Raw genomic sequence first — 72089 nt, 5'->3', positions numbered from 1 at the left:
TCATCTAGGAAAAAAAAGAGGTCATTGTTCCACTCTACTCATCACTCATTAGACCCATTATAGAGTACAATGCCCCTCTTGGTGTGTACCACACAAGACATCTACAACAACTGGAAAGGCTGCAGAAATACCTCACAAAGAGGATTACTGGCCTCAATCAGATGCCCTATGCAGACCGTCTCAAAAAACTCCAGCTTTACTCTATCGCATATTACCTACTCAGAGGCGATCTCTGCCTAACATACAAAGCTATGTCAAACCCAGAGCTGTTGGACATGCTCCACTTAAAGAAATCCCAATCCCTCTGAGCTACACACTCTAGGGACTTAAACCTTGTCACTACACTAAACAGAACATGCTGGAGGGTTAGATTCCTGTCCCAGAAACTTCCCATACTCTGGAACAAACTATCTATCTATATCAAACAAAGCTTCTCATTAGCACTCTTCAAGAAAAATCTTGATGACTGGATGGAAAATAGGAAATTCACACCGGGGATCACATCTGTGGCTCTGCTCGGCAGGGGCACAGGAAAATAATTTTCTTGGGTGGTGATAGCCAGGGTACCTTTTTGGCTAGGCTTATATAGGCCCTAGGGCAAATAGCCTAGTACCTACCTATGAACCTAAAATAAGGAATAAAATATAACAGAATATTCAGACACTGTCTTGATGGTTCCCACTCCCCATACTGTATAAATGAATTTGACGTGGACTTAGTGGTAACCTCTGATTTCAACCACATCTATTCTAAAACCAGCCCTGCTCAGATTTGTGTGCACAGAAGGCTGCTGTGGGTTATGTGGGATGCTGATGATTGTGTGATCATTACTTCTTTAAGTTTCATCACAGTCAAACCTTAGAAAGTACACACAGGAGGTCATTTGCTTGTGTTTTGGCTGGGGACAGTGTGGTCATTGCTTCTTTTACTTTTCTCACAGACCTTAGACGTGCAAAAAAGGTTACTATAGCGTATTTAGGGGTAGAGCACTTTCTAGGAGCAACAAGGTGGAATACATCACTGTAGTCATTTTTTTTTTTACTTTCCTTACAATCACATATTGCAGGTGGATGCCTTTGGGGGTTAGGGATGAGAAATTAAGAGGCATGGTATGTATATGTATGTTAGGAGTCACTTGGAATACATGACTGTGGCCATTTGAACCTCTGCTTTCACCCCAGTCAAACACCATACAGATCCACTGTGTTTTTGGGAGGGTTAGAGAGGCGAGCAGTCTTCCCTGACAGGTTATTTGTATCCTCATAGCAATTTGGCTTGTTGGTTTATTATGAACAACTACTTTATCAATTTTGAACATTAAGCTTTAAGCACAACTTATGTCTTCATTGAAAGACAAAATAAGACTGAAATTCTGTTTTCTTACATGATTTTTAATTAGGCAGCATTGAATTACAAGGCTGGGAAAATGCACTAAACTGCATCCCAGAGTATATATAACTCTATGGCTTCTGAGAGCCCTGGCTTAACTGAGTTATTTTCAAAATGGTCATTACTGTGCTGTCTTGGTCAGGAAAGGCATGTTTCCTGACTGCTTGAAAAAGCTGAAGAGTAAAGCAAAATATGAGAAAAAGAAGAAAAAATGTTATGCGCATGATGTGGGGAGCCCAAGATGGGGGAGGGGTGGCTGAAGGGAGCACAGGAGGATGTGTGTGTGTGTGTGTGTGTGTGTGTGTGTGTGTGTGTGTGTGCGTGTGTGTGTGTGTGTGTGTGTGTGTGTGTGTGTGTGTGTGTGTGTGTGTGTGTGAGGGTGAAACAGTAGGCAGTGCCGGGTTCCTATCAGAAGACTGAATGCTTAAATTAGCAAACACTCATATAGAACTTTAAAATGCGAAACCTGGAAATGTCGAGGGGTGTGGGAGGCAAAGCCCCCCACTTTATTTTGCCTATACATTTTTTTTTTTTGGATCACCAATTTTTTTCCCTGGCAAAAAATTTTCTGATCTGTTCCTTCGACATTTTAAGGTTTCACGTTTTTAAGTTCGATAGAACAGCGTTCGCTATTTTTAGAGTTTAATCTTCTGATATAGATGAGGCAGTCCCTGTGGCACCATTTCACCCAAGTCCAGCCCTTTAAATAGAGTTGCTGTAATATATCATTGCTGAAACTAAATATGAGTAACTGCGAATGTCCCTTTGTGGGATGGACCTGTCATAATATAAGGACATTGCAGCTACAGGTCAGTCTGAGTGAACTACTCCTAAAACTTTTCAGTTGGTTAGGAGGGGGTGGCAGTGACAGGGTGATACTTAGACTGAAAATTCCAAGGGGGCCAGCAAATTTACATTTGTTGAGGGCTCCCAGAATTCTAAAACTGGCCCTATGTAATGTAAAAGCATACATTTTTCTAGTCAACAAAACTGACAGAAACCTAACTGAATTTAATCTTTAGAAGTCTTGCACTGGAGGTCAAAAGGGAATGTCGAGGTCCTAAAGTATATTTTAAGGTAACCATTTGAAATATCAAGACAGACAGTATTGAGCCGTGGAATGTGAAGACTTATGTATACTAAGTCTGACTCTGCCATCTCTTGGAATATTCTTTTTTCTCCAAGGTGGAGTCATGGAATGAGGAAATTAAGTGCCAAAAAAAATCCTGACTTGCATATAGTAAGTTTGAGAGTGACATTTCTCAGAATGTTCTCTTTTCTCGCAGGTATGGCACTCTCAGAGTTGGTAAATATAAGTTAAGAGAGATTCAGAGACATTACCCCCCCCCCCCCACACACACACACACACACACATTTGTAGGGCAAGGGGCTTACTCTCTGGAAAAATCAAGTTTAAACACAAAGAGTGATATTCAATGTTCACGCCTGTATTTTTGGTCTTTTTCACCATTTCAGGACTCTGCATTGCGAGTCTCAACATTTCAATAGGAAGCCATATTTTAATGCATCTATCTGAGGTAACATATCTGTATGACAATTTCTGTTTAAGAGTGGTTGAAATACTTTTGACCTTTGCAAAGTTATGTAGTTCATTCATCTCTCTATCCAACATAAAATCTGACACAATCATATTATTTGAGAGTAGAAAATAATGTGGCTTATTCATCTGTTTCCTGTATGAATTACATTATGCTATTCTTAACAGGCAATAATGTTTCAGATGAACTTTTGGACAAATAAAAAAATGCTCAGTTGTTACATTATCCACCACTGGTTAAGTTTAAAAGAAATATCTGTGGCAAAGGTTCTAAAATGAGGGCAGTGTTATGAAGAGAATGAATGTCTGGAAAATATGAAATTGAGGTTTGATGAAATGCTAGGGGTATTTGGCATGAGCAGTAAGGATAAGTTGTGGTGATGGGATAAAGGCAGAGGCTGACATGTTTTTTATCCCATGAAAATAAGGATTTAGGAAGCACTGATAACTAAATTGTCCTATATACAGGACAGCAATAAGAAAAGTAGAATTGAATTTTATTTATTTATTTGTTTGCTATTAAAGTGTTAACACATTTAAAGAAACATCTAGACAGTCTTAGTATATGAAGAGCAGTTTTTCAGAAAACAATCATTAAAACTTTAAATATATAACAATAAGCAATATGTGTGAATCATTTCTGAACTACATAATATAAACTGATGATCATTTTTACATAAGAATATAGCAAACAGAAGAAAATTTTTTCCCTAAAAACACTACAAAAAATGCCTTAAAGTCTATTAATCCAAACAGTGATATGAGGCGTGAAAATCTGAGGAGTAGCCTGTCAACGACAAATTATTAGACCATGTATTACCGATGAACAGTTTTGGAAGTACTCTTTCTCTTAACTAATATCTTTTTGAACTACATATTTCAAGGAAGACAAAACCTCACTAAAATGAGGAGGAATATAAGGGAATTAAGGTCCTTTGTATCCAAATATATACTGCAATGTCTAACACAAACAGCTTGGAAAGAATGGTCTAAAATTAAAACTCCCTATAACCTACAAATTTACTTAGACTTTCACAATCTGATTAAAAAAGAAGTTAACCTAGATAAAAAACATTATAGCCTTCTAAAACTTCAACACAAAAATGACCCCCAAAGATTCTGGACAGTAATACATAACCTGTTATATCTGGGCTCAGACAAGGAACCCAAACTTTCTCATAAGAGCTGTCTACTAGAAACTGCAACCTTATTCAATAACTAGTAAGACAATCCAAGGCAACACAGGACCAAGAATCAGCCGGAATTCTTTTAAAATCCAACTTTAATTTAAGCACAAAAGCACATAAACACACACATTAAAACCAGTGTTTTCGTTTGAATCACTTCATCAGATGTGGGTCAGAGAACAATTAATGCCTTTTATAATCCTCTAGGTGGTTAATTATCCAATAAAAAAACATCCAATTTAAAACATCATTAGTTCTCATGAATATTCATGCTAAAACCTTGCTTGCAGAAAAAACACTACTAACCATAAAACTTTGTATAACATGTTCAAAAATATTAAAAAAAACATGATATACATTTTTACAAACTTAAAAAATACATCACATGAATTTATAAAACCATAAAATGCTTAAATATCTTGGATAACTTAAGTAACTTAAATAAAACCATTTGTATGAATATGAATTGTTCTCTGACCCACATCTGATAATAATGGAGATTCTACTCAAACAGACATTTCTGGTAACAATAATCAAAACAGGGGTAATATTAATGAATTTTTACTGACCCTAGCCATTTTGAGGGGTGACCAGGGTTCTACCAGTGGCAGGAACGATCCACCTTTGCCTGCAGGACAGAACCCAAAGACTTATGCTTCAGCTTTAAACACTGGGAACGTGGACTTAAAAGACTGGTTACAAGTGAGCTTTTCAGCTAAATTTAAGCACAATAATGTCTACAAAACAGGTACTACTTTACAAACTAATGACTCTAATAGAGTAATGTTAACTAAAATGTCCAAACTTTTATTAAAGTATAGGACACTTGATATAGAAAATGCATATTTGAGACAATGTATTATGGAAGATATTGTGCCTAAGGGTCTGAGGGTTTGTAAATACCCAAACAATGTATTACCTGACAGTGTATATCACAAAGAACTTTTGGAAATATTTAAGAGATGTGGGTTAGAAATTTTAAAAGCCATGGTTAAAGACAATGATAGGCAGAAAGAAGTGATTAATAAGGACATTGATGCTTTGAATGAAGAAATTAAAAATGATTTAATTTTTAACGATTCCTGACGAAAAAGAAAAATATTTTGTAATAAGGAATGAGGTTGACTCTAAATGTGAAGTTTTAATAAAGAGGAAAACCAAAAAATTAGAAAGGGACCTTTATGAATATCAACACAACACTAGTTACCCTAAACCCAGAATAAATGACAGAACTATGTTAGGAATTATGAATGAATGAGAATAATGTTATGGATGAGAATGGTCAAGACAGAGTACAGATAGGTGAACACGTTAATGAACTAGATGGTTTTAATGAAGGTGAACCTCTAAGGAGATCTGAAATAATCAGAAAATAGAATGGTAATTATTACCAACAACAACATTTTCAGAGAGGTGGAAGAAGGGGGAGGGGGAGGTATTAGAACTGGTTAACACACCCCACCCTGACTTAGATGAACCTAATGACCCTATTAAGCAGGATGAAAATAATATGTTTAAGTTTGCAAAGGATGGTTACTGCATTTGCAATTTTAGTCAAATTGAACTAAAAGATGAACACTTCAGTCTGTTGTCAAAAGGTATGAAATGTATTCCCCAGAGAAAAGGTGATTTAACTAAAACATTCATTGATGTGAAATTATTCACGAGAAAACTTAATTTGGGCTTAATGCTTGACCAAATGAACAACATTAACAGGCCCATTAGGAGAAAAGGTACCATCAACCCACCTTTACATCCCCAGATCCATAAGTTTGAATGGATTTTGGAAACTGAAATCAGAAAAGCCATGCCAAAAGTTAAATATAAAAAACAACATAAGTACAAATGAAAAAGTTAAACTGGATGAGCTCAGACTGAATAATAACATAAGGGTGATGAAACCTGACAAAGGTGGGGGACGGTACTAATGAACACTGTAATATATGAAGGAAAGATGAACGAAATACTTATGGACACAGACAAGTATGAAAGTGTATCAAGAAATCAAGTAAATATTTCTTACAGTAGAATAGATGGAGTTCCTTCTGACCTTTTAATGGAAGGGTTAACAGACATCAGTACCTACAACTATCTGAAAGTTGAGAAACCTAAGACCCCCACAATCTTTGGGATATCCAAAACTCATAAAAATGAAACTGACCCTCCACTTAGACAGATTGGCTCAGCTGAGGGGTCCAAAACGCTACCTTTAGCCAAATTGGTAGATTCTAAGTTAAAAAATATTTGGTTAAAAAAGAAAAATATTTTAAAAGATTCCTGGGATCTACTTAGGAATATATATAATGGTTTGTTCAACAAAGATTTAACATGCATTACAACTGACGTCAGTGACCTCTTCACATGCATTCCCCACTCTGAAGGAATGCAGATGTTAGAAGAAATTGTATTTGAGGAAACAGAAATGTCACAAGCAGATAGGTTGGTGTGCCTTAACCTGATGGAATTAGTTTTAAAATACAATTTCATTTATTTCAAAGGAGAATTGTACCAACAGGTTAGAGGGGTGGCGATGGGAGCTCCCACCTATGCTAATTTAATTTTAGCTAAATGGGAAGAAAAATTTGTTCTGGGCTCCATGTATAAAGATTGTTGGAGCCTCTACAAAAGGTTCCTGGATGACATCTGCATTTTTTGGGTGGACAATAAGAATAGAATTCAGGAATTTGTTGATTTTATACATACCACCACCCCATTTCTCAAATTCACCTGCAACATTTCTGACGAAAAACTACAATACTTAGATATAGAAATATATAAAGAAAGTAACAGGTTCAATTCAAAGGTGCATAGAAAAAACACCTTTACTAACTCATATTTGCACTATAACAGTGCTCATCCTTCTCATTACAAGAGAAATATAGTAAAAGGGCAGTATGTAAGGGCAAGTTGTATGACCTCTGACACCAAGGACGTTTGAGTGCAATTTTCTCAAGGGATTGTTTTCAGCAAGGGGCTATCCAAAAGAGTTCCTTGAAGAAATTGCAAAACAAGTACAGGAAGATAGAAATGACAAATATAAACCTATCAATGGTCAGCCCTTGGTTGAGAACCATAGTACTGACTCCTCACAGCAGAACCAATTTATTAAAGCAATGGTGCTAGAATACAATGCTAGCAGTGGAGTAGTAAGGAAAATTATCAATGATGAGTGGGAGAAATTCAAAAATCTCACTGATTTAGAACAAATAACCAAACCAGAGCTGAAATTTGTATATACAAACTCACAAAGTGTGAAAAATGCCTTAGAAAATGACAAAAAGAGGCAAATTTTCCTCTTGCCACCCCCATAGTGCATTTTTTAGGCAAGGCTCAAAAGACAAACCCACCTCCATAGGTATCACAAGGGATAAGAAACTAAGAGTAATGCTACTCAATGCCAGAAGTCTAAACCTCAAGATGCATGCACTCAAAACTCTCCTTAGCATGGAGAACATCGATATCTGTGCAGTAACAGAAACCGGGTTCAAGGCTCCCAAGAGGACCCCAGCACTACCAGGTTATACCTCATACCATGTTTTTCGGCCCCAAAACTTGGACCGAACCACAAAAGGAGGGGGAGTATCAATATTCGTCAAAGATACCCACACCTCCAGGTTGGTGGCACAGCACGAAGCATCAGAGACTATCCATGTGCAACTAACAGTGGATAAAACTGCCTTCCAGTTTATAGCCTGCTACAGACCACCCTCCCAAACCCAGGAACCCCACTCGGCCTTCCTGAGAACACTGGAAATTATGAAGGTCTCTCCAAACACCATTATATTGGGCGACTTCAACTACCCAAACATAGACTGGGAGCATTACTCTAGCTCCAACACCCTAGCCCAAAGGCTCCTAGAATTTATAAACTCAAATGCTATGGAACAGCTTGTTACCACTCCCACAAGAGGGGAAAACATACTTGACCTGATCATCACCAACATGGGGACTCTATGCTCCAGACCAGAAGTGTATCCCTCACTGGTAAGATCAGACCATAAACTAATCTCACTAGATGTTCACATCCCGACCCCAGCCCCTGCCCAGAAAACCACAGTGAAAAACTTCTCTAAAGCAAATTTCACACTCCTCAAAACTGAGGTGGAATCCTTCAAAGCCCCCGGGCCTGTAGAAAATACAGCCCAGACTGCAGAATCCTTTATAAACGCATTCTATGAACACCTTCAGGAATGCATGGATCATGCAATCCCAAACAAAACCAAGACCCAATCCTCCAAAGGCAGGCATCCTGTCTGGTGGACCCCAGCCATAAACAAACTATACAATAGAAGGAGGAAGCTACTACATGATAGAGCAAAATCCCAAAAAGGGAAGGCATCTCTGATCAGTATTAGCAAAAAACTACGGGCACTCATAAAATCGTCTAAGGCCAGCTTCGAGAGAAAAATTGCACAGGACACTAAGGATAATCACAAGGCTTTCTTTAGTTATGTTAGAAACCTGGGTGGGAATTCCCAGATATGCTCAGAATTAGTCCAAAATGACAAAAAATACACCGAACCCACAGACATTGGCAACATCCTAGCTGACAGGTTCAGCGCAAACTCCCCCCCCTTCCCCACCAAAGGGGCAAATATCTATCCCAGCAGGTGTCCCGGGCTGCGTCCTACATGAACTCCAAGAAGAACTAAACCCAATCATAAAACTACTGTTCAATCTCAGTCTTACTACAGGATATGTACCCAAAGAGTGGCGTACAGCAACAGTGGTCCCTCTCCACAAAGGTGGTGCCTCAATGGATCCTGGAAACTATCGCCCCATAAGCCTGACTATCTTGGTCTGCAAAGCTATGGAAAGGATCATCATGGACCTCATAAATAAAGATATTGGAGACCTACAGACACTGGATCCTACACAGTTTGGCTTTGTTAAGGGCAGATCCTGCCTCATAAACCTGGTTGATTTCTTTGAAACAGGCACCAAGGCCATTGACGAGGGGAAGGTGGTCCACACAGCCTACCTGGACCTCGCAAAAGCCTTCAATACAATACCCCACTCCGGCATTATAGATAAGCTCACCAGCTTAAATATAAACCCCTATGTCACTAGATGGGTTGAAAACTGGCTCAAGGACAGAACCCACATGGTTAGAATTGCTGGAGCAATGTCAGACTCCAAACCAGTTACAAGTGGCGTCTCACAAGGCTCAGTCCTGGGACCTCTCTTGTTTGGTATATATATTTATCAGAGGTATAGGCCAACACGGAAGGACTGTGGCTGACCAAGTTCGCAGATGACTGCAAACTGGGCGCCATAATCGACTCTCCAGCCAACACAAGCATCCTACAAAAGGGCCTCATAGAAACAGACAACTGGTGCCAGAGCCATGGCCTCAAGCTAAACACCAAAAAGTGTATAGTCATCCCCTTCGGCAAAAAAACAAAGTGCCCACAAATTACCACATAGATGGTAATCCATTAAGTATGGAAGAAGTAATTAGGGACCTGGGGACCCAAGTTGACAGCAATCTCTCATTCGACAACCACGTAGCCAAAGTGGTTAGAAAATCATTTTATATAGCCCACCTAATCATGAAGGGATTCACATCTAGATCAGAGGAGGTCATCGTGCCTCTTTACTCATCCCTCATCAGGCCCATAATTGAGTACAATGTTGGGTTGTACCTTACCAGACACCTGCAGCAACTGGAAAGTCCCCAAAAGTACCTCACCAAGGGGATCAAAGGGCTCAAACAGATGCCATATGCTGCCCAGTTAAAGAAACTCCAGCTCTACTCAGTGGCATACCGCCTGCTCAGAGGCGATCTGTGCCTGACGTATAAAGCCATGTCCAACCCGGAATTAATGGACATGCTGCACCTCAGAAAATCCAAATCCCATCGAGCTACGCGCTCGAGAGACTTGAACCTCAGCACTGAAATAAATAGGACATGCTGGAGGGACAGATTCATAACCCAGAGGCTCCCTTCACTCTGGAATAAAATCCCAGTCTAGGTTAGGCAGAGTCCCTCATTGACTCTCTTCAAGAGGAATCTTGATGAGTGGATGGGAGATCATAGGTTTACTCTGGGTATCACTTCTGTGTCACTGTTAGACAGATGCACAGTATACTAACCTCGAAAAAGGGCATAGCAAAATTCATTTTAAAATGGGTGGCAAAAGCCAAACACACTCTGGCTAGGCTTATAAATGCCCTAGGGCAGATAGCGTAGTATGAACCTATGAACCTACGAACCTATGAAATTGAAGGAAGAAAGTTGGTACCTACAAATGTGGGCGATGTTCACAATGTAGGGTTATAATGAATAAGGAAGAAGCCATTTTAAACAGTAGACATGTGGTTTTAAGTAGTAAAGGATATTTTAACTGTGACTCAAATGGCCTTATTTATTTAGCTCTGTGTGAGGTATGTCATTCTTTCTACGTGGGCAAAACTGAAAATAAGCTAAAAAGGAGGATATACGAACATCTATATGATATGCAAAACAGGAAGGAAACAAATGCCCTTTTTAAACATTCTTTAATATGTGTCAATGCTAATTATTCCTTCTTTGTGTTGGAAGGGGTCAAAAAAGATGTTAGAGGGGGACAATGGGAAGAGAAAATAGAATATAAAGAGCTCAGGTGGCAAATAACACTTCAAGCTACATCCCCTCCAGGTTTAAATGAGAATATCTCTCTTGTACCCCTGTTAAAACTAAGGGCAGCTAAATTATAGGATTATATAACAAGGTACTAGCTGCTCATTTGCATTTGGTGCTTTTCCTTTTCTTTCACATTTTAATGCAATTTTAACTTTAACCACTAGAGAGTGATAAAACATTATATTTTTATTTGAATTCAAATGGTTTTATTTAAGTTACTTAAGTTATCCAAGATATTCAAGCATTTTACGGTTTTATAAATTCATGTGATGTATTTTTTTTTAAGTTTGTAAAATGTATATCATGTTTTTTAATATTTATGAATATTTTATACAAATTTTATGGTTAGTGTTTTTTCTGCAAGCAAGGTTTTAACATGAATATTCATGAGGACTAATGATGTCTTAAATTGGATGTTTTTTATTGGATAATTAACCTCATAGAGGATTATAAAAGGCATTAATTGTTCTCTGACTCTCATCTGATGAAGTGATTCAAACGAAAACACTGGTATTAATGTGTGCATTTATGTGCTTTTGTGCTTAAATTAAAGTTGGATTTTAAAATAATTCTGGCTGATTCTTGGTCTTGTGGTGCCTTGGATTGTTTTACTAGTTTATTTTGGTATCTGGTGGAAAAACTGTGGTGGTGGTGCTGCGGTAGCATTGTCGCCTCATAGCAAGACGTTGTCCCGTTCGATTCTCAGCTAGAGCGTCTTCTGTGTGGAGGCATACGTGAATGGGGCGTGCCTTCGTTGAAGGTTGTGCGTCAGGGTTGGTAACCTGGTACATAAAAATCCACTACCAATCATTAGTGGACCAGAGTTCCGCTGTGGTGACCCCAAACCAGGAAAAAGCCGAAAGACGCAAACATTTTGGTACCTGGTGGCTGTTTTTTCCAATTTTCTTATTCAATAACTACTTCATAGAAAGCATTACCTCTCTAAATAAAAACTCTTAAGCCCCATTCAGTACTTCTACCACCCTTACAATAACACCTGATCCTATTAATTCAATAAACAACCGGTTTGACCAGAACCAACACTCTCCATACACCACACACACTACCACTTCCTTTACTCTCCCCCCATCTTCTAATGAACCTTATTCATCCTCTATGTCCATTGCTACCAACTTCCACTTAGGACCTGTCTCCAGATCAATGATAAAAAGCATCTTAAACTCAAACCTTGCTCCACTGCAGCTGACCACCTGAACACCTAAAGATAGCTGCCAGTGTCATAGCATGCACAGTCTCTATCCTTATCAATAGATCAATAGTTAAATCCTATACACCCTCACTATGGAAAAAAATCCTATATTATCCCTCTTCATAAAGATGACATCTCAAATTATGTCTCAGACTTTTGGCCTATTGCAATATTACAGCCTTTCTCAAAACATATTTCAAAATATATTCATAAGTAACTCCACCACCATCTTCTACAATAAGTGCTCTTAACATTTACCCAACATAGCTTCATTCTTACACCCAGTAAAACAACTCTCCTCCTATCATTCACTGACACCATAAACAAATACAAGGACTCGGGCAAACTTGTGTTTCTTCCTTATTACTTGATGTGCCTGTAAACTCCTTTTTCATTACTGCGGTACAATAGCTATTTAACTGACAAGTTCCAGTGTGTAAAATGTCAGAATATTCCCTCTCCATACCTGCAAGTCCCTACTAGTGTACCCCAAGACTTTATTCTTCGTCATCTCCTCTTTAATATCTTTTTCAATGACCTCTAAGCATGCTGATAATTCTACACATATATGTACATTTAATAATTTGCCTCAACTCTTCCATATCATGCAGGAAGATTTTTCCTCATTTCAGAAATGGCTCCATAATGCCCAGCTACTACTCAACCCTAAAAAAAAAAAAAGTTATTGATATTTTCCCAAAATCACACATACCCGATAAAACAAATTTCAAAATCTTTTCAGCAAACAAAACTGAAAGTGAAGTAGTTTCCCATATAAAGCTTATTGAAGTGATTATAGATGATTACCTTAAATTTTGCCTACATGTTCAAAATAACATAAAAAGACTCACAAAAAAGTTAGGAATGATCTACAGGTGTAAAACCTTCATTAGCAACACTACCAAAACCACTCTTGCCACTGCATACCTAGCTTCTCCCATCTCTCTTATATGGTGCACCCATCCTAAGCAACCTTCGGGCTGCAGTTAAAAATAGGCTGGAGGCACGCTATAATAAGGTTGCAAAATTTGCCACCAGCAAACAATGCCACAGTCACCACTATGTTGCCCTTAAGGCTTTGAATTGGCTCAAACTGCTTCATCACTTAGATTACATACAACTGATCTCCACATGCAACATTATTCACAAAGCCAGTGACTGCTCTGCTTTTACTCCTATTCTCCATTCCTATCACCCCAATAGACTACTTCAGCAATATAAGAGTAAAGATACATACTGTGCAATGGAAATACCCAGAATTTGAAGTATGTAAGCTGGGTGATGTTTATATAAACATGTATGTATACATGGGCAGTGAGAAAAACACTGATTAAGATATTTAACAGAATTGTTTATTAAACTATGCTATAACTACCCAAAAGAAAAATAATTAAACATATATTTATAAACATGAAGTATTTTATTAAAAACTAGCCGCATTCTTAAATTAAATACTAGCTTGTGTTCTCTTTTTAGTTTGGTCATGTGACTGAACATGGCTATGTGGTTGCAGCCATGTGCTCTTTTAATATTTAAAAATACTATATTTTATGGCAACTATTTAAAATGTTGGGACCTGCATGAGCAAGTCCTGAAATACTGAGACAGAATGGATGAAAAAATGGACTTGTATGTATCAAGTCCAAGATGGTCTCTTCTTGGAATAATCACTTTACCCTGATGTATGGCAATCCTTGAATTGGTATACACATGTTTGTGGGGTGGTACACAAGGACGTGCCCTCCCTGCAAAAATCAAGTTTAAAGGAGAACTCTAATGTTCAAGATTTACTGTTCTCCTACATATTTGATTTTTTTGGTGTATCAGCACTCATTATTAGTGCAAACATTTCAGTAGAGAGTCATAATTTTGTAGTATCTTTGGTTGGAAGACATCTGTTTCACTTGTAGTAAAAAGTGCTAAACTTTGTCTTTGATTAAAGTACTTTTCTGCATTTGTCCAACTGTGGAATGATTCTGGATAGTCTTCAGGAAGACGAGACTGGTGTAGGGGACTGGTCTGGGTAGAAAAGGAAAGGAATATATAGTGTAGAGTGAAGGTTGTGTGAACTCAGAGACAGTATATATAAATTAACAAGGGGTTGGGGTGCAGCCCCCATGTGAAGGGTCATGTCCCTGAAAAAAAAAACAGAGGTATTGATGTTTGTTTGTATGTGTTAACTTTGTATTTTAAATAGCATGTATTGCTTGTAATCAACTAAATCTGTGCTTGTATTTGTTTTGTGCCTGTTTAGTGTGTGAATGTTCAGTCTGTTGATCATCTGCCATTAATGCCTGAAAATCTTGTGTTACATGGTCCTCAAACTCTTCTGCACAGTCTGACTTCACTATTTCAAATTATGTTCTCCACTTCACGTTCTCTATTTGTGGTAGTTATGCATTACTGATATACATATATATATATATATATATATATATATATATATATATATATATCTTTCTCTCTCTCTCTTATATAGACTGAGAGAGAAAACCAAAGAATAACTTGCACATAGTCTAAAAGGGCACAGAGGAAAAAGCACATACATGTCATTCAAAAAACCCCAACACTCAAAAAGCTCAATATTGTGCCAAAGAAACACAGATCATGTTTCATTTAAACTGCCATATAATCAAAGATTACTTCAAATAAAATTCTAATGCAATCTTTGATGCCTTGACAGCAGAGGAGGAAATGCTCCCAGCTGGATCTATTTCAACAATACAGCCTTTTTTTCTGGTTTCAAAACACATTTCTGTCCAAGAAGCTACATTTATCTGTTCTTCACTTAACCATGCTTAAGGCATATTTGGAAAACAACATGGTAATGAAGGGATTGAGAGTTTACCTCATACCAGGGGTGGATACAGACAATTTAAACTTAAAAAATACTTTTTTTTCTGATTTACATAATACTTGCATTAAAACTCTGACTAGTTTGAATTCTAAACTCACTGCTAGAAAAGTCAAAAATGTACGTGTCACCATTGATTACAAAAATAATGTTTAGTTTACTTGGATTTAAAATAAGAAACAAAAGTAATGTGTTAGATGCTGGTCTTGATGGTCAGTATCATGGTTTGAAAAACAAAAGGTTTTGTGGCTGGGATTAAAATTGAGAAAAAAAAGTCGGTGTTATACAGTCATGACTCCATCAAAGACATTTCATCTAATAGAGATCCTGATTTCTTTATTCAAGTGACTGTTCCTCAAAATCAATAATAAAAATCACAGGGGCCATAGTGCCTGTTTAGATAATGATGGATGGGGGATTCAAAATCACCAACAGAAGCATTAACAGTTTATTGGCTTGATTCAAACAGATTGTCCATTGGGTGGTAACAATACTACCATAGAAACTACCACATCATCAAATATCTTGGCATTTGGCTAGACCAAATTAACTTTCAACTACACATTTAAAACACATGCAAAGTGATCAACACTTTAGTGTTATGCGTGAACAAGCTACCATCCTTTCAGTCCAAGCCAGTCAAAGTTGCCATAGGCAATGGAACACACTATCAGTTCAAATATGGAGTACCCATTATAACTGCAGCCTCAAAGAAAAATGCCACCACCTTACAAACCATCTCTAGTAAAATCTGTCACTTCATTACTAACTCCCCCAATAATGAGCACCACTACCTAACTCTTACCAAAGCTAAATGGCTCCTTGCACATCTGAGAGCCAACCACTCACTCATAAACCTTTCACCCCCCCCCACATATAATCTCAGGGATATCTCCCAATCTCAACACATCCCACTAACTCCAAAAACTAAACTGTATTGCACTGACCATGCATTCTCCATCCTAGCACTTAAACTATGGGACTCCATTACTGTTTCAGTCTGGGACACCCAAAAGTACTCGGATTTCAGACAGCAGCTCAAGGAAGACATCTTCTTCCAAAGTGCAGCTGCACTCACTCAAGTCACATTACATGAGCCCTGCAGCTCTCTCACAACCCTTTATCCCTGTTTCATCCTTCCTTTTTTCATATTCTTATCCCCTCACTTGCTGCCTCTCAGTCATCCTAACTCCTTTTTCTCTTTGCATCTCTCATGCTTCTCTTGTTTCTACTCCTCTTCCCTCTGCATGCCTCTTTCACCTTTTATCTAACTTCTCCCTAAGCTATCCTTTCCTGCAACTATTTTCACTTGCCTTTTCTAATGTCTTCATACCCCTCTATATGATGATATGCTGCTATCCCTCTAGCATAAGCCATCTCAGTCATTATGGCTATATGCTATCCATAAAGGTCAATTAAGCATAATTCCATTCTTCCATTCATGTTATGACATTGTAAGCTGCTTCTTGAACTAAATGTTGTAGCATACTCTTAGATCTGTAGATAAGTGTATATATTTGTTTTCGTAGCATATTCGTATATCTGTAAATGTGTTCTGTTCATAGGTTCATAGGTGTGTACTAGGCTAATGGCCCTAGAGCCTTTACAAGCCTAGCCCAAAGAAGTGCCCTGGCTTCATGTCAGCCAACGTTAGTTCCCAATGCCTCTATCAAGTAGAGCCACTGGAGTGATCCCCAGGGTGAACTTTCTAGTTCCCATCCACTCATCAAGATTTCTCTTGAAGAGAGCCAGTGAGGTGCTCTTCTTGACAAGTATGGGAAGTCTATTCCAGAGTATGGTCAGTCTCTGGGTTATGAACCTGTCCCTCCAGCATGTTCTGTTGATTGTGGCAATGAGGTTGAAGTCTCTGGAGTATGTGGTGCAGAGGGACTGGGATTTCTTTATATGTAGCATTTCTAACAGAGCTGGGTCAGACATGGCTTTGTAAGTCAAGCAGAGATCGCCTCTTAGTTCATTTCTTATGTGACCTTATTCACTTGAGGGGTGCCTGCAAATAGCCCATTGAGATCAATGAAGTACCCCGCTAAACAAATGTAAATAAATACATAAATAAGTTCTCATGGTATATTATGTAATGTATATTTGGTACTACTAACTGAGCAGCATTTTATTTATTGACATATTTGTATATTAATATATTTATTAAATAATTTGCTGCCAATATTTTTTATTGATCTAAACCATTTAGCTTGACTATGTCTCATCATTCTTTGTTATCAGAACTATTATGCAAACAATAGAACTCTAGAGGACTATTCATTTGTTTGCATCTTATAGTCCCAGTTTAATGAAATGTTACAACATTTGTAAAGGGTACTGTTTATTGTCTGTCCATAGGGTGCCACTATTGATCAAGATTAACAGAAGGTATATGAAGATTCATTTAAATGAACTATATTTCAGTTTCAAATCAAAATGTGGTTAATTCTACACATTCTTATGACTTTATTAACTTTAACTTTATTATTCATATTTGATTGTGAACTATTTAAAATCATCTTGTAGGTATGCAAATCTTTTGAAAACACTTTTCCTTTATATTAGATTATGTTCATATTTATATTAGATTGTGTTCATATTCTTTGAAGTAATCTTTAATCATGTGACTTTTTACTATAAATGAAAAGAGAGGGCTCAAGTGAAGTCTGGTATCCCACCTGTGACCCAGAGGGTGACAGGATTAACTTTTAGTTATGTACTTACCATAACTTTAGATGTTTGGGATCCATCTCGCCTACATTCTGTACTGATGGGCTCGGAGCTGATCCCTCGGCTCCGACTCGGCATGCTATGCTATAGAGTGAGGCCTCTTATTGGCTGAGCTATTTCTTATCCCAGGATGCACCACCACTAATCCCCCAGATCTTGTTTGTCCGCATTCATGCACACATGCACAACTTGTTTATATAACATTGTTAGATGTTTCAAGATGAAACAACAGGATTCGGACCTTCTGATATCCTCTGATCTCCAAGGAAGGGGGAAGGAGGGTGGGTTATTAGGAATGTAGGCGAGATGGATCCCAAACATCTAAAGTTATGGTAAGTACATAACTAAAAGATGTTATGTGATCCTATCTCGCCTACATTCTGTACTGATGGGACAGCGTCCCTAGCACCTAAATCCTGGGTGGCTCATTGGAAAACACTCCTGAGCACTGTGGAACCAAATGAAGCTCGTCCTCTAGATGCCACATCCAATTTGTAGTGGGAAATGAAAGTGTGCGGGGAAGACCATGTAGCCACAGCACAAATGTCACTAATGGCAAGCTTAGAATGAAATGCTATTGAAGTAGCCATAGCCCTTGTAGAATGAGCTTTGACAGAGGTGGTAAGCTCTTTGTTAGAATAAGAATAAGCTTGAGTAATACAGTCCCTGATCCATTTGGCAATAGTGACCTTTGTGACAGCTTTGCCCAATTTATTGTCTGCAAAGGATACAAACAACTGATCTGTTTTCCTTGTTTGTTTGGTCCTGTCTAAATAAAAACGCAACTGCCTGTGGACATCTAATGTGTGGAATATGAATTCCGCTTTGTTAGAATATTTTGGAAAAAAAACTGGAAGTTCTAACGCTTGTTGTAGGCAGAAACTGGAACAAACTTTAGGGACAAAGGAAGGATTTGGCCTGAGAGATACTCTGTCTTTGTGAAAAACAAAGTAAGGAGGTTTTACAGACAAAGCTTGAAGCTCTGAAACTCTTCTGGCAGAAGTAATCGCCACCAGAAAAGCAGTCTTCCACGATAGAAATTTTAGATCACATGTAGCTGCCGGTTCGAAGGGGGAGGAAGTTAAGGCGCGTAACACCACATCGAGATCCCATGGAGGAGCAGGATGAGAAATCAGAGGTCTTAAAAGCGCAGCACCTTTCAAGAAGGTCTTACACAATCTGTTGCTCATTAAAGGTGGGTTTATAGATTCGTGAAAATTGGAAATCGCTGCCAATTGAACCTTGATGGTAGAGACTGAAGAGCCTTGATTGAAAAGAGAAGTTAAAAATTTTAGTACTTCTGCCATGGGAATAGTGATGGGATCCAGGCACCGGAGTTCAGCCCGAATAGCAAATCTTTTCCATTTGCTAGAATACAGTTTCTTTGTAGCAGACTTATGGGCCGAAGATAATATGTGTACAACCTCTGGATCTAATGTATGACTCCTGACTATAGTCGGAAGAGGAGGAGCCAAGCCGTCAATTTTAAGGTGTGCAGGGACTGGTGGAATAGTCCCGACTGATGAACCAAGAGGTCTGGGATCTGATCCAGGAACCATGGACCTTCCAGAGCATATTTCCGAAGATATGGAAACCATACTTGACGAGGCCAGTAAGGAGCAACTAAGATCATTTTGCTCCCCAAGAGAGATGCCTTTTGGATCACCGTGGGAAGGAGAGGAACTGGGGGGAAGGCATAAAGCAAGCCGGTGGGCCAAGGACGGGCTAGTGCGTCCATGGGGCTCTACCCTGGAGCCGGGGTTAGGGAGAAGAATTTTTTGCACTTCACATTTAGTGGAGTCGCGAAGAGGTCACAACATGGAACTCCCCATTTGCTGAAAATCTGACTTGCAACTGTCATGTTCAGAGACCATTCGTGAGGAGAGAGGATGGTTCTGCTCAGTCTGTCGGCTATCACATTGGACTTGCCCGGGATATGAGTAGCCACTAGAAAGCGTTTGGTCGAGACTGCCCATTCCCAGACTCTCATGGCCTCTCTGCAAAGAGGATAGGATCTGGTCCCTCCCTGTTTGTTCAGGTACCAGACAACTGACATGTTGTCTAAGTGAACGGCAATTACGCCCTGAGGGAGGTAATCGTGAAGGGCTTGAAGGGACAGAAGCACCGCCCTCATTTCTAGGATGTTGATATGAAGTAGGGTCTCTTCTGGGTGCCATTTGCCTTGGACTGACCTGCCCAGGGAATGCCCCCCCCCACCCCATCTGGGAGGCGTCCGTGGTCAAAGTGGCTGCAGGAGGAGGTGGAACAAAGGGTCGTCCCTGATCCAAATTGGAGGGCACTAGCCACCAGCGAAGGTCCCGTTTGCATGTTTCCGTGATCCATATGAGGTGACTGAGAGGGAGTTCCTGAAAGGACCACTGAGCTGAAAGAAGCCACTGGAGAATTCTCATATGCAACCTTGCCAAGGGGACTAGAAGAACCGTGGTGGACATGGATCCCAATAGCTGCAGGACCATTCTGGCTGGGGCTTTGGACCTGGGAAGTAAGGCTCGAACTTGAGTCTGTATGGTTTGTATTCTGTCTGTAGGTAGATAGACCCGCATTCGGTTTGAGTCTATCTCTACCCCTATGAATCTTATTCGTTGAGATGGCAGCAGCACAGACTTTGGCCAATTGAAGGTGATTCCAAGGGAATTGCCCAGTGATATAGTGGCTTGTAGGCTCCGCAGTAGTAGATGCTTGGAGGTGGCAGTTAGGAGCCAGTCATCTAGATACAGAAAACACCTGGAATCCTAGACTTCTCAGGTGAGCAGTTACGACTGCCAAACACTTGGTGAACACCCTGGGGGCTGTGGTGAGACCAAAGGGCAGCGGAACTGAAAATGACTGCCTCCTAGGCTGAAGCGCAGATGTCTCCTGGACGCTTGATGTACCATGATATGGTAATAAGCGTCCTTGAGATCTATGGAGCACATCCAAACACCTTTCTCCAGCAATGGGAGAATGGCTTGTAGGGTGACCATTCGGAACTTGGACTTTCTGACTGAACGGTTTAGAATGCTGAGGTCCAAAATGGGCCTCAAGTCCCCGGTCTTTTTTGGCACCAAAAAGAATCTTGAGTAAGTCCCTAATCCGATCTGGTCTGCAGGGACCGGTTGGATGACTCCTTTTTGCAGCAGCTTTGAAACTTCTGAGGCTGCAGTATCCCGTTGAATGGGTGGCGGGTCCGGGATTTTTTTGGACTGAGGTGGAGAGTGAGAGAAAGGGATGGTGTAACCTCCGGCGATAATTCGAAGCACCCATCGATCCTGAGTGATACCTTCCCAGGCTTTTAGGTGCTTCGAGAAACGACCCCCGACTAAATCCGGAGCTGCACAGTCAGGCAATCCCTCAGGGACTGTGAAAGGCTGAAGAGCCATGAAAGGACTCGCGGTCTCTAGTGTTGCAAGGGCCTCTGCCGCCTCTGGGACGGCGTCTTCCGGAAGAATTTCCCCCTCCCCTGCCTCTGGAAGGGGGATCCTCCTGCTGAGAGGGGTAAGGCTTCTGAGATCTACGGAACCACATTTTCCCTCCTCTTTTAGCCTTGGGATAAGGCCGAAAGGGAGTGGAAAATCGTGCCCCTACGGCAGTCAGAGTCTTACCCTCCTGTTCGCAGCGGGTCAGTGTGTCCTTTACCTTGGGTCCAAACAGGGAGGACCCATCAAAGGGGGCATCGGCAAAGGAAGACTTAAAGGCCTCCGCGAAATGACACAGGCGGAGCCAGGCTTGTCTCCGTAGAGCAATGCCTGTACCCGCCGCTCTACTCACCCCTTTGGCCGCATAAGAAATGAGCCTCATGGACGAGTTTGAAATGGATGACAATGTAGCCAGCTGAGAGCCAACCGTCTGGGCCAGCTCCTTAGGCAGGTTACCCAAGAGGGTATCGGAAAGTTCTTTAATCAGATCCCTCTGAAATCTAGTAAAGTGCGTAAGGTAGTTCAAGGACCTTAATGTAAAGGCCGCTGAACTTAGGGTGTGCTTTCCGTACCGATCCATGCTCCTAGACTCCTTATCAGGAGGATGGATGGACGTCGAAGCCTCTGCTACATCTTGCTGGGTAGCAGATGCCACCACCAAAGCATCTACAGCCACACCTTTAGTTAGAAACTCTTTTTCAGGGGGTGCTGAAAGGAACTTATTCGGATGAGCAGGCACCGGTTCCACAGAGTCTGGGTGTTCCCACGCCCTTCGACAGATCAAATCCAAGAGCTCGTCGAAAGGCGGAGACACCCAGGAGGCAGAGGGCTGAGTCCCGAAGGCCTTAAGGAACACCGACTCATCAGCAGAAGGGGGTTTGGACTGCCAACCGCCTCGTTGTTTAAGGGCTTCCAGGATGTCTGCAAAGGAGACATCATCCGAGGACGACTTAGGGGACCCTTCTGCATCATCGAGATCAGTGTCTGATGTAAGAGACTCATCAGGGGAGTCAACGAGCTTCCTCTTGCACGATCTTTTCCTGGGGGGTTCTTCCGAAGAAGCTTCAGAAGGACCACCAGGAGGAGGGGAAACCCCAGTGGGGGTAACCTCAGGCCCCGGGGCTCCGCTGTCTAAGGACAGGGGGACTGCCAAAGACCCAGTCTCAGTATGCAGGGAAGGAGCTGGGGAGACTGTGGAGGTAGCCAAAGATGATTTGGCTAACGCATTCCTCATAGCCCTGAAGGCGGGACCACCAGAATCCTGGGAGGGTCCCACCTCCGTGGCCACGATGGCAGATGGCACCCCCGCAGCCGACGCACCGAGAGGAAGACTTGGGACCGAAAACATCAGTCCCGAAGCATCCCCCCCGGGGCCGACGGAAGAAGTCCGCATACCAAACTCCGACCCAAGAGCCGGAGTTGGAGTAAGGGTCGGGCCCGACCCTAAAACCTCGACCGGTTCCACCAGCACTGGCTCCAACGGTGCAGTGGCTGTTGGAGGAGGAACCATTGTAGCAAGGTGGACCATCGGCTCCGAAGCCGAATGGGCTGGAGCCAAAACTAACTTTTGGAACACCGGAGACTGGAAGAGTCTTAGGAGCACCCTGTCGATGTCCGAATCAGACATCTTGGATGATCTGGACGATACCGATCGGGTCCGAACCGATTTCTCCATCGGCTCCAAAGGACTAGGGGACTGGCTCCGAATGGATTCTATAACTAGAGATCTCAAGGCAATTTCCCTCGGTGCCGATGAGGACTTCGGCTTTGAAGGGGAAGAGTCTGAGCCGGCAACCCTCATCGGCTCCAATATCAGTGGAGCCGATGAAGGTGACCCGCCTCTCGATGCCCCAGTCCTTGGCTCCGAAACCAGAGGGGTCGAGACTGGAGGCATCGAGGCAGACCGTTCCGCCCTCGGCTCCGAAGTCCGTGGAGCCGATGGAGAAGTCTGCCTAGGTTTTTTGGCAGTCGGTTCCGACTGGCTGGTCGGAGCCGACGCTTTCTTCTTTTTTGAAGGAGAGGGAGAAGAAGATAAAGCCTCCTCGAAGGATGGCTTAATTAACCCCTTAAGGATTAATTTGTTTTTCCTCTCCTGGAGGACCCTTGATGAGATGGCGTGACACACGCTACATGATTCTTGTAGGTGCTTGGCGCCTAAACAATAAACGCACGAGGAGTGGTCGTCCGTTATGGACATCTTAAAACCACACCTCATGCATTTTTTAAACCCGGAGGGTTTATGCTCTTTGAACATGACTAAAGAGAAATAACACAGCTATCCAAGATAACCAAAAACTAGCTAGTTTAAGTTCAAAATATAAAGTTTTTTTTTTTTTTTTTTTTTTTTGACACAATAACACAGTTGCACAAGAAAAACACAGAAAGAGTGGGTCCAGACCCTCTAACTAAAACGGGTACTTGACCCACAAATAAACGCTAGAATAGCAAAAGGGAAAGGCCCCTCTAACTAAAACGGGAAACCTTCCCTTAACGAAAAGACAAATTTCTCAACAAAATCACCAAATACACACACGTATCACAATAGCTGTTAAAACAGCTTTTGGGTTGAAAACGAGCAAATTCCTGACAGGAAAAGTCTAAATAAACTAGTACTTAGCCCAGCCAAGTTGAGACCACGTCTTAGCTTGTAAGCGGCAAACGAGATCTGGAGGATTAGTGGTGGTGCATCCTGGGATAAGAAATAGCTCAGCCAATAAGAGGCCTCACTCTATAGCATAGCGTGCCGAGTCGGAGCCGAGGGATCGGCTCCGAGCCCATCAGTACAGAATGTAGGCGAGATAGGATCACATAACATCATAGATTATAAAGGATTAGTTCACATAAAATCACTTTAGCTAGCAGATCTAGGAGACTCTCTCTGATGCCCTCCCTGTGGGAGTAATAAAGGCACCTTGTTGAAGTTTCCAGTAGTTTACTCAATTAAGTAGGTAGGTGGATGAGTGGTGATAGCATGATACTTCATGTTAAAGTATCTTTTGATGAGGCCATGTGAGAGAATCTATGGTGTGTGAGGAATAAATGACACTTCTCTTTGAAGTGAACTTTTTGACTGTGGGAGTTCGCTCTCTCTGTGTATACATATACATGTACGTATATATATATATATATATATATATATATATATATATATATATATATATATATATATATATATATATATATATATATATATATATATATATATGTGCATGTGTGTGTGTGTGTGTGTGTATATATATATATATATATATATATATATATATATATATATATATATATATATATATATTATATATATAGATATATATGTGTGTATGTATGTATATATATATATATATATATATATATATATATATATATATATATATATATAGTTCCTTGTCATTTGATCAAAAATTCATTTGACTGAAGGAGAAATCCATGAACACAACTGACTGAGAACTCATTTGACTGAATTACAATTGACAAAAAACTTTCTAAACAACAAATAAATTGTCTTTTTTTTGGGGGGGGGGCAAGCCCCCTTCAGTCTCCAAACCCCACTACCGCACACCTCCTTACTTGTAAATACTGCCTGCACAGTTGCATAACCATGTAGGCAATAAGAAAAAACACCACATCTGCAGATCTGGGGGTGCAACATGACGATGGCCTTTGTCAATCTACACATACTTTGATTTCCCTAATAACTCCTATGATCAAAAATTGCACCATTACATACTGCCTCTAGACTTCTACACTTTTCTATAAATTGTAATTCAATCAAATGACAGTTTAGCCACCATTTGTGATTCGGTCAAACTGCATACACCAATTTATGGAAAACTCTTTCCTGAAGCAGCAACAATGCGTACTTCCAAAAATAAAGATTAGTACAGTCTAATCAGGCAGACAAAATAATCTTTCATATTAATAACTTTATCATTTGTCAGCTTAGAATGCACGGAGACCTCACAGATCTCCATATGTTAGAAATGCTACACAGAGATTACCTCTCTCTCTCCTCTCTCTCTCTCTCTCTATATATATATATATATATATATGTATATATATATATATATATATATATATATATATATATATATATATATGTCTGTATGTCCATTCTTCTCTCTGTCTCAGTCTCTGTTAGCTACTTCTTTTTTTTTTCAATTTAATGTTTATTTAAATTTTTGCATATTTTTTATAAAAAAGAAATTAATACAAGCAAAATAGTACATTTAAAACATAGATTTGAAACATGAGAATTTCCACGATATACAAATGGAATAATAGATAACACACTGTGTAGTAACAAGCATTTCCCCAATAATGGTACATAAAGAAGTTGAGAATTTACATTTGTGAAAATGTTATTGTAAGAGTTCCAGTGTATTGGTGTGTTAGTGTTCTCCAAATAGTGGCTAATGATTCACATTTTTATTGTTTGTTTTGACCCTCAAAGTATTAGGACAAAGAGAACATTAATTGTGATACAAATAGCTAAGAAACGTTCTACAACTATTTATAAAAATAGATGCCACAATATTAATATTATCCTTAGTATGTCGTTACTCTTTTCCTCTTTATATTCTTGTTTCCTTATCTTTCTCCCATTTCTTTTACATTTGCCTTCTTCCTTCTCTGTAGGATGGTCTTCATCTACACTTCAGGTATAAAGTAAGAATAGATTCCTGTTTATTCTTTTAGAATAGTGTCTAAGAGGTAACTCCAGTATGTTTGAAAGTAGGCAATTTTGGTTTTGTCCAACCAGTATTTTGCTATAAAGTGTTTAATTAGTGCACTGATTGTAAGTATGACATGTTTATGAATGCCAGTAAGGAATTTGGGAATTATATGCAGAATTGCTGTTTCCAATGAGAACGTGTTTCCTAGTAACCCATGTTTTCATGTTTGATTTTGAGGGTGCACCATAACTTGTTCACTGTCTTACAACTCCAAAAGATATGCAATATATCAGTGTTTTCTTGGGAGCAGAAGGTGCAGGTTAGGGTTTTTTTTTTTTTATATCCAAACTTTTTTAGAACAGCAAGAGTATAGTATGCATTATTATTTTTTAAAGGAGTTAAATATAATGCATTTTTGAGTGCTTCATATTTTTGGTCTATAGAAATTTTATTATTTTTCTCTTCCCAGTACTTCCAAGTAAAGAAGTGAAGATTGGAATTTAATTGCAGATATTAGTTTGTATGCATCTGAGAGCATTTTTGTTTTGTAGGCTAGAGATTTAAGAATTTGTTGAGTTACTTTAATGTTATGTTCTTCTATTTTTATTCTTGAGAATTTGACATTGACAAGTAACATAATGAGCCTAAGCATAGAATCATATTTGCGAGTTACCCCTAAGTGTGATCTTAAATCAGATAAGTTTAATTTATTTAAATTTTGTATTTGTGAGACCTTATCCCCAGAATTCAGGAAGCTGAAATCTCCATGCAGGAACAGTGTAGCCATTCCTGCATGGAATATGGCCGCTGAGCGATCTAGCAAACAGCTGATCTGACATGCATGAGCGTGCCTACACTGTTCCTGCATGGATATGGCTGCAGAATGCTAATTACCTCATTTGCTGGTGAAAAACATACAAATGAGGTGAATTAGCGATTTACCAAGCAGCCAGGTATCCGTGCAGGAACAGTGTTATTTGCAGAAATGCATTTGGTTACTAGCCAAATACATTTCTGAAAATTACAGAACAGAGGCATGATAGCTCTCAAAAAAGCATGTATTACAGTGGTTAGGCATGCCAATGGGCAAATATATGGCCACTGGCATAGAAAACTGTTCCTTTTTTATAAAAATCAAACTTTTTTTGGCCGATCTCGGACGTTTAAGCATAGAGTGGCTGCGCGCAAATGAGATTGTCCCAAAAAGAAAAAGAAAAATGTAAAAGCTCAATTTTAAGGGAAATCTGCATTCTGCTGTTATAGTCTATAGCATGCAGAATCAAAACAATGCCAGGGAACACTGGATGTCAAGGGGAAAGGCTCTGGGGTAGTGCAGTAACTATGGACTAAGGCAGTGGGGTATGCAAATGAGGCGAAATTTACTGAATCACAAAAAACTTCTAAGTCCCAAACTGCACCTAACCATGTGGGTGCTTCAGCATGATGGTGTAACTAGGAGGAGCAACAGGCATGAAAAGGAGGTATGTAAGGCATGTTGTAAGCACATTGGAGCCCTAAGGTGCAGAGATAAGCTTAGCATAGCACAGCTAAGCAAGGGTGTGTGTCTGAGGCTGTATTGACTTATTCTATGAACCAAGGAGCATGTTCACTCCCAAGGGAGGGCCATTTCTTACTGTTTACATAAGCTAAATGGGTTTGTGTGGCATGCACCCCGTCTAAAAAAAAAAAAATGAAAATAGCAGGACTGCTTACATTTGGGCACCGGGTTTGTGCGGTGTGCCTTGGGGCTTAAAAGGGGAAGAAATCAGTAGGGGAAAAAGAAAAAAAATGGAAAATAGCAGAATTAAAGCATTCAAGTACAAATAACATAGCTGGCAGGTGCAATGCATCCTAGTCAGCCAATCATACAGGCAGCATCTGCAGCACAACAGTATAAACTATGCAAACACTTTGCAGACTGTTTTATCCCCACAAACTCTGCACCATTGGTTTACACATGTGGGGGAATTTTAACTGGAAAAATGCTAGGTGCTGCCACTGCTTTGATCCATCAGTATGTGCTAGAGGTTGATGGCGACGAGGAGGATAATGCTGACAACTGCCACAGACCAAGGAGGAGGAGAAGAGTGTTCAAACCCAGGGTAACCTACTAGGGGCTACATGATCTGGAGATAGTAGAGTGCTACAGGGTGGACAGAGACATACTTCAGCAAATCAACAAGCTGTGCTGGCCTCAACTGAGAGCTAGAACCAACAGAGTGAAACCCATCCTAGTGGATACCAAGGTATATGTAGCCTTAAGAGTTCTAGCTACAGGTACTTTCCAAGGACCTACTGGGGACATCATGGTGGTCTCACAGGCATCTGCATCCAGGGTACTCCATCAGTTCCTGGATGCCATGCTACCACATGCCGGTGAGCACATTTACTTTCCCAACACCCATGAGGAGTGGACCAGCAATATGCAGAGGTACTGGGTGCCATAGACTGCACGCACATCCACATCAAAGCACCACCCGGTGAACAGGGTAGGGTCTACATAAACCGTAAGGGCTTCCCCTCCATCAACTGCCAGGTCAAGTGCACTGCCCAGGTCATTATCATGAATGTGTGTGCTGGCAGCCCTCAGAGCTAACACGACTCCCACATCTGACATTCATCACAGCTGGACCAGGCATTTGCCAGTGGGGCATCCCATATGGCCATCTGATGGGCGATGCTGTCTATGCACTGGTACCATGCATGATGACACCCATCAGAAATGCACACACACCCACAGAAGAAATTCATAATGAGGCACACGCACAGTCCAGGATCATTATAGAGCATGTATTTGGGATGCTCAAGTTACGGTTCCGCTGCCTTGACAAATCTGGTGGAGCCTTGCAGTACTCTCCAGCCATATGTGCACACATGTTCATAGTATGTGCAATAATACTCAATATGATCCTGCTGAAACAGCTGTAGCAGGAAGAGCATGGTGAAGGGCCACATAGCCCACCATCATTGCCAAGGTCCTCACAGGCACAGAGGGACTTATAGGAGGCGGCCCCTGAGCCTGCTCCCATAGGCAGATGGAGGCATACCCAGTATGCTCAGGCCTTGGCAAAGAGGCAACGGATAGCACAAACACACTGACACCGTAGTGACCACAGGGACTAACCCCTCTTTCTGGCTTGCACACACAGTAAAATGGATGACACACACATCACATTACCTGTAACTTACCATGTATATACCAAATATTTAGATCTTGTTTAAAAAAGGTGTGGTCAGAGAAGGTGGGCATCCTTTAGGACTCTTGGGACATTCTTAGAAGTGTTTGTTGTGATCTGTACAGTGATGACTTAATTTTTATTACCCTTGACATTCAAGATCTGTTCAACGTCATACCCCACAATTTGGGACTTGAGTGGTTCAAAGAAGCACTTCGGATGAAAGGTAGCATTGACATTGATACCACCCTAGTCTTGGTGGAACTGATGGATATTGTACTCAAACACATTTTTTTGTTTTTTGAGGGGGAGTTCTACAAACAAACTAGTGGGGTAGCCATGGGGGCTAGCTGTGCCCCTATGTTTGCGTATTTAGTGTTGTCTACATGGGAGGAGAAATATTTATTTCACTCTGAATAATCCCAATATTGGACACACTATAGATGTTACTTGGATGATATCTGTATTTTTGGGTGGGATCTGAATCAACATTAAATGAGTTCATCACATATGTGAATAATACTACAGATTTTTTGAAATTTACTCATGTTATATCCCACAAGAGGATTCAATACTTAGATGTGGTAATAGAAAAGGTACCAGGAATTAAAAAGTTCAAATCGAAAGTTCATAGAAAGGATACATTTTCTAATTCCTACCTAGTCTACACTAGTGCCCACCCTTATATTCAAAAGAAGGGAATTGTGAAAGGGCAATTTACTAGAAGTTGTAGAATGACTCATGTGACAAGGACTACTGGGTGGAAAGCAACAAACTGAAAAGTATGTTTTTGGATAGGTACTACACCATGGCTTTGGTGGAAGAAATTGAGAAAGAAGTTTACAATGAGAGGGGTGCAAGTTTAGCCTGATTTTAGGGACATGGGAGAAGGTAGGGGTCGAAGGTAATGATGCGACCCTGAATCCAAAAGGAACAACAATTTTGTTTTGAACTTTAATAGCAATGCTTACCATATTAAGGACGTAGTATCAAAAAATTGGGAAAGGTTTGGAAAGTACTCCGATTTAGAGCAATTATTTAAAGACCCTTTGCAATTCACATATAGGAAGGGCAGGAATATTAAAGATTTGTTAGAAAATCACAAAATAAAACAGGGCAGACCTAAGAAAGGAACATATAAGTGTGGTTCCTGTACACAATGCCCATATGTTCTTTATGGGAATATGGTGAATTTAAAAGGTAGGAAAGATAATATAGAGGCCAACACATACTGTAATTGTGACACTGTTAGGGTGGTATATGTTGCTAATTGCAAAGTCTGTGGGTGTTTCTATATAGGGAAGACCAATAGGAAATTCAAAAGGTGAATTTATGAACACCTTAACAACATTAGGAAGCAGGATCTCAGTAATGCCCTTTACAAGCACAGTATGCAGTGTAAGCAAGCTGGTTTTGGTTTCTTTGTCATAGAAAAGGTGGACATTGATCCCCAAGGGGGGCCTTGGGAGACAACCATTGAGTTCAGAGAATTATTTTGGCAATTAAAATTGGAGGCCAATTGACTACCACGACTCAATCAACATGTATCTCTGGCCCCTGTCCTAAAACTGAGGTCTGCCAATTTATAACTAGGAATTGTTTTGTGTCAATAGTTCAATTTCCAATTTGTATATATTTATATATTTATACAGTGATCAAATTTACACTTCACATGAATACTTGGTAGAAAGAAATTATTTATTTGATTTTTTTTTGTCTTGTGAAGATATGGGGTTATATGCAATGTGGCTATTTAGCCAACAGATGGTGCTATAGTTGTATTTTTTTAACATTTAGGAGAGTTAAACAAGTTTATACTAATTTAATACAGGTTTTTAAATTTCACTGTTATTACAACATTATGTTATTATTAAAGAGTTGAATATGGGATGTTTTTAATTAAACTTTTAGGGTGTATAACGTATTTATTGAACTGTAAATAATTAAAGTTGTAGTAATATTTTAAAGTTACATATGTATTTTTAATTTTGATTTGATTAAATGCAGTTGTTTGGATTTTGATTAGGCAATTAACTGACTGAGGGGCAATGACTATATAAAAGGAAATGTGGTTTTGTTTGTATTTCTGATGAAGTCCTATTTGTAACAGGACGAAAACACTGTTTTGTGGTTTGGTGCGTTAAAATACATTAAAACTTGCTGCCTTCAATTTGGAGCCATGATTTCTGTATTCCAGGAACTGCTTTGCTTGCCATTTTATTAGTAACTTTTGAGGCACTTTTCTCTGTTTGTTTGTTTTTGAGGACATGCTGGAACTCACATCAGAATATATGACTGTATTGTGTCTATATCTCCATGCATACAGACAGCTATGTACACCTCAACTGTCCCCACACACACACATCAGACAGGATTACCCTCAGCTAGCTGTAGGTGGCCCATATGTGATATATCTGCATCTGTTGCATGAGATACGCACACACACACACACACACACACATACACACACACATATATATATATATATATAGATAGATAGATAGGCAACAGATAACATATGACAAGCATACACACATATAGATGTGGGGAAATGAGAGACAAACAGGATACAGAGAGAGATACAGGGGGACACAGACAAACTAAGTCACACACATGGATACCCTGAATGGCATACAGTGGTGTCCTGCTGTGGACAGTCACATCCCAGTTGTAAACAGTCGCACATGCCAGCGTAAAAGGTGAGCTCCATTGTGTAACAGTACTAAGACTGAGTTTATAATATCACATCACCTGCCTGTATGTGTGTGTGTGTCTCTATAGGTCCAAGTATTAGGAGACTCTTCCACTCAGTACACTTCACATTGCCCTACTTCACAAGATCTGCTGCTTTTATTCACCTTAGAAGAACCATTGGACACCGATCATCCCTATGAGCTCTGTAGTGCATGCGATAACTGCATAACACTATAATGGAAATAACTAGATATGTAGGGGTTCTAATCTCAATACTGGCAAGTGTGTATGTGTGACAGTTGTCTATGTTAGAGTGAGGGGGTGTTTATTTGTAGGTGAAACTATTTTAGGCCATTCCCACCCACAACACTTCCCAGTGCCCCACTATCACTCCTGCTGTCATTCCGCTTATTAGCACCTTTGGCCAGTTGTCTAGCCAGTGTTGTCTAGCCAGTAATCTCTGTAGTGTGTTTAATAACTGCATAACACAATAGTACAAATTACTAGCTAGACAGGGGTTCTAATCTCAGATCTGGAAAATGAGTGTGTGTGTATGTAAGAAGTATTTTGATAAGTCTCTCAACCACTTCCCTACTGTATCACTCCTGCTGATGTCATTACTCTTATCAGCACCTTTTGTCAGGTGTTAGCCTAGTAAGCTCTGTAGCATGTTTGATAACTATGTAACACAATAATACAAATCACTAGCTAGACAGGGGCTCTAGTCTCAGATCTGGCAAATGGGTTTAGGTTTGTAAGAGGAAGTATTTTGACAAGTTTTCTACCCACTGTCCTACTTTATCACTGCTGCTGATGTCATTCCCCTTATCATCACCTTTGGCTAGCTGTCAGCCCGGTGAGCTCTGTAACATGTGTGATAACTGTGTAACACAAAAGTACAAATCACTAGCTAGACAGGGGTTCAAATCTAAGATCTGGCAAATGAGTGTATGTTTGTATGAAGAAGTATTTTGATACGTCTCCTATCCCACTGCCCTACTTTATCAATCCTGCTGATGTCATTCCCCTTATCAGCACATTTGGTCAGTTGTCAGCTCAGTAAGCTCTGTAGCACATGCAATAACTGCATAACACTATAGTAAAAATAACTAGATAGGCAGGGGTTCTACTCTTAGATATAACAAATGTCTGTGTGGGTGTCTAAGTGTGCATGTTTATAGGAAGAAGTATTTTGATAAGTTTCTCACCCACTGGCATACTTTATCACTCCTGCTGATGTCATTCCCCCTATCAGCACCTTTGGCCAGCTGTCAACCCAGTAGGCTCGGTAGCATGTGTGATATCTGTGTTACACTACAGTACAAATAACGAGATAGCCAGGGGTTTGAGTCTCAGATCTGGCAAAGGTGTGTGTGTGAGTGTATAAATGTGTGTATAACTGTGCATGTTTGTAGGAAGACGTATTTTGATAAGTTACCCACCCACTGGCCTACTGTATCAGTCATGCTGTCACTATCCTTATAGGTTCATAGGTGTGTACAAGGCTAATGGCCCTGTAGCCATTACAAGCCTAGCCCATTGAAGTGCCCTGCCATTGTGCCACCCAATGGTAGCTCCTAGTGACCACATCAAGTAGAGCCACTGAAGTGATCCCTGGGGTGAACTTTCTTTTACCCATTCACTCATCAAGACCTCTCTGGAACAGGGTCATCTAGATGCTTTGCTTGACATGTATGGGAAGTCTATTCCAGGGCATATGCAGTCTCTGGGTGAGGAACCTGTCCCTCCAGCATGTTGTGTTAATTGTGGAAATGATGTTGAGGTCTCTTCAGTGTGTGGTGCAGAGAGATCGGGATGTCTTTAGATGTAGCATTTGTAAAAGACCTTGATCAGACATGGCTTTGCAAGTCAAGCAGAGATTGCCTCTAAGTAGGCGATATGAGACAGAGAATAGCTATAGTCATTTGAGTTTGTCTGTGTAGGACATATGTTTAATGCCTAGGATCCCCATTGTGAGGTACTTATGTGGTCTCATCAGCTGTTGCAGGTGTCTAGTGAGGTACATGCCAAATGGGCCATTATACTTGATGATTGGTCGAATGAGGGAAGAGTACACAGAGGCAATGACCTCCTTCTTACTGGATACAAAACCCTTGGTAATGAGATGTGCCACATATAAGGATTTCCTGACCACAGTGGCAATGTGGTGGTTAAAGGAGAGGTTGCTGTCAACCTGTGTCCCCAGATCTCTTATAATGCCTACAGTGTTCAGTGGGCTCCCATCAATGTGGTACTTATTGGAAACTGAGATTTTACCAAAGGGACTGATGATGCATTTTGTGGTGTTAAGCTTCAGGCCATGGTTTCCATACCTGTCAGTGGTCTCAGTGAGGCCTTTCTGCAAGATGTCTGCATCACTTGTGGAGTTAATGATGGCTCCCAGCTTGCAGTTGTTTGCGAACTTGGTCAGCCAGAGTTCATTTGTGTTGGCCTGGACTCTTGAGAAGTACATGCTGAATACAAGAGCACCCAGGACTGATCCCTGTGGGACTCCACTCATGACTGGCTGGCAGTCTGACTTGGAGCTCACTACTTTCACACTGTGTGTTCTGTGAGCCAATTTGCAACCCCCCCCCCAGTGATATAGAGGTTGATGCCTAGTTTGGTGGGTTCATCCATAATTCCTGACTGAAGAATGGTATCAAGAGCCTTGGCCAGATTGATGTAGGCTGTATGCAGTGCCTTACTGTCATACACAGCCGTGGTGACTGACTCAAAGACGTCAACCAGGTTGAGAAGGCATGATCTACCTTTCACAAAGCCAGACTGTGTCGGGTCCAGATTTAGATTACCTATATGTTTGTTGATCAGGTCCCTGATGATGCACACCATAGCTGTACACATCAGACTCGTCAGGCTATTGGACTGATAATTCCCAGGATCTGTAGTTGCCACACTTTTATGGAGAGGGATGACTATAGCAGTGTGCCATTTGAGAGGGACAAAGCTTGAAGTGAGGCTGTGACTGAACAGGGTGCACAGATGTTGTGCCAGGTATCTTTGTAGTTCATGTAGAACACAGCCAGGGATAATTTGGGGTCCCATGGAAGCTGTATTCTTGCCTGTGGACAATGCAGGTGTAACCTGGGCAGCAGTAATCCTGGGTGCCTGACATTCTTCTGGCATTCTAATTGTTCCCCTAGGGAGGGATGGAGGGGTAAAGCTGGCAATGAATGTGTTGGCAAGAATGTTGGCAATATCAGATGGTTCAGTATAGGAGGTAGCATTGTGCAGTAACTCAGAGCACTTCTGCAAATTGGCATGGAGGTTTTTGACATCACTAACAAAGAATGTGATTGTTGTCAGTGTCTGCTGCAATTCTGCCATTGTAGGTGGCTTTAGATGATTTAATGAGGGATCTCAAGTTGTTGTTGAGGCTAATAAGAGATTTCACCACTCTTGGGACTCCACCTTTTTCTGCAACAGTTTCTTCCTTCTGTTGTACAGGTTATTAATGGCAGGGGACCACCAGATTGGCCTCCAGTGATTGGAAGAGAGTGTCATGATTCTGTTGTGTATGGCTAGTTCCATGCATTGCTGTACATTTGTGCAGTGCATTAGTGCATGATTCAGAAGTCATGCAGGTATTTTCCATTGGCATGGGTGCTGTGAAGTTCGACACCTATGTTTGTATGAGTCCAAAGTCAGGTTTGGAGACATTTTTCAAGGTGGTTGCCTTTGCGGGGGTGTGGTTGAGATGTGGATTTCCATGGTGATTACTCTATGTTGGATCTAGCGATTGACTACTGTTGTCAAGCAATGGTCCCATATGTTAGTAATCAACACAGGTCAAGGATGTTACTTCCTCTACTGGGTGTCAGAATGGGTTGGTCTAGGGCATTGAAACTGATGAATTCCAGAAAGATTTGGGCTAGTGTATTGGTGCTTAAGTATCTTACCCAGTTGATGGAGGGGTAGTTGTCCTCTCCTAGTATGAGAGTGTAGGGTTGGACCTTGATAGTTTTCAGGGTGTTGAGGAATGTGGATTGTGAGTCTAGGGACATGGATGTGGACCTATAGCAGGCTATGACTTGGATTGCACTATTACCCAATGTCAAATGTACCTGAAGTATCTCAGATGCCATATGCTGTGATACTGCTCTGGATGTATGCATATCCATTATTAATATGGAGACACTACCACCTTTGTAGCTGTGGTCCATGTTTTGGGGCTGACAAGTGTGGATTGAGTTATAGGCTAGTAGTGCAGGGGTGCTGTCTGCTGCTGTAAACCAGGTCTCCATTACAGCACAAATGTCAATGTTTTCCATTTTAAGGAGTACTTCAAGTGGCTGCATCTTAAGATGTAGATGTCTAGTGTTGAGCAGCATAACCCTGTGATTGCATATATGTATAGCTGTTATGGTGGTAATTTGATTTTGAACACTGCCTAAAAAGGTACTATAGGGGGGAAGACACTTAGCCAGTACCTGGAAACCCAGGGATGACAGATGCAGACCATCTCTGGCAAGCCATCACAGTCTGTGAATCATGTCATCCCAAGCAAACAGATACTGGATCCCATGAGGGTGACAGCAGACACTTAAGCCAATTGTTGAAGTCAATCATTTCTTGTTTGTACTGCAGTATAATTCTGGGTGACAGTAGTATACTGCTCAGGGCTACTGTCATACCTGCCTGGCCCCCATAATCTAAGAGCTCCACCATGGTTCTTTTCATATGGTCTATGGAGGTGCACCTCAGGTCATTCACACACACATGGACAATGACAGAGCAGTAGTTGTAGCCTTCGTGGATTGACCTGACTGGGTGTGTTATGTATTGGATTCCAGCTCCTGATATTGGGGCTTAGGTTGAGGGGCACACTGTGCAAGTGAAATATATGTCCTGTGGTTTGTGCTGTGTTGTAGTAGTTGAGTGGGTGTCTGTCTTGGTTGTCTCCGCTGTTTGGGTAAATGTCTATTGAGTGCTTCTGTGAAGGTGGGTGTGTGGTTATTGTTTGTGTGCCAGAGCTGTGATAGTGGGTGTTCTGGAGGGGTATGTGTTCCATGTGGTTTGTTGCACATGTTGACCCTTGTCCTCTTGATGAGCTAGTCCAGTCTTCACTGGAGAGTGCATATTCAATTCGGTGATATAGGGGTATCTCTCACAAGTCTGAGTGTTGGGAGTTTAGAGGAGAGGGTTATCTGTGTACATGAAGCACTTGCAGCAGTGTTTCAAAATGCCCAAGTGTACCAGATTAATGGGCAAAAGTACACAGAACTGCACTTTAATCATGCCAGGAGGGGTGGTCATAACTACTAAGTACTGGAGCTAATTCCATGAGGAATGACTACTGCTGATGGCTCTCAGGTGTGCTAGAATAATTGATAAAAAACTTGTTGAAGTGCAAAGCCATTAGACTATTTGAAGTGCAGGAGAGAAAGAACTAGAAGGAAAAACTGAAGGCAGACTGCCTAGCACCTGTAACAGTTTACCTCAGCTGTACAGTTATTAGCACCTTTGGCCAATTATCAGCCTAGTAAGCTCTGCATCATGTGTAATAACTACATAACACTATAGTAGAAATAACTAGATAGGCAGGGATTCTAATCTCACTACTGGCAAGTGTGTGTTTGTGTGTGTGTGTGTGTGTGTGTGTGTGTGTGTGTGTGTGTGTGTGTGTGTGTGTGTGTGTGAGAGAGAGAGAGAGAGAGAATCATATACTGTGTGTGTTATACCATTTTGAGTTGTGTACCACCTGTAAAGTTCCCATCACCCTACTTTACTAGGCCTGCTGATGTTATTCATCTTAGAAGTACCTTGGGAGAAGGTGAAATTATGTAAGCTCTGTGGTGCATCTGATAACTGCCTAACACTATAGTAAAAATAACTAAATAGGTAGGGGTTCAAATCTTACTACTAGCAATTGTCTGTGTGTGTTTGTGTGAGAGTCATATACTGGGTGTGTTATACCATTTTGAGTTGTTTACCACCCTGTAAACTTCCCATCACCCTACTAGGCAGGCTGATGTCATTCACCTTGCAAGTACCTTGGGGCTAGGTAAAATTATGTAAGCTCCGTGGCACATCTGATAATTGCATGACACTATAGTAGAAATAACTATATAGGTAGGGTTTCTAATCTCACTACTGACAAGTGTTTGTCTGAGAATCATATACTGTGTGTATTATACCATTCTGAGTTGTGTACCACCCTGTAAACTTCCCATGACCCTGCTTTACTAGGCCTGCTGATGCCATTCACCTTAGACATACCTTGGGGCTAGGTAAAATTATGTAAGCTCCATGGTGCATCTGATAACTGTGTAACACTATAGTAGAAATAACTAGATAGGTAAGAGTTCTAATCTCAATACTGACAACTGTTTGTGTCTTTGAGTGAAGATGATGTCCAGTTTGACTGACACCATTTTGACTTGTGTACCATCCACTCCTATTTACCACCTTCCAATTGCATTACTTTATACAGAGTGGTAATGGCATCTGCCTCACATGCAGCATGTTAAACCATTGTACACATCATACCAGTCCTCTGTACAGATGTCTATGGAATATCCAGATGTTTGCAAACTATATGAGGTCTGTGTCCCTTACCGATGCCAATGTGATATTTTTGCCAAATTGGCCACAGTGAGTGTAGTGACACACATGCCAGCATCAGGCATCATACCGGACAGAAACATCATGCTGATATGAAGGGTGCTACACTATCACTTGTACAGGCTTGTAGGAGCAATACATGACTCCAGATCATATTTCTGGTGGGTTATCTCACCATCCATGAAGGCATTCAGAACATTACGTGTTGTAAGAGGTGGTATGTTATGTCCTGTGCATACAATCTATGTGGGGCAGGTCATGTATGTAATAGTACAGTACATCAAGGTGGAAATGTAGGTTTACTAATCTATCTATTGCCAACTATGTTTATGTTATTGTGTGCACATCTCCTGTGTCAGTCCTTACTGTGTGTATGCAAAGGATATATAATTTTGTCTCCCTGTTCCACCCGGTGAACTCAGGATTAGTTACCACAAACCTGTCATGCATCAACTGCATCAGGGTTGAGTGTATGGGAAAGAAATGGCAGGGCCAACAGGTGTTGATAGGTGAATCTGTTGCAGTTAATGTAATGGCTACACTTGTGAGGGACCTGCTGACAGTACTGCAGTAACCTGTTCTGTATGTATGAGCATGTGGTACTACACAACACTGAGCTGACTAGTCTGAAGGCTACCTGTGTGTGACAAGGGGTATGCATGCAAGGTCACACTGTCTGACAACAGTGTTCCTCACACACTGCTGCCTGCATACACACCTGGTACCTGTGCATATAAAGCTGTACCTTGCCTATGACATGGTCAGTGTATTCCCACTCTGCCATACTCCCTCTTGGTAATGTCTTCAGGGCCACAGCCTGCAGACACACAGACACCTGGAACACAAACAGAATACAGCATGTCAGACTACGTTCAGTCAGTGGTACTAACAGCAATAATGCATCCTGACTAATAAGGTGCACACACCTGTATGTGTATCCATAACAAATGCAAGCAGACAGCACCATACATAGTATTGCATAGCTACACTGTACTATATTCACCCTGTGCATCAGACCCATATTAGCATGTCCCTGCATCACTGGTATGGATGACAGGGATGTAGCACAGGTATCATATGCACAGGGTGTGGTGTGTGTTTGCCAGAGGCCTAGGCTAAGCCATACGGTTGACATCATGTGTGTGTGTGTTTGTGGGGTGTTCATTACAAAGGGATATGCAGGGGTGTTGTGTGTGTGTGGAGCTGACTTGTCTGATGGTGATATGTGTGTGTTTGTATGAACACAGTCATGCCTTGTGGCCGCCCTACACAGGAGTAGTTTGGAAAACTGTGGGCCATACATGCCAGAGTGTACAGTTCACAGTCTCTGGCCATGGACATGGGAACTGGTCTTGCCACGGGTCTCATTGGCACCACCAGGGCCAAGTCCAGATACAGTACTACTTCCCGATGGTGACTGCTGTCTGCTGAATCCATGTCCCTGTTGGGACTGGCCAGGACCACATGCCCATGGCCTGCTGCATTGTGAAGTGGACAGCACAGCCCTTCAGTAGTGCTGGTGGTACTGCCAGTATGGGAACATGATGATGCATGGCCACATAGACCCTCAGCTGATCGTGGTGCTGCCCTACATCCATGTGGCTGCTGGCCATCCCCAGCCAAACACTCAAGCACAGATATTCCATGGTTGAGGAGTGCCAAGGTCTCCTCCCATCTATACATGACCTCAGTATGCTCACAGGTGGCCGCAGTGAGTTCACGAATATTGCCACGGACATTAGGGATGTGCTCATCCACGACCCTGCATATATGTCTGGTGTTACATTTGTTACGTGACTGTGCCTCCATGATGGCCCAAAACATGCGTCTGGTGACTGCTGCTCTGGCATTTGCAACAGGGGCATGACGGGCTGCAATCCTCCTGTGAGCATTCCTGCCCATCTGCCCATGTGGGACCTTGCCAGCACTCTGGCTATGGCTAGTGCCTGCACCCTCACTTACCATAGTCACCACACTAGCCTCTTCCATGCCACCACCCACCATCTGTCCATTATCTGTGGCCACTTGTGATGGGGTATGTGTGGGCATTGTGATTGTGTGCGGGGAGGGGGTTGACAACAGTGGGATGCCAACCAATGGCACAGATTTATCCCCTGACAACCCCACCTGTGCTTCAATAGGAGCATCATCATGGTCAGAGTCTGCAGAGACACTGACATCAGGATCAGAATGGGAGGGACTGTGGCCACCATGTCCACCTGTGAGGAAAAAAACAACATATGCAAATTACTACCTGCACTATAAGATTTGCTGGCACACACACACACACACACACACACACACACACACACACACACACACACACACACACACACACACACACACACACACACACACACACAGGTGAGGTGTCTCAAAGGCATTACACAGACCTCACATTAGCCAACTGGGGACATTCATGGCCCACAGTCAGACCATAACATACACACACTGCACAGACCCCTCAGCATCATGCAGTGCAGCCCTTTCCACTTACTGTTACTACTAATATACACTCTGCTATATATGAGTGGTTTTAGCAGGTGATGGGCCTTCACCTAGCACACACTGCACCCATGTAAACATTATTGCTGTTCACCTGTAGAGCACTGTGGCAACTCCTCCAGAGACTCCCCAGACTCTGGAGTAGACTGCCCATATATGTCAAGCAGAGTGCCTATTTTGCCCTCTTCAAAAGGAACCTTGATGATTGGATGGGAGAAAGGATATTCACCCCGGGGATCACGTCAGTCACCCTGCTAAACAGGGGTCTAGGGAAGTAAATAGTGTGGGAAGAAATAGCCAGGGAATTGTTATGGCTAGGCTTGTATAGGCCCTAGGGCTGATAGCCTAGTACCAAGCTATGAACCTATACCTCCCAACTGTACTGAGTTTTGATGAATGTCTAGATGTCTGGCTCATATTTTTGGTCTGTTCCCCATAACTCCTGTGTTTGTCTGATACATTACTGGGATGACTTGTGGAATGGTGCCACTAATTAATGTCATAATTTGTGGTGCAGACTGCATAACCTGCAGTACATCTACGTTTTTACTCATTACATCCAAGTGACATCTCCAGGTGCATCTGCAGTTACCTCCTACTGCTCCTCTAGGCGTCAAATATTACTTGTTCATACTTGCATTTATAATTCCAAAACCATGCTTCATACAAGGTATCAGAATATTTTATCTTGAAGCATACATGATGGCAAACACACTTATACTGATATTTGACCTCTGTCAATGAGTATTTGTTAGAACTGTAAGGTGATAACTTCATTTTTAAAGGCTCAGGCCACACCCACTAGGAGTTAAAGGTACACACTCAAAAGAGTTGTACTGGAAGGAATGAGTTAAAAAAAGGTGGTTACTCAAACAACTTCCCAAGCTTACAGTGGATATAGTAAGTGTACACATTCCTTTTAACATGCCAGGATTTTGTGATATATCACATGAGACCTCAGAAATCAGGTCATAACATTTTGCTCATTTCATATGACATACAACCTGTGCAATCCAACTGAAGAACACACACATCAGTTAGGGGTAACATATGGTAAATGCAATAGGTACAATAGGCTGGTTGCCTCAACTTTTGATTTAATCACAGCATTCAATTATCTTGGGAAGGTGTCTATCAGCATGGCACATCTTGACCTGCCAATGTTTGTACACTCTCCTTTGCAAAACACCTCCAACTATGTCAGATTGCAAGGGCATCTCCTGTGCACTCTCCTCTTTAGGTCACCTTGCATATTTTCTATTGGATGTAGGTGTGACCTCTGGCTGGGCCAGTACAGAACATTGCATGTGTTCTGGTGAAGCCATCCTTTTATTGATTTGGATGTATGGTTTGGGCCACTGTTGTGTGGAAAGGTGGAATTCCTCTCCATCCACAGCTATGTGGCAGACACCAGAAGGATTGGAGCCACAAGGGACTGGTGTCTGGAACTGTTCATAATCCCCTCCCACTTGCTACAGCCACAGTTCCAGCTTGTGAACAGCACCCCCAAAGCAGGACACTGCCATCACCATGCTTCACCATGGGAAGGATGTTGTGGTGATGCACAGTGGTGTTATCGTGCCATACAAACCTGTCAGAATTGTGGTTAAAGAGCTCAGCCTTGGTCCCATATGACCATAACACATTTTCCCACTTGCTTTTTGAAGACCTGATGTATTGCTTTCAGACTTTCTCCAGGCCTGGATATTGTTTGGTGTGAGGAACCACTGCCACCTTCCAACCCTACCCTATAGGCAAGATATATGGAGACCATGGAAGATTGTTATCACATATAGTACACACCCAGTACTTGCTGGAGATTCCTGCTACTCCTTCACTGTTGCTGTAGGGCTCCTGGTAGCCTCCCTAGCCAGTTTTGGTGTTATATTCTCATAGAATTTGGAGGGATGTCCACTCCTTCACAATGTCACTGTAGCCCCATATTTTTACCACCTTTTGATGACTGTCTGCACTATGTTCCATAGTATATGCAATGCTGTGGAAATATTTTGGTACCCTTCTCCAGGCTAATACATCTGAAACATTTGGTCCCTTAGCAGCTTCATCAGCTCTGTATGGACCATGACTGTTTCTGTAGCAGGCAATTGGGTATATGTTAGGATAATCCTGGTAGGACAACTGACCGTTATTTGCTATTAATCAAAGAGTCTCTAATTGATGTCAGGTCTGTACCCAATAAGATGCAATGCTGTAGTTATATCAAAAGTTGTGTCAACACAGTATTAGCTTCAGCCTGTGCACACATATGCATCTAGGCTGTTGTATGATTGTTATGTGTCATAATTGTTCCCATAGCAGACTTGTTTGCTTTACAATTGAATTGTACAGGTTATAGGTCACATGACAGGTTGGCAGGATTTTGAAATTGTCTATTGTGCTCTCATTTTTGTATATCACAAATTCCTGGCATTCTAACAGGTGTGTACACCATTTATATGCACTGTATAACACTAATTTATACAATATGACCATAATTTTTGGCCTCTGTCCCCCTATTTTGTCAGTCTTTGTCCAGATGTCCTGCAATGACAGGTTGTGAGGTATGCTACAGATGTGACATCTCCTGCAAATAGACCCCTGTGATGATCACTGTTATGCAATGCAGTAAACACCACCACAACTGAGCATGCAGATATTGCCCAATGGCTGAGTGTAACAGTTGTGTGCATGGTCACATGTATGACCTTAACATGCCTGGGGTACTGGTGAGCCACCACAGGAAAATCCCATACTTACCAGCTTCAGGCTGCTGTCCCACGTGCAGACCAGAGGGACCTATGTAGTTGTGGGGGAGAGGTATTGTCCGCAGATTGACATATAGCATTGGTACTAGATGAATGCTATGTTTCTGCACAGGTACAGTATACACTATGATATTACACAATTTGCTGTCCTTCACAATAGATGTGCACTTGTGTGCATTACTAAACCCCATCCACTAATCAATTTTTCACTGGCATATGCATCTAGAGACTCTATAGAAGACAGTTTCACTGCTTCCTCATTACATGGAGCTTCACTTTGGCCTTACAACCTGATGCCTGGGTGCCACCCATCTACACGACTGGTGTTTCATGTGTTTGATGTTATGAGGGGGCTACTCCAAGGTTGGCAAATAACTCCTCTGTTGCCGTAAGTGTGGCCTGTGTGGCTGGACCCCCACCAATAGCAGTATGGTCAGACACTACAGCAGCAGCCCTATGCCGGGCATGACATATCAGGTCAGTTGCTCTATGCCTGACATGATTGTATGTTCACCCATGGTGGCCCAAGATGTTCACTCTGTTGACAAGATCATCCCACAGGGCAGTCTGCTCCCACAGATTTTGCCAGCTATGGCCAAAAAGAACAGCATAGTGTGTTATCACAGCTTCTGTGATGGCTGCTGTCTCTGCAGCAGTGTATGCAGGTTGCCTCTGCATGGCACCTGGAAGGCAAACAGGGAAGCACATCACAGGACCTCAGACATTGCCCAGAGTTGTTTACAGAGCCAGCACATGAATATTGCCTATTGTTGCCACCACTTACAAACACATCATACCCCTGTACTTAGCAGCACTGTATGGACATGCATTGTACTCCTTGTCCTGATGTGTTATGAGGGCCAGCACATTGCATAAACCACCATTCATCATTGACATTTGTGTAGAGGGATGACAGTTGCCATGTTCCTTGCAGATGGGATGTCAATGGTGCTCAGGCTTTTCTTGCATACATTGTGTAATGGATGTAGAAGCATATGCCTTGCTTCACGTAGGATGCAGATAGGAATGTTATCACTTTGATTAGGCAGCTTGTCCCTGATCCATGATGATGAGGGCAGGGGTGTGTGTAGTGTGCATATCCACCTATACTGCTGGTAAGCCAGCGGGTGATGTTTGCCCTAAACCTGTCTGCAGCAGGTTGGCTGTAGCTATGGTGTGTATATGTACGTGGTGTGACTGACCACCATTACAGGGTGAGTTGGGTTATTACCTCTGCGACTGCAGACATAAGTGAAGATGGCCTTGTGATTGCCCTTAGGGGATGTGTCCAATTTGTACTCATAGTTAGCCTTCCAGTAATCCACCTGTGACCTATTATGCTCATTCAGATAAAGGCTGACATGCTGCCCAGTTGGTGCATGATCTTACTTTGTCCTGTGCAGCCAATATAGCATCCCGTTATGTGCTTTGTGCATTGCTGCTGTCCAGCAAAGGGGATTACTCTACTTTGGTGGAGACAGGTTTTACAAGTAATGTATTGCTGAAGTCATACAGCTATGTGGGTCATCATATATCGGTTTGTAGTAGGCATGGACACAAGGTCATAACACAGTTTGGCACCTCTCAAATTTCAACGTGATACTCATGCTTATTCTAGTACCTTGTCTGTGTCAGGGCAATGCAACAACCATTAGCTATAGAAGTGTAACTCTGTTGGATGCACAGAAACAAAGATTACACACGTGTACAACATGTACAGCTTATTTACCTTACATTTTGCAACGCATCTCAGTTGTTATGAGGCAGCCAGGTACATCTACCCATACATACATATGCACAGGTAATACCTGCTATACATTTCTGTTCTATGTTCAGTATGGCACTCTGTAATTACACTCTTGCTGCTCAGTCATTCATGTCAACCTGTTAGGGCAGGACATCTGGAGGACACCGCACATACATGGTGGGCTATGGGCCAAAATTAGTGACACTTTCTTCATATTGCTGTATAACATGTATGTGATTTGATAGTACAGTAGAATTTGCATTCACAGACATACCATGGAAGATGTCTGATGCTCATATGACAGGCAGAGAGGAGAAAGGCTAGGAGTGTAGTAGTGAGAGTAGTAACTGTTAACGTTGCGAGTATGAGGACAGAGCTAGTTGATATGATGGACAGAGGAAAGGTGGATATATTGTGTGTTCTAGAGACCAGATGGAAGGGGTGTATGGTTTTGTGTATCAGAGTCGGGTACAAAAAGTTCTATCATGGTGTTTATGGGAGGGGAACTGGTGTAGGGGTTAACCTGAAGAAACATTATGCCAAGAGTGTTTGTGGAGGTGATAAGAGTGTCGGGTAGAGTGATGTTTAAAAGGCTGGGAATTGATGGTGTAATGATGACAGTTGTTAGTGCATATGCTCTGTTAGTTGCGTGTGTGATGGATGAGACAGACATACTTTGGAGTGGTTGGATGAAGTGGTGATGAGTGTACCTAAGGGTGAGAGAGTGGTGATTGGAGCAGATTTCAATGGACATGTTGGTGAAGGGGACATAGGGGATGCAGAAGTGATGGGTAGGTATGATGTTAAGCAAAGGAATGCAGAAGGTGAGATGGTACTGGAGTTTGCAAAAGAGGTTGGACATGGGTGTTGTGAATACATGGTTTTACAAGACTGAGAGACATAGGGTGACATACAAGGGTGGAGGAAGATGCACACAGGTGGATTATTTCCTATGCAGTTGGGCCTGTTTGAAGGTGACTGGAAACTGTAAAATGGTGACAGGGAAAGTGTAGTTAGGCAGCATGGAATGTTGGTCTATGGGATGACGCTGGTAATCAAGAAGAGGGGGAGGAGTGTGAGGGCAGTACCACGGGTCAAATGGTGGATACTGAGAAAGGGTGATTGTGTGGCTGGGTTCAGGGAAGAGTTAAGACATGTGGTGGGTAGCAGTGAAGAGTTAGCAAATATCTGGGTAACTACATCCGAGCTAGTAAGGGAAATGAGTAGTGGGGTCTGTTGTGACATCTGCACAGAGGAAGGAGGATGAGACCTGGTGGTGGAATGAGGAAGTACAGGAGAGTATACAGAGAAAGAGGTTGGCGAAGGAGAAGTGGGATTGTCAGATAGATGAAAAAAGTAGACAGGAGTATAAGGAGATGGGGTGCATGGCAAAAAGAGTGGTGGCAAAGGCTGAGGAGGGGGCATCTGAAGGGTTGTATGTAAGGCTGGACAGCAAGGATGGAGTATAGGACCTATACCAATTTGCTAGACAGAGGCACATAGCTAGGAAGGATGTGCAGCAAATAAGGCTGCTAAAGGATAATGGTGGAAATGCACTCAAGTAAGGAGAGTGTGTAGAGCAGATGGAAACAGTACTTTGATGGGCTGTTGAATGAAGAGAATGAGAGAGAGAGAAGGTTGGATGATGTGGGTATGGTGAATCAGGAAGTGCAACAGATTATCATGGAGGAAGTAAGGATAGCTATGAAGAGGTTTAAGAATGGAAAGGCTATTGGTCGAAATGACATACCTGTGGAACCATGGAGGTGTTTAGGAGAACTGGCAGAGGTCTTTTTAAACAGATTGTTTACTGTAATCTTGGAAAGTGAGAAGATGTGTGAGTAGTGGATAAAATGTGTTTGGTTACTGATTATGAGGATAAGGGTGGTGTGCAGAGCTGTAGTAACTACAGAGGGATAACATTGATTAGCCACAGCATGAGGTAATGGTAAAAGTTCGTGGGAGCTAGGTTAAGATGGGAGATGAGGATTACTGATCAGCAGTATGGTTTTATGTCAGGAAAGAGCAGTACAGATGTGATGTTTGCTCTGAGAGTGTTGATGGAGATGTTCATAGTTTCATAGGTTCATAGGTTGGTACTAGGCTATTGGCCCTAGGGCCTATACAAGCCTATCCATAACAATTCCCTGGCTATTTCTTAGGTTCGTAGGTTGGTACTAGGCTATCGGCCCTAGAGCCTATACAAGCCTAGCCATAAAAATAGAAGGTCAGAAGTAGCTGTGTTGTGTCTTTGTGGACTTAGAGACAGCATATGAAAGGATGCCTAGAAAGGAGTTGTGGTATTGTATGAGGAGGTCAGTAGTGGTGGAGGAATCCATAAGAATGCTACAGGATATGTAGAAGGCTAGTGTGACAGTGGTCAGTTTTGAATTGGGAGTGATGGGTGCATTTAAGGTGCAGGTGGGAGTACATCAGGGATCAGCTATAAGCCCTTTCTTATTTGCGGTGGTGATGGACAGGTTGATAGACATGATCAGACATGAGTCCTCGTAAACTATACTGTGTGCAGATGACATTGTGGTCTGTAGTGAAAGTAGGGACCAGGTTGAGGAGACCCTGGAGAGGTGGAGGTATGGTCTAGAGAGGGGAGGAATGATGGTCAGCAGGACTAAGACAGAATATATGTGTGTGAATGGGAGGGAGGATAGAGGAATGGTGAGGATGCAGGGAGTACAATTTGCAAAGGTAGATAGGTTTAAATGCTTGGGAGCAACAGTTCAGAGTAATGGTGAGTATGGGGGAGAGGTGGAGAAGAGAGTACAGGCAGTCTGCAGGTTGTTGAGAAGTGTCAGGAGTGATATGTGACAGATAAGTACCATTATGAGTGATAAGGAAGGTCTACAAGAGGGTAGTGAGACCAGATATGTTATATGGATTGGAGACATTGGCACTGAAAAAAAAGGCACGTGTCAGAGCTGGACATAGCAGAGTTAATATGTTAAGATGTGCACTGGGTGTGATGAGAGTGGATACGATTAGGAATATGTATGTTAGGGGGTCAGCCCAGGTTGGACAGCTTGGGGACAAAGCCAGAAAGTGGCAGGATTATGTTGCTTTGGACATGTGATGAGGAAGTATGCTGAGTATATTTGGGAAAGGATGAGGCTGCCAGGTAAGAGGAAAAGAGGAAGGCCTGAGATAAGGTGCACGTATGTGGTGGTAGCAGACATGCAGGTGGTTTATGTGACAGAACAAGATGCAGAGGAATGGAAGACATGAAGACAGATGATCTGCTGTGGTGACCCCTAAGGGAGCACCCAAAGAAAGAGAAGGTGATGTTGTAATCTCAGTGTTCACAGGTTTCCAGTTATTTGCCAGACATAACACAACTCTTGATGAAATGACTACAAATATGAGGCACACATATGATTAGTGTGCATAACACTGGACAGTTTATTTATTTTTTTTTATTTATTTTACATTTGTTGACCGGGCTAGTCTAGCTGGATATATGTCCATTTTCAGTAGAGGCCCGGGGAGAAAAGCTCCAATAGTTGAAACAAGTATCATCATAAAAAAGGCATTAAATGTTACATTATAATCAAATTATAACAAGTTAAACAGATAATATTAAGAGAACAAGAAAATATATATATTTTTTTTTTTTTTTTTTGTGCAGTGAAAGTTAACAAGGGAAAGGGTGAAGGAAAGAAAAAATAAGGTTAATCTGGATTAGTGCAGGAGCAAAGCCAATGTTTATTGAGATACATTTTCAGTTGTCTTTTAAAAAGTGGGAAAGAGGTCAAAGATGTGATATCAGAGGGTAGTTTATTCCATATTTTTCCAACAGAGTTGGAGAATAGACAGTCACCTGCATAATTGTTGGATTTGGTAATATTAATCTGAAGTTTATTTGAAGAACGTAGTTGTTTCAGGTTATTGTATGGTGAAATAATGCTAGAAAGTATAGGTGTGTTAGCTGGCTGATATAGAATCTTATAAGCTATAAAGAGCTGTTGAAGTACAAGTTGGTTAGGAAGTTCAATCCAGCCTAGCTCTTTTAAGTTCAAGCAGTGATGAGTTTGAAAAGCAGATCCTACTGCGAATCTAGCTATATTATAATAGGATGTTGCTAATTTTTTAATGTTGTGTTTAGAAAGATTAGTGTAAATGGGGGAAGCATAGAGAAGAGTAGAGATTAGGTGAGATCTAGCTATGGTGGACCTTGCTGTAGGTGTTAGGAAAGGTTTGATTCTATAGAGGGTTCCTATTTTTTTATTAACTAATTTTATTGTGTTGTTGATGTGAGAGTCAAAGTTGAGGTTATTATCAATAGTTATACCTAATAGTTTTGTGGTCAAGTCAGGAGAAATTAGAGTACCATCAGAGGAGGTAAGAGTAAAATTTAGTGGAGTAGATTTACAGTAGGTGAAAAAAGTAACAGTTTGGTTTTTTTGGGGTTAAGGAGTAGACAGCGATGAGAGAACCAGTGTTCTACAGTATTAAAAGCTTTTTGAGTAAGAGACTGGAGTTCTGTTTGAGAGGTAGCAGTACAGATTATAGTAGAGTCGTCTGCGTATTGTATGCAGGTAGTGTATGGGATAGCAGATTGTAGGTCGTTAATAAAGATTGAAAATAGAAGAGGGCCTAGGATAGAGCCTTGAGGTACACCTAAAGAGATAGGGAGAAGATTTGAGAGTGAATTTTTCCAGAGTACTGCCTGCTGACGATTTTCAAGGTAAGATGCAAACCATGATAAGGCATGATGATCGAGAGCAAAAGATTTTAGTATATGTAGTAGAAGTTTATGATTCACCATATCAAAAGCTTTGGATAGGTCGACGAAGACTGAGGATGATAAATAGTTGTTGTTACGGTTAGTGTTGATGGAGTTAGTGAAGGAGAGTAATGCAGTAGTGGTACTGTGTGAAGGTCTAAAACCATGCTGACAGTTGGAGAGTAGGTTGTTATTGAGAAGGTGATTAAGTATTTGTTTGTGAATACATTTTTCCATGATTTTAGCTATTGAAGAAAGGAGTGCTATAGGACGAAAATTAGAAAGATCATTGGACATTCCCCCTTTATGTAGTGGTATAATATGAGATATCTTCCAGATAGAGGGGAAAATTCCTTCCTTTATAGATCTATTAATAAGGATGGAAATAGGGTAGGCTAGGACTTTAGCTCCTATCTGCAGGAATTCTGCAGGCAGTTTGTCTGCAGAGGGAGTGGTAGGTTTTAACTTTTGGAGCAGAGATGAAATAAAGGAAGTAGAAACAGGTTGTAAGTGGAGGGTGGGAGGTGGGTTTGATGTAGGTGGAAGTAGGTTAGAGGTATCAGGAGAAAGATGACTAGCAAGAGTTTGGATAGTGTTTGTGAAGAATGAGTTGAAGTCATTTGCTATTTGTATAGGGTTCTCAGGGTTAGAGTCCTGGGGGTCAGGTGTAATAGAATGACCAGGAGATAGTAGATTATTAATACTGGCCCAGAATTTTTAGGTTCCTTATTAGTGGTTTGTTGCAACTGAAGGTAATAGTTCTTTTTGTCTGTCAGGATGGCTCTTTTTGTGCTGTTTCTTAGCTCTCTAAAGTTTTGGCGATCAGTTAGGTTTTTAGTGTTACGCCATTTTGCCCAAGATTTGTTTCTAAGAATGATTCTATGCTTAGTGTTATTAGTTAACCAGGGTGCTACTTTTGTTTTGGTTCTGATGGTTCGACTTGGGGCATGCTGATCCAGAATAGATAAGAACGTGGAGTTAAAGTAATCTACTGCTTCATCAAGGGGGAGATATTTTAGTGGGGTCCAATTACATTGTTTAAGTTCGGCTTGAAAGTGTTCAGAGTTAAAATGCTTTTTTGTTCGTAGTGTTCTATAAGTGGCAGGTAAAGTTAGATTGGTTTTGTGTCTAATGACATAAGTTAATGAATGATCACTTAGATCATCAGGGAGGGTACCAGACTGGTAGGTTTGTTGGGGGGTATTAATCAGAATCCAGTCTAAGATGGATTCGTGGTTGTTGGATTTATTAGTTCTGGTAGGACAATTAATGAGTTGTGTGAAGCCATATAGGTTTATGTGGGAGGTGGGGTTTATACTATTGCAGGAATTCCAATCAATATTGAAGTCTCCTAGGACAAGTGTTTCTTGGGGGAGGTTGTTCGACAGCAAGCTAAGGATACATTCTAGAGCGTTAGTGTTATTTCCTGGGGGGAGATATATACAAATGATATTAATAGCTTTACTAGGGTTGATTTGCAATTTAGAGCTGATCACTTCTGCATTATTGTTTGGAGGAAGATTCAGATTTATTATACTAATTTGAAGTTGTGCTTTGTAGAGAATAGCTCGCCTCCTCCCTTTTGGTTTTGGTCAAGTCTAAAGATATTATACCGGGAGGGGTAATTTCATTATCCTTAGTAGTAGGTTTTAGCCATGTTTCTGATAAACATAGGATATCAAATTGGTGAACATCTAAAAGGGCATGGAGTTGAGAAATTTTGTTACAGATGCTTCGTACATTAAGATGAGCTACTGTGAAAGAATTGGTATAGGTGATAGGTGATGTAGAAGAAGTTTTGTCATGTTTTTTGAAACTATTAGTATTTGTGTAATGTGGGCCAGGGTTAGGGTGAATATCCCCATGCAACAGAGATTGGAGGAGTTTGAAATATTGGAGCTGGAATTGTTTATGTAAGTTATAGATTAATTTTTTAGTTTTTTGTTTGCTTAGCTTGAGGTGAGCAAGTTTGTGGTATCTGGTAATTAGGTAGTTAGGTTTGGTAATCAGATTTAAGGTGATTGGAGTAAAAGGTAAGGTAGTTGAAGTGGTGTGTTTAGAGGGAAACACAAGAGTAGAGAGGAGTGGGTATTCGTAGGAGGTTAGGAGATAAGTAGTTACAAGAGTAGGTAAGAGTGATAAGCAAATAAGTGTTCGAAGGTATAGAGGGAGGAATAATGTACACATTTTGAAGGTTAGGGGGGTGAGAGAGAGAGAAGGGAAGAAGATATAAGTAGAGAAGAGAAATAGTACTATGACTTTAAGTAGTAGTGGAGAGGATAGGTTTGAGAAAGGTGGGTGTGGTATGAGGTGGGAGGGGTTGAGTATGTGGATAAGAGATTGTGTCTGATTGGTTGGGGGTGTGTTCACCGGCGGTATAAGTGTAGGACTACTGGGGGCGGGTGGGATTTGGGGGCAGGGTAGGGAGCGGAGTGAGCCCGAAGGGCTGAGCGGTAGAGACAAGAGAGCAGAGTGTGGATGAAGACAATCAGCAAAGTCTGGAAAATTCAGCAGGTAAGTCTGGGAGTGAGAAAGTGTAGTCACAGGTTTGGACACTGATAGGAAGATGGTCAGGGTGAGAAAGGAGGGGAAAGTAGTAGGAATGGCAAGTGCAAGTAAGGAAGGAGTATAGGCAAGACTGAGAAAGCTAGGAGCAGAGAAAGGCAAGCTGAGAACAGTGTAAAATAAGTTTAAAGGCATTTAGAAATAAGGACTGAGTTATGATGCAAGAAAACTAAGTTTGAGACAACGCCAGGAGGTCTGATACTATGGAGGAAAAGGGAGATGCCCAGTAAGAGACCGGTAGTCTGAGTGGAAGTGAGGAAAAGCAGAAGAGAGAAAGAAAAGGGAGTTAGAGGTAGTATGTGAAGCAATGCAAGACAGAAAAGAAAGGCTTTTGAGAGGGTATGGCTGCTGGCAAACCTGTCTGAGAGGCTGGGTTTTCCAAGCAAGGGTCTCTTCAAGCAATTAGACAACAGTTTATGTGTACCAGTGTCAATACATACTTTCACTATCTTTCAAAAGCAAAGTGTGTCTTGGAAGCTGGTTAGAGGTTTTCTTTACTTTGCCCTATTTTCAGTGGTGTCCAACTGGGAGATGACAGGTATTTGGTGCAGAGACAGACTAGAACACAGTTTTAGAACTATAGAAAAAGGAGAAAAAGAGGTAGTAAGGTTTGCAGCACAAAAAACAAAAATAGAAGTTTCATACACTCTACAATAGCAAGCAGTAATAGTACATAGTATTCATTAATCAATACAATTCAAATAAACAGTGGACTAAATTTCTATAAGGTTGGATAAAGAGCTACAATAATAGCAAGGGAAAAACACTTTTGTAGAGTAAGTTAACAAAATTAAATTGCTATATAAAAGAAAAATTGCCTAGCATAGGTATTGGAAAAGTCACTATATCATACTGTTGCAACTATACAGGCCTTGGAGAGAAAATACTGAGACTGTTAAAAAGTCATACAAAACCTAACATCAACAATTACACAAGCAAGTGTGCATATTACAACAAAGCAGTATGCCTGCGAGGTTAGTCCTCTGTTCAGAATGATTAATAGAGAGCACTCTAAAGCAACAGGCTCTAATTCCAGTATAGTACCTTGAATGAGATGAGCTTGGTATATCACATGCAGTTCAACACACAGCTGCGACAGTATTTCAGTATGCAAATACCCTGTATAGGGTCCATCACATTTCTGAGACAAACATGTATATCATATTTGAATTCACAATTAACATATGGATATCTGCAACATCCCAGTAGCTGACCTAGCTGTGTGAAAGTCAGTATTGTTCAACACACACTCCAGTAGTGGTCATATGTGAGCCATCCTTTCCTGGGTGACTCGGGACCCTGAGCTGTGTTCTATGTCACTGCAGACAGACACAGATGCTGTGGACATAGGTTCTGATCAGCAATATATCAGTACAGTAAGTGTTGTTGAGACATAATATTGTTTGAACATCCTATTTTCCACGTTTACATACCCCCTGCTACATTCCATTACATGCTTGTTTGACATACCTGTTTTTTTTTTTTTTATTTTTGGATCGGTTGGTATATTCGTTCACTTTCAGTGTATGTCTGTTTGTCTTTCTCTCGCTCTCTGAGACAGATGCAGGATATACATTTGTTTTGCATTTTTTAGGTAATGCTCATGAACAGCTGATGGCTTGTGCACCAGTTGGAGTCCCCCACTTGCTAATTGCATGTAGAACAGCTGTGGTAACATTCCTATACCCAATAGAATGGAAACACACTCCTATAACTGAGTACTTCATTTGAGCAATGCCCTTTTTCCTTGCCTGTGAGGAGAACTTCATGGAGGTGTGTGACAAACAGCATCACATAGAGTAGATGTAAATACCTATTACAACAAACACTGTGGAGACAGCCCAACAAACTGGGGGAGAATGTTCCAGACATAGAGACAGAATGTAAGTATTGCTTTTATACAGTTGAAGTAATGCTAGTTTGACAGGGTTTGTGTGGATATGGCTGCTCTGCATGATTTTAAGTCTGACAGTGTTATGTGGTTGACATAACTCTCAACTGTAGGGCTATCTGCGGTCTGGCCAGAGTGTGCACTCTTGTATTTGATGTGTTACTCATACATTATGTGCCCTAGGAAATTCAGTAGCATACTCTGAGGACTGCAGTCAGTAAATGGTAACATCCATGTGTGTTTCTGACTTCATATCCCTTGGAACAGATATGTTATGAGAAACTATGTTACACCAGCAACATCCTGAGTTTATAACAGCAATATGTCAATAATGCCCCTGTGTTTGGGCCACTGCCCCCCCCCCCAAGTATGTCAGACTTTGTCCAGATGTCATGCAGTAAAAGGTGGATAGGTATGGTATATCATTATATAGTGACTTCATTCCTGATATCATCAGACTGCCAGACATGTTATGTGTAGGAGGCCTTATATATGAGGACAAAACCTGGACATTCTGTGGTACTCTGTACAGTAGTGCATTCAACTATCTGCATGGACATTGTGGTACAATGGGGATTAGAATTTCATCCATATTCCCACTGTAGTGCAGTCTCGGAGTTAGAATATATTAGTAGCTGGGGTGTGGGGGGCGCAGCTCATCAGCTTCTATGTGGCTATCACATGATGGTTTCGGTAACAATGTCAACTCAAATGAGTCGATTATTTGGGTTGACATTGTGTCCATTCGAAATGTTTGTGCTCTGTTTTACTTTTCATTGTTTCGAATGGCAAATGTTTTGCTGTTCGAACAAACGATAGTAAACATTCTATATGTATTTGTTTTATATGTATATCTTGATCTATCTGATGTATATACTTTTTCATATTTATCTATCACCATACGCAGCTATGTATAAATTTTATATAATAAACATTGACTGTTTCCACAGTTTGTTCCCTGCTATTCTATACCTGTACTGAATGATATATTTGAAAAATCAGTATTCTTTACTGTAGCTCAAATGGTGTAGTGGTACGTTTCTTTGACTGTGGTGTACAGGGTCCTGGATTTGAGATTTGGCAGAGCTGATTGTTTTGTTGCTGGGCAGAACAGTGGCTGATGGATACAGAGTGATTAAAGAACTTTTAAGCAGTTTTAAGTGGGTTTGTGCAACTTTAGATGATGCCAACCCACGGTTAACCGTACAGATGCTTAACCTGTGTAGGCATCACTTAACGTTGTGTAAACCCGCTTACTCCTGACTACAGGTGACAGTTTCCTGCCCATGCCCACTCCCAGGGGGCACTCCATCCCCTGAGGTGGTTCTGCCCAAAGGTAGTGCAGGACCAGTGGACAAGGAGGTCCCGGGTTGGGTCCCAGACTTGCTGGGCCCCAGTGCCATGGCCAGATGAGGTGGGACAGGCTGATCTGCTGAGATCGGCCTTCCCAAATGTGCTATGGTATTAAGGTTTTACAACATATGTTGGTTAGTCAAGAACAACACATTCCAAGATTAGTTATAACAACATGCATGTGCTCCAATTGGCCCTATAAAACAGATTTGAAACAGCTGCATAGCAAACAGAACACAATCATATATGGAACCACAGTGGCCATTATAACAGCATGCCAGTTACCTTGATAACAACAGGCCACCAATGAAAGTATTTGAACAGGGTACATTAATAATCACACATTTAAATATTTGTAGAACAATAGGACACACGTCCCGACAGTAGGTTTGGAGAAAAACATACCCATTGATTTATGTGTATAAATTATTGGTGCAGATAGGGTGGGGGAAAGAGAGAGAGATGTCAGTTAACAACTGTATATGCTTCAGTTGTTCACAACTGCACTGATCATAACTCTACTCATTATTCTCCAGGTATGACCTCGCTTTACATCTACTTATGGCCTGGGGTTGGGCAGTGATATGTTTGTACACATTGTATTACTAATGCCTTTCTAAGGCTAATATAAACATTTCCTTAACTGGCAGACCTGTAGAGGAAATATCTGTTAACACTACCTGACTGTTTCTACCCATATTCACATATTCAAGATTACATATGTGACACTGACAGGGGTGCCCTGCACTCATGCTGTGGGTGTGTGTGCTACTGCCTTACTCCACCTTGATTTCTGTCTGTCAACCTGGGTGTTGGTGGTAGTGACCAGTAGCAGTGACAGCGTGACACTTGAGGGACATTTATCAGAGGAGACTACTTGGTGTATGTACTTTTCTTGCTGTCACTTGCAGCCTTGGGGTTGGACAGTGGGTGTTGTACACAGTGTATAAGTACAGCCTTCTTACAGCTAGTAAAATGTTTCCTCACCTGTAGAGGTAATATCTGTTAACACTACCTGACTTCTACACATATTCACATATTCTTTGGTGAAATTATGCATACAGCTTACTACTACTCCAAGGATTCGAATGATGCATGTTTGTACAATAAGGTACAATGAACAATAACCTTGTAATTCTGACATTCATGCATGGCAGATAGTTCTTGTACTGTGTATTACTACTTTGACGTATTACAACCTGGAAACAATGGTTAACACAACATTACTATTCAGGGATCAGATCTTGGTGCATGGAACATTTCATATAGTTAATCTCCTGTTGTACAACTACACAGTCTTTGTCAGATTAGCTTCAATTGATTAATGCTGTCAGAGCCATAGGGGCTGTGCAGAACCTGTGATTCATGCCACCACATAGCAAAGTAAATACAACAGTTTGGGGGTTTTTAGTTTTATTAAAGGGTACTGACACTTTTATTGATATATACCCTGTACATCAGTATTACTCTGCTGACGTCTCATTTATTCATTACAGACAATACACATTTTAACTTCCTGGCAGTTGACATTCTACTCCTTTCTATGTATTTGCCCTGAATACTGCATGCTAATTTGTACTCACCAGCATTATGATACAGCCTTTGCAACCTGCTGGCATTTACATCCATGCTCATGGCCCTGGCATCTGCAGCTGGACAGGGGATAGAGAAACATTTATGCATACCTATCCATCAAATACACAGGCTGGACTTTGGCAAACACTAATTGTTACTGATATTTACACACATCTGGGACATTCACTGCCCATGCATCCTGGACCTACTGGACCAAGAGCTCCCTCTTCCTACACTTGAGGTCAGCAAAATGGTTCCAGACCTGCTGACCAGTCAGAGGGATGCCAATGGTACTGCTCAGATCACGTGTGAGACGGTCCCAGGGTTCTGCTTTGTATTGGGAGCCCTGGTATTGACCATGCAGCAGTCTCCCCTCATGGTCTTTCACTAGGAGTCCAACCTTGACCCTGGACTCCTGAATGTCTCAGCGCTGTGCCCGAAAGTGCGATCCCTCACTAACTCCTATCATAGTGCCTGCAGTTATGAGCTACAACTGGTTATGGGCTGTATTCCCACCTGCAAGGTTTAAATAGGGCTGATTTCCCACCATTTGCTGTCATTGGAGCATTTTTGAATATGCTGAGCTAAGCTAAGCAATTGGAAAACCTACTTAGCTAAGATTGGCAGTGCTTACATGGTCAGATATTGAGCACTGCTTACCAATGTGTAAATCCACTTAGCTGGGTAATTCATTGCTTAGCACTTATATTTAAGCAATGCTTACGCTAGCTAAGCAGAGCTGAGCGCTAGTTAGCATTGCTCAAATTTCATTTTATAAACTATTAGCATTGCTCAAATTTCATTTTATAGACTATCAGGTGTATGGGATTCATTCATTACTGACATATTATAATTTTATGTTTGTCTTCCATGACACTCCCCTATGTGCTTTCATTTACATTTATTCTTGTATGACTATACTGTATGGGGCACTTTTATTTATATGGGGGCTTTACATCTTTTCTGGACTAACACCCTAATTTTGGACCTGCTACACTTCCCTGGTTGTTAAATATTATGTACTACCTCATTTAATAAAACATGATTTTTAATACTACTTTTACATGTAAAAGTGAACAGATTTTATTGGGGCTTGAACCATGAATGTCTCATGCAAAGCATAAGCTCTAACCACTACACTATCTTGATTTGATGCGTTTTACTTGTATATTTCTATTTAGCTCCTTGGAATATTTAAGCTATGCTAAGAACAGCTGCACGATGCGCACACCCACTCAGTTACATTTAAACTTTTCTTGGGATGATAAAAAAGAAATTAACATGGATTTTAACTTTTTCTCACTTTATGGGGTATGCACATACCTCCACCCTCTTTGAACAAGAAATCTATACAAAGCCATACGTAATGGGAGGGGGGGTCAAAGGAATAAAAATAGGGATGATTTTGATATTTTCTCTTACACACCTTTAAAGTTGATAAAATAAGGGGGTTTGCATTAGCATACATTTTCTGAAGTGTCTGAAGTCTGTAACTAAAATTTCTTTCATTATATATTATTTTAGCCTTCATTGGCCAGATATGTGAGGCAAAACTCCGGACATTCTGCGAATATCTGTACAGTTGTGCGGAATGCCCACAAACACTGTTGTTTACATTTCAAAGAGCCATAACAGCACTTTCTGACTGCAGGGGGCATGCTACATGTGTGGCCACTGCTGTAACATGCACCCTGCACTTGTTTACAGTTTATGTCCATCTAGATTAAATGGCAGCATGCCTTCATGCATATGCAAGGCACGCTGCTGTTCTAAATGAACATGAACCGCGCCATGCAAGAATAGCCTTATTCTTGCATGGAGCTTCATGAATCCCAGGGTTTGTCTTTGATCTGGGGATAATTTGTGAAGTCAATCATTTTGTTGTTTAGTTTCAAATTTGGGTTGAGATGTAATAGTTGTAATAAATCAAGTGTATTTTATAGGTAGAGTGATGATATTACATTTTTATTCTTGATCATTCAATGAATTTTTAGAGGACACTTTTTTGTTAGTTGAATGTAGAGAAGGGCTTTCAGGTTGATAGAGTGATTTTATTTGATTATACCAAATTTGATTCCAAAGTGGTGACCAGGTTTGAGTGTCTGGGTCATAATTCAAGATTTGAATAATTCTTCCAGCACTGATGAAATCATAGTAAAGCTTATAGTCAGGTAGACCTAGACCTCCCTTTTCCTTATGTAGTACTAGTTTGTCATAACGGATTATTGTAGTTTTAGGGTACCATATGGAGTTTGAAAGGGCTGATTTCATTTTGGAAAATTTTCTTGGGATATTTAGATTTATGGAGTTTAATTGGTATAGGATTCTTGGCAAAATATTCATTTTAATGATGGCTACTTTCATTAAGGGGGAAAAGTTTATATTTTTCCACCTAGATATGTCCTGGCTATTTTTTTCCCATGTTGCTTGTAAATTAGCTTTCATTAGGTCTTTATGCATGTGTTCAAAGTTAATACCCAAGTATTTTATTGAGTATTTTACTTCAATTGGCATTATAGGGAAATATGATTTGTTATGTTTATGGGGATTATAAAATACTTTAAGGGGTTAATTTTGAAAAAAAATGCTGTTGTTTTTACAATTTTATGTAGATCAGTGTTAGGGAGTTCAAAGTAGATATTGAGATCATCAGCAAATGCAGTAAACATTAGATCAGTGCTATTGTTTTTTGGAAAATGGTGATAGTTTTTTTGAGCAATGTAAAGTAGGAGTGGTTCTAAGTAGAGATTGAAGAGATAGGGAAAAAGAGGGCAGCCTTGCTTGGTGTTATTTGTTATTTTAATAGGTTGAGATTGAATTTTGTTGATATACAATGTGATTGAGGCTTTTTGTAAATAGTTTTGATTATATTTATAAAAGATTAGGCGATGTTGACCAAAGGCATAATTTCTAATAGAAAATTTAAGTCCACTCTATTGAAAGCTTTACTTGCATCTACTGTTAGAGCATATCTGAGAAGTTTGTCTTTTGCCCAAAGCACCATCACTGTATCAAGAGTTAATATATTGTCCCAGAAATGTCTACTTTGTGTAAAACCTAATTGCTCTGGTGAAATTATAAATGGTATTTTTTTTGTAATCTCTGTGATAGTATTGTGGTTAGTATTTTAATGTCTAAATTTATAAGAGCAATAGGTCTGTAGTCATATGGGTTTGTTGTGCCTGAGTTGGGTTTGGAAATTAAAATAGTTTTTGAATTGTTGATATAGAGGTATGAGATTCCATGCTCTATTATATAATTATATACTCTAAGCAAAATACCAGAAAGCTGTAAATTGAATTTTTTGTATAATATGGTTGTAAAACCGTCTGGGCCAAGAGCTTTGTGTATTTTTAATTTATTAATGGCGAGTTAGATTCTGGTGTAAGTGGTTTTGCTAGGAAAGCTTTCTGCTCTTCATTTAATAGTGAGAATTTTAGGTCTTTTACAAATTTATCATGCAAGTCTGAATGGGCTTGTTTCTGGGAATTATATATGTTATTATATATTTTGACAAATGAATTTATTATATCTGAATCTTTATTTAATAATTTATCATTACAATTTAGTACAGTTATTTTAGGAGGATCCTTTTTAATATTTATTAGTCTGGCTAACACATTGGAAGGTACCTGGGCCCATTCAGCATAGCTGTATAATAGTCTAAGTTCAGTAAAGGATTGATTTTGTAGATAAAGGGCATATAGGTTTTTTTTTTGTAGGTTTAACATACTCTCTTCCTGACTCCGGGAAATATTTGTTTATGAGTTTTGCTTCAACATCTTTTAGTTGTTTCTCCAGTTGTGATTTTTTTCCCATTTTTCCTTGTCTTTTGAGGATAGGTGCTTTTTGTATAAATATCCCACAAATTACCGCCATGGTGGCAGCCCATTGTATGTCAATGGGTATTTCATTTATGGTTAGGTCTTGTTCTAGTCTAGCTAGGATGAGATTTATTTCTTGTACTACTTCTTCCTTATTAGTTAAGTTAGCATGAAATGACCAATTAGAGCAGTGATAATTTTTATATTTTGTGGTGGTAGTGTTGATATTGATTGAGATTTTTGAGTGGTCAGAGATTGACCTGATGTCAACTTTGTATTTTGTGACTGCTCTCGTTAAGGCTTCGGAGATCAAAAAGAAATCAATACTTGACCATGTTTTGTGAGTTGAAGGAAATATGTGTATTTATTTGTTGAATTGTCATGTTGATATATTCAGTGGGGGTCTGTTAAATCAAAATTATTTAATAATTATTCTAATGCTAGAGTGATCTGAGGTGATTGTTTTCAATTTTTATGAGATCCATCTTTGTAAGGGTTTATGAGGATATTTCAGTCTCTACCTATAATATAGTAATGATTAGCACATTTTATTAGTAAGTTATAAATGTCAAACATAAAGTAGTGTTGGTTAGAGCATGATCCATAAACATTTACAAAAATTATAGGTTTATTTATGTGAGGATAAGTACTAATAAAGTCGCACCATCTACCATTTATATCTGAACTGTAGTGTAAAAGTTCTCCTACAAAGGATTTTTTTTTTAATTATAATTGCAGTTCCTTTGGATGCTGTACTGTTTCCTGCTGTTATGATTTGTTTAATCCAATTTTTCATTCTATCATTGTCCCACTGGTCATTTGTCATATGTGTTTCTTGGAGATAAATAATATTTGACTTATTTTGGTAAATAAGATGCATAATTAAATTTGTCTTCTTTTTATCTTGAAGATCATTTATATTCCATGAATTGAGTTTAATCAGTTTGTATAGGTTTTTTGAAGAATTTTATTTTTTGTGAAGTAAAAGAGTTGTGTATAATATTGAAATGGGAATCTACTGGGATATGAATGTAGTTTTGAGTAGCATCTATTTCTCTCAAGTCAACCTTTGTGCCTAACCACCTATCCCCCCTGGGATGAGATAGGAAAATATTTAGTAATAACATAGCATTTATAGACTGAATTCTTTGTAGGGAGTATACTGTGTTGCAGAGGGATATACAACAGTACCTTTTTGTCTACCCAAGTATCTACAGTCATTGTATATTTCACACTATTAGCTTCCCCTATAGTATGGAACTGTAATCGACAGTTAGATCTATCCATAAGAGCATACATTTTATACTAACCATTACAGATTCTGTAAATTCCAAAACTATTTAAGAAAACAACAGTAAAAACATGAGAGATAATGAACTTGGATACATTGTTTTGAGGTATATCACCTACTATTTGCAAAGGTTGAGTCAACGTTCACACATTGCCAATACTGAAACAATATAGAAAAGGAAAGAGAAAATAATAAAAAATATATAAATTGTTGCAGCTTTGGTTGTTTTGTTTTACCCTTTAAATCAAGCCAATGACAACCTATATAACTACAGAAGAGCTTCCATCCATGATGAGACTGTAATCCCTGAACACCAAAAGATGGATTGATAATAGACCCTCTATGATTTGCTTGTTTTATACCGTCAGATGAGATTTTGCACTAAACTCCTTTACTAATCAAAGAAACCAGTCAGTAAGTGATCTCTCGAGGTGTAATAATAATCTTTAAAATCAAATGATGACCACCCTCTGTATATCAACACTATGGATGACTTCCATCATGCCATTAAGTACTTGAATTACAGAGGGAAAGCTATTGCAACTAGAGTACTGTATATGTGTATAGGTGTACAACCACATTCAAATCATCCCATTAATCACCCATTACTGCTTGTTATGTACTTCATTGTTTACTTCATGACACCAATCCACTTAAAAAGTATTAATCTTCAATAATACTTACTAATTAACAATTAGACTAGTCTGGGAGTAGATCAAAGGATGATATCTATCGGTTTTCCATAATCAGCTATTAACTACATTATTTATTACTATGTCATCTGGTGATTCATCCTCTGTTAGCTACTTCGGTACTTATGTGTTATCGCAACCAGATACTACCGGTTGTTTCACGATGTTTAAATGTAACCTATTAATGCAGTGAAGATGTCAAACAAGTGTTTTCTTTCATACTGAAGGTTGTTTTAGGCAGGGTTGTGAATAAAAAAAGTAAAAATGTAGTGTCGGTGTTTATGTATGCACCTTACTAACACTGTGTCATGTAGCTGGCAGTAAAGTGCATAGACGCTTCAATTGTCAGGGCTGCTCTCTTACTGACTGCAATTGCTCTTACCAAATATCGCCTCACTTTGCTTTTCTTCAGCAAGTAAGTGACAGAGCATTGCAATGTTTCTGTGTTTTTATGCAACTGTGTCCACAGCTTGCTATATGACTGTAGCTGACAACTTGCACTCACTACTACAGAACAGATAAACTCGTTCAACCATTACCTTATGAATTATACTGTCTTATAAATGTGAGAAAATTGAAGTGTGCATGTGTTATGCATGCAAAACAGGAAGACTGAAACAATTGTTTCTCTCTTCCTGAATGTAATCCACAGTAACTTTTCATCAGTAAGGACTTCAAATAGCAACTTGCAGTTTTCCCCCAGTAGTTTTCATGCCAGCATGTGTATTATCGCAACTGCGAAAATCTGGTTGCGATTACACGTAAGTACCGCTACTTCCTATTAATGTGTGTTCTTTGGGTTCTGATAGAATGAAATGTTAAGTTTCAAGAATTGCTGAAGTTACTTTTTCTCAGAATTAGCACTTCACTTAAGTCTTTTAAACTGTTTGGTACTACGCATTGGTTCTGGATTAAATAGGTGCAATATATATAGTTGCTTAAGACTATAAAGTCCCTACAATTGCTAAACTGTCTGTTTTTATATTAATGTGGTAATGTTTGCAGTGCAGTAGCATTAGGAACTTTCAGCAGATATACATAAATTCAAGAACAAAATAAGTATCACACCTAATTTAGGTAAGAAATGCAGAGTGCCACAAAAATCCTTTAAGTAAGATATCACATAGATATAGTCACATTTCTTCTCAGATAACATTCAAATTTAATTAAAAGACAATTAAATTTTACATCTAACTGATCCTGCTTGTAACTTGTGTATGAAATTAAACTGATGAGTTATTTAATTTTTGTTACCAGAGCTGTATACTGCCCTTGGGATCTGTATGATTGATTATACAATTAATCCAATGACAACAGGCTTCAACTGTGGGAGGGTGTTTTTTGCTTCAATTGTGGGACCCCAAAGGATATTGAAAACAGAACAAAGCTAGGCTTTGATAAATGATGTTTTTCTTACAAATATTGTCTATAATACAGTATTTGCCTATTATCTAACTAATAACAGCAGAATAAAAAAGCAAGAGTCTATTATTCATTTTGGAAGTTACTGCTGACACAAAGGTTAAATAGCATATTTTTTGTGATTCTCAGTAAAAGTAGGTAGCAAACATTATGAACTACATAATAAAATAAGGCAGTACAAGAGAGCAATATCAGGTCTGGATGGTTTACTATCAAAAGCTTGAAATGACTTTCTTCATTTGCCATTTAGTCAAAAGTATAGATTCAAAGTTTCTATTAACCGACTTTAAAAATAACGAATTTGGATAACTGAGACATTCTTCCTGTTTAGATTTTTGTGGAAGTCAATGTTACAAATGCATTAGTTCTGATTGGATGATGTATTAATATACATACAGTGAAAGTAGTGCAACATACGTATTTTGAAAATATCGAATTATGAAAAACCGACATTGACATGTTGGACATTATGAATAAACAACATTTCTATTTTCAACATTTATTTTCAAAATTCTAACCACGCGAACAAATGCATTTCTTGATTTCAGTAGTAAACCAGTCTGGACATGTGTGATCATCCACTAGTGAGAAGTGGTTAGGCTAAAAGTTAGTCAGTGGTGCTTATATTGATTTTATGACCATTCATCATGCCATTCCACTGAGTGTAAAGGACCTTTTCCTATAAATGACTTGGGAGCATAAGAAAGTTAAATAACTTGTAATTAACAGAGTATGCATGGAAGAAATTTTGGGATTCAGTCCTAGGTCTATAGCATTGTAGGCCTATACTGTAATGTTTCTTGTAATTTTTTTTGGTCCCCCTTGAGACATCATGCAGTTGTCCCAGCTCTTGGTGTCTCACACCCACATGGGGTTTATCAGCTTTAGCTCCTATTCCCCTGGACTTAATCCAATACTGCTGACAGAGATTTTCTTTATTTATATGCCCTTCCCACTTCCCTGTCCTGCCTCCCCATGTTTGTTGAGTACATTTGAGGACATCTCCCTTCTCTGTACCACCCTTCACTTAAGGGAGGGTCATTGATGAATGCCTTCCCACAAGGTACTGGCACACCCATCCCTCCCTGCCACCCCAGCAGTCAGCTAAGCTACTAATTGAGCCTGGGTTAACTGGCAGTAGTTATGACTTTATCCCTATATGCTACTGGAGTGGCTTATGTTTCCTTTATTGTTGTAATACACCTACTCAAACTTTTTGAAATACTAAATGGCGGTAGACAGAGGATGATGGCAAAAAGAGCTACTGCTTATCACAGGACCTTGAACTTAAGAAGGTATTGCTTCTTAACACAGAAAAACAGAGTTTTACTATAATACCGTCAAGTGTAACTTAATTATTAAGAAGAAAACATGTTCATAAAAAATTCTGTATTTCAGATTATTTGGGCAAAAGTGGTATAAGAAGCACAATATCTCTGTAATAATACAGCTAAGATATCTGAACATGAGAAAACAGGAGCAACACTCATCTTTGTAACCAAGCTCCCAAAGGGAAGACTTACCAAGTCCCAGTCAATGGAAAATGTGCTCATTGAAAGCATTCTGTCACAAGGAGAGTACACCTTTTCTTTCTGAATGTGTGAGTGTAATATTACAACCCTGGGGAAGAGGAAATGGTCACTTTTCTGTAAATTCTAACTGTCTCCCTTTCTAGATGCTTGTACAGTCTCGGACTCATATATAGTTGCAGTCTGTAAGAGTGAACACATTTATAGTTGCAGTCCGTAAGAGTGAACACATTTATAGTTGCAGTCTGTAAGAGTGAACACATTTATAGTTGCAGTCCATAAGAGTGAACACATTTATAGTTGCAGTCTGTAAGAGTAAACACATTTATAGTTGCAGTCTGTAAGAGTGAACACATTTATAGTTGCAGTCTGTAAGAGTGAACACATTAAAGAGAGCAAACATTATTTTCCCTTGTTTTTCAGCATGCTGGCTGCTTTGCATGCGAGATGATGGCACAGTGGGTTGTGGGAATTTGTCCTTTCTCCACTTTTGTACAATATCGGGGTTGATGGAGTCAGCAGAGGATACTGGGGTACAGTAGGACTTGCCCCTACATAAAGCCATGATGTTTTTCAGTTTGATCCAAAAGGTTTATTCTTTTTGTGCCACTTTTTGGAGAGTTTGATGTTTATGATATATATGTACTGATTTATCAAAATGCAAAAGCATAAACATTCAGGTGAGCAATGCCTGCATTAAAGAAATTAACATAATGAAAAAATGATAACATCAGGAATAAAGGGTCCTGAAAGGAAGCACACAGTTTCCTTTTACATTCCAAACACCAAAACCCCACCGCACCTTCTGAGATGATATGTCTGAATAGTGGTAGCGGTAGTGACACAGAAAGGGATTTTTAATAGTAAGGTGTAGGATGAAGGGTTAGGGTCAGGATCCAGGGCAGGGTTAGGGTTAACAGACATTAGTAAGCTGCTACAGATTACCAAAACCCCACCACTCACTCAAGCATAATTTGTCTGAATAGTGACAGTTTTATAAACAGGGTTGTTCAAAGGCAAGGTGAAGGGTTAAGGTTAGGGGCAGGGTTAGTGCTAGCAGGTATTAGTAAGGTAACACAGGGGACTGAATATGTCTGTATGCACTGAATGCTGAGGAACTAGATATGTTAGCCTCAGTATATTTTATGTCTCACTCTCACTCCACTAAAAACTTGATATAGATAATAATCTTAGGATTATTTATATATTAATATGCAAATGTGAGAATTATTGCACACTTACAGGAATAGAAGTATTAACATAATAGAATAATCATGATACCACAGAATAAGTTAATGCCCATTGAATCTGAACATTTGGCTGACAATTAATTTTTCTGTATTGCCTGTTATTAGGCTCATAAAATGGCTTGTTTAAAACACGTCAGTGGAACCATCTATTGTTAGTCTTCAGGAGCACTAACGATTTTTCTTTCCCTATTCTCTTGTTCATTCATTTTTTTTTTCTAAAAGCTGCCTGCTGATTTTGCTTTAGTATCAATTTATTTGGCGTTCATTTCCATGTTTTTTTTTTTATCTCCCTTAATAAGAGATAGCTACACACCGGCAGTCGGCTTTGAACCTGATTAATTAGAGCTCTTAATATTTCATGGAAGTTGCTGAAGAAAGCTCAAGATCCAGAAATGTTTATATGTTTTACAGTGTTTACCAGTTATTTAAATTGTGTGGTACATTCAACCATAGTAACCCATGATCTTCCTGGAAAAAAAAGTTATTGATCAGCTCATGGCATGGTGTAAAGCAAATATTGTCTATTTACTTCTTGACCTTTCCAAATAAAACACTGGAAATAAATTCAATGAATGTTACCTAAAACAACCATGCTCATCTCCAAGGTGGTGCCATTCCTTTCAATAAAATAGATACAGATAATGGTGTATCCCCATGCATAGCTATGCTTTAACATCTGTGCTGTTTTAAAAGCTTCTTACTAAACTGAAAAAAATAACATTCTTAGCAGCTGTCTGTCTCCCATTGAGAAAACCATGTTTTCCTGTAGAGGGCATGGCCTATTCAATATCCTTCTTAGTTAATAAATGAATTATCATAATTATGTTGCTAATCAATCGTCAGAATCATAAACGTTATGCTCTGACATCTTGGGAAGGTTTTATCATTGTTTTCCTTCACAAAGGGAGATGATCTACTGAGCTGTCAAATTAAATCCCCCCTTTACTTTATTTCTTCATTCTCCTTCTAAAATCCTATGAAGATGTGTGTGTGTATGTATGTGTATATATATATATATATATATATATATATATATATATATATATATATATATATATATATAAGAAACAGTAGCAAGCACCACCAACTAGGAATGACACGAACAATATGAAGAAAATCAATCACAGTTTATTATCAACAATAACGCTTGTACAGATACAGCACGTTTTCGTCATCAACTTAATCAGAAAATGAAAAGCAACCACATCCATCTGTATTTATACGCTCCTTATTAACATCAATTAAAACAATTCAATCAACTTTAAAAGCAACACATTTAATAAATCAGTTAATTCCATTTAATATAAAACCTATAACCAAAATAGTTTTATAACTTCTTACATTTAATAAATATAATTAAACACATTTAAAACCCTCATCCTATTCATAAATCTTCCAAAACCAACAGTTAATAAATAATATATAAATAAATGGTTAAAATAGGTTAAAATTAATTATATATGTTAATAATATATGTTGAACAGTATATATCTCCCTCAAGTGGTGAAACTGAAAATAACATATAAATTAATTCATAGTTATAACTTAGTAAATTTAAAATGAGTTAAATGGTACATTATCAATTTAACTTAAAAGTGTTCTTTCTAACTTGTACATAAAGTAAATTAAAGTTTAGCAGATCTGATTTTAAGCACTGGTGCTAAAGATACCATTTCATTTAAACCTGGGAATTTGCTAGAATCCAACACCAGTTGCCAATATAATTCTCTGTATTCAACTAGGGTTTCCCACATACCACCCCTAGGACTCGGTGCAACCACCTCCAAGATAAAAAATTGAAAACCAGATGTCCTACAGGTGGTAGTGTGCTTGTATAATGCATTTCACTCGTTCTTTGTTCTAATTTCATATAAATGTTCGTAAATCCTCTGTTTTAACTTCCTTTCACTTTTCCCTATATAAAAGGATTGACATTCTTTACAAGTTGCAATATAAATAATCCTTTTAGTGTTGCAGTTAGCGTATGTGTTTAAAGATAATTTCCTTTTCCTAGCCTTTAAATAAATAAAATCTCCTGTAGATAAAAATGTACAGTAATTACAACACCCACACTTATATAAACCTTTCTTTTCTTTCATTCTACTCTGTGTATTGACTCTAACCGAACCCCTCTCTAAAATATTTTTAATACTGTTACCTTTCCTGTATGTGTAAATCAATTCTTTGTCAAAAATGTATTTTAAATCCGAAATCTTAGAAAAATTGCTCCATTCCTTGTCAAAAATTCTCCTAATAACTTTAGAATTACGGTCATATGTAGTAATTAAACTAGACGAATAGTCTTCCATAGGTTTGTTTGTTTGTTTTGTATCATCCACAAGTTGAACTTTACCTAAAATTGGAGCAAATTTATCATTTCTCTTTTCACTTACTTCATTCAAAATTTTGTCAAAAAATTCCCCTGGATATCCTCTGTTTAAAAATAATTCCCTAAGTACAATCACCTCACTTAAAAAAGTCTCATCGTCGGAGGTCATCCTACTCAACCGTACTAGTTGTCCCTTCACCACACCTTTCTTCTGGTGTGGTGGGTGGGAACTAGTATAGTATAAATAGGAATTAGAGAAGGTCTCTTTTCTGTGAATCTTAGATGTAAACTGACCATTGTTTTTCAAAATGTGAACTTCTAGATAAATTAATTCATTTTGGCTGAAGTTATTAGTGAACTCCAAGAAGTCAGTTGTGTTGTTGTTTACATAATCTACAAAGCTGTCAAAATCATCTTGTTGGCCCTTCCACAAAAAACAAAAATCATCCAAAAATCTACTATATAATATCCAGTGACTTTGGTAGGGTGAATTTATCAAGTATTTGTTTTCCCAAAAAATCATTAGTTAAAACTACTCTGAAATCACTGTGTGAGATTTTTTTACTATGCACTAAAATTTCTTCGAACCATTCCATACCGAGATTATGTGGTATACATGTAAACAAATCCACAACGTCTAGTGTACCAAATGCTATGCTATCACTAAACAAAGAAGGTTCCAGTTTCCTCAAAAAATCCCAAGAATCAACCAGTACATTATTATTTCCTTCCAAAACACATTTTACCTTTGAATCCACATATTTTGCTAGTGGTGCTGTCACAGCACCCTCCGCAGAGACAGTCGGTCTCAGGGGTGGGTCCTGAGAATTTTTGTGCACCTTCGGAATCCCAAAGATGCAAGGTACTTTTGGCTTCTCCGCGTGAAAAAATGTATATGTTTCCACATCAATTGTACCTTCTAACAGTAAGTCATTTAGTGTGACTTGTATTTTCCTGTATGCAATGTTGATTTCATTGATGGACACCCTTGAATATTTATCAGAATCATTAAGAATGACCATAATTTTCCCCTCATATTGTATACTATCCATCAACACCACACCCCCACCCTTGTCGGGTTTCATAACCCTTACACTCCTGTTGTTACTAATGTCCTTCAAGACTTCCATTTCACTAGGAGTTAGATTAGGAAACACATATTGCTGATTCACATTTAATCTCAGTTCCCTTTCCACCTTTAGTTCAAAATTCCTAAGCTGTGGGTGCAATGGTGGGTTGAATGTGCTTCTACGCTTCAAACATCCACTTCCAATACTTGTATTTTTTCCATTAAAAAACAACTCTAAAGTTTTCTTCCTGATAAATAATTTTATATCAACAAGCAACTTGAACATATTTGTTCTCTGTTTGGGAATGAAACTGAAACCTTTAGAAAATAAATCAAAAAAAAGTTTTGTTAATTGAAACACTAGAAAAGTTAAAAATGTTAAAATCTTTAAATGTCCATTTATTCCCTTCATTTGTTAAAACATTAATTGATTCCAAACTTGCCCTTTCCTTTCCTGAGGCCTCCACCCACTCCCTGGGTAGTTTTTTGAATAATAATCTACCGATTCTTTGTCCATTAATCTTTCGGACCTTCTAAGTGGAGGGTACTCAGCCCCATCTACATTGTTGTCAACATTCACAGTTTCTTCCCATTCAGTTTCACCAAGAAATTCCTTACCCCACCCTCCATACCCTTTTCTCTGTGTTGATTTTGGTTTTGGGTAGTGGGTTTTGTTTTTATATTCATTTAAGTCCCTGTCTATTTTACCAAATTTCCTATTCTGAACATCTTTACACCGAGATTCAACATTCTTTAATAACTTGTGGTGCTTTTCATTTTCTATGTCAACAGTAAACATTAAATCATTTGTAATAGCCTTATTAATATTGTCAATGTCCATAAACAATTTCTCCATTTCTCTTTCATTGTTTTTGATAATTGCTCTCATAATTTCAAATCCACAATTGTCAAAAGCATTAATTAAGTCATTGAAAAATTCAGTACCTTCCATAACATTATTTGGGTACTTGCATACCCTAAGACCCTTAGGTACTATTTTAAACTGTAAACAATGTTTCAAATAAGCACAATCCATGTCCAACATTTTATATTTATACAAATAATAATCCAAGTCGTTTAACATTGTGTTATAACTGGCGTTGTTGTTATTGTTAAACCTTTTGTATTAAAATCAAATTTAACATTTAAGAAATCCGTTAGCTGGATTTTGCTACCTGAAAGTACTCTTTCTGTGTCCATAGGTGCACGCGAACCACATCGTTTATCTCCACCTCTCGTTTTCCCCTTGCCACTCGCATTAGTGCTAGTTAAAGTTAAATGAGGAAAATCATCCAAACTGTTGTTCGCAACGCCGTTTGCATTGCCCATTTCCTCATTATCATCATTAAGCCGTGTTTCTCTGCCAACAGCTACTACTCCACTCCCTCTCGGTTGCTGAACCACTTCCTGGTTCCCTGGTATCGGTGGTGACAATAGCAGCATAGCAAGAGAT

This window comes from Protopterus annectens, chromosome 6.part0 (genome assembly GCF_019279795.1).
Source record: "Protopterus annectens isolate FY-2018-M chromosome 6.part0, PAN1.0, whole genome shotgun sequence".
Taxonomy (NCBI): Eukaryota; Metazoa; Chordata; order Ceratodontiformes; family Protopteridae; genus Protopterus; species Protopterus annectens.
The sequence above is the reverse complement of the archived record's forward strand: the minus strand, read 5'-3'. Positions refer to the sequence as shown.